Consider the following 72,089-nt stretch of genomic DNA (forward strand, 5'->3'; position numbering starts at 1 on the left):
TATATATATATATATATATATATATATATACGTTGGAATGTATAGGTATGTACATGTGCGTGTGGGACGTGTATGTATATACATGTGCATGTGGGTGGGTTGAGCCATTCTTTCGTCTGTTTCCTTGGAGGGAGGTCCTTGCTTAGGGGAGGAGGTCTGAGAGGGTAGGGCCGAGCTGGGTCTGGAGTCTAGGAAGAGAGGGAGTCGTGCTGAGGATGGGCTCTGGGGAGCAGGGGGCCATGCTAGGTTTAGGAGGGCTCGGGGAAGGGAGGACAGTGCAAGGAGGGAGTCGCAAGTTTGGGGTCTGGTTAGGGAAGGGCCGTGCTGGGGTGGGAATCTGGTGAATGGAGGGCCATGCTATGGGTAGGGGTTTGGGGAGGAGAGGGTTGTGCTTGGAATGGGAGTCTGGGGAGGTGAGGTCCTTGTGGGGAGAAAAGGGGAGGGCCATGCAGGGTACTTACTTCCGGACTTACAACGAAACTTTGCCAAAAGAGTGGATTAGCGCATAGCGCTCGCAGCAGTAAAAATAAGATAATAAATGAATAGATAAATAAAAATATAATAAAATGAAATTTTGGGCTACGTAGAAACGAGTCTTGTAAGTTACGTATTGTCAGTTATGTGTGAAATGGAGAGACTGTCTGTTTGATGGCTGAATGCCAGCAGTTCACGTGTGTGAGGAGAAAGAAGGCAGAAGAAGTGAAAACGGACAACCACTGAAGTATTTGCTCTCTACACAGCCTTCGTTAACCCTCTCGATGCCCAGGAGGGAAGAACAGATACAATACCTGTCTAGTAGTAGCTACCTACCTCCTACTTCCCTACCAAGTCACCCTGGATCTCGGGAGAAATGGGTCGTGCAGGGGATGGGGAGTTCGGGGAGGAAAGGGCAACTCAAGGAGGATTGGGTAAGGGAAGGCCGCGCAGGGAGTTGAGGTCGGCTGTGGAGTGGCAGAGCAATGGTTGGGACTGAAAAGGGAAGGGCATTTCTAGGGGTGGGGGTTTGGGGAGGAAATGGTCCTCAAGGGGCGCAGGCTAGGGGAAAGGTAGGGAAGTGCAAGGGGTGAGGGTCAGAGATGTGAGGGACGCGCAGGGTGAAGGGGAGAGGAGGTCAGTGTGGGGGCTGAGGAAGGGATGCTCGTGCTGATGGTAGGGTCATGGGATGAATTAGTTTGGACTATCGGCCGTATTTTCAAAACCAAGAAGCGGGACTTGTATTTCAATTCCCATGAAAGGTTGCGGATATTCCCGAAACTGTCTTCGCTATTTCAAGAGCATTTACCACCTGCCCCGTCCTTATGTTTCTGTGCAAAAATCAGCCAAAAAAATTAGAAAAAGTCACTGCTATGACAACAATTTATACTTCGTACATCAGGGAATGGGAGCAACTTTCTTTTAGCTAACTGAAGAAAGGAACGATGTTATCTCAAATTAAAAAAAAAAAAAACACCATTTTCGGGAACTGAAGATGAAGAGCGAGGCCTGGTGCCATATCACAAGCATATATGACTGAAAAACAACTCAAGACAATTTGGGAACAAGTATTGTCGAGTACAACACAGTTTACCGAACACATTTCAGTGTCCACCATACAAAGGAAAAAAATGCAGTGATTTGTCCACCGTTGATTAAACTTTATTAAAAGTAAATTTGCATATAGCACAGCAAGTAAACTCAGATTGAAGCTGTTGGTGTGAACCATTTATGTTAATATCTAGCAATGAACTAATTGTTTTTAAACAATTCAATTATCCATATTTTCTTTTTTCATTTCATTTACAAAATTTTTTCATCGTCTTATTTTTATTTCATTTGCATCTTTTTAGGAATTCTACTGAAAAGCTATTTCAGTTTCCAGTAGTTGGCCATGTTCCCCTAATCACTTGGTGGCTTAGGTAGGATTTCAAAGGTTCAGAATAAATAGCAGATTTACTTTGGCGCTTTTGTAATTTTTATATTTCACTTAATTTTTTTCTGATCTCCATAGCCCTCCCCACTAACGGGATTTTGGGATTCATGTTCCCCTAGTCACATTATAAGTTAGGTGGCATTTTAAAGGTTTAGATTACATAGCAGGTATATTGTAGAGGTTTTGTAATTTTCATATCATATTTCAAATATTTTCTGATCTTCACTGCCCTCCCCACTACCGGAATCTCAGAACGTAAGGTGTAGGTTAATACCCAAAGAGAAAAACCAATACCATATAAGAAATCAACAGAGAAGATACCTATTTCTAATTAAGAAAAAATAAAAAAAATGCTAACTTCATAATTAACTTTATTTTCTATTCCTTTCTCTGCTGGTGAGAATCATATTGCATTATGCTGGCTACCTTTATAAGCAGACACACGTGTACCTTATGAAACAAAAAGCCAGATTTTCAAATGTAAATTTATTAAAAAAAAATTAAAGCCGAGTGCAATAAACTATTAAAGCATACTTCTCCAATTACAGTAATAAGCTAACATTCCTGATGGAACACTTGTAATATTTGTATTACTTTCTATGATGATTATGCATTTTACCCTTGTGGCTCGATTTTGATATAAGATTATGTGGTTTTTCTGCGTATTTCTGTCTAATCTTTATAAAATCTGCTGCAAACATCAAGTTCACGATTATCTGGCTGTGCTTCATTAATGATAATTAATGATAACTAGATGTTACCCATATTGAAAAGACAATTCTGCCACCATTAAAACAAGAACTGAGCACATTATTTGTATAAATATCAGCTCATCATTGAATTATATGATGATCTAAGACTAATGCAGTTTGCGTTTGCTGGACTTGTCAATGATTACATAATTCGTATCGACTTTTCTACGCATTGAAATTGAAAATCTCCTAAAATATAACTTTCTTCAGTATAAAGCAGCATTTCAATGACTGCTATTGCATATTACGATTTTTACAGTGAATTTAGAATTGGTTTCCTCTTTTTCGTATCTTTCGCATGTTCAGGTGAGTTTGAATATATAATGTGGGGGTTTGTGGTGGGTTGCCTCTACCGTCTCTGCATTTGTTCCCACATTCCTATATCATTTTATTAAACTCAGCATCTAATACTTTTTATCATTATTATTATTATTATATTATCATTATCATTATTATTATCATTATTATTATCATTATCACTTATCATTAACGATTAACAGTGGGGGCTGAAAGGGGTCCTGCTTGTCTTTAAAAGTAAGGCTGTGGGTCACGCTCTTCTCTTCAGAAATATGGTGGTATGTCTGGCCCCTTAAAGCGGCAGAAATGATCGAAGTTTCAGGGCTAGCTTCAAGGGCGAAGAGGGCCGCAGGAACAAGCAAGAGGGGGCAGTTGCCCTGATTCATTTCTAAAAATAAGAAAAAAAATGGTCACAGGTTCTTGAAAAGTAAATTAAATATCTTTAATGATTTGAATTTAAGACAGTAATTCTGTGTCTGCGCTTAAAACTCACCATACAATCCCTCAAATTTAGTCTATGAACCTAACGTTGTATAAGTTATCCCCTGTATACATGTTTTGTCTTCCGTTGATAATACTTCTGTGAGCGTCGAAGGCAGCTCGTATATTAGAACACCAAGTCAGTAATATAGAGCATTAACGAATAAATAGCGCTAGAATAAGCAGAGAATCTTTGGCCGTATCTTTTTTTATTTCAATAGCAATCGACCGCAGATGGTGATCTACCATAAAGAGCCTCATATAAAACCACCTTGTTTCGCCTGTTAGGCATATCATTCGTTTCAACTTAATGCGCAACTAATGAACCATAGAAAAAATAAAAAACCGAAAAACCACACACACACACACACACACGCACACACACAAACACACACACAGGAAAAAAATCAGAAATGGTTACCTTGAGATGAGAGTGTTAGCCGCTACCACTCATAAAAGCGTCCAGGAAATGCAGCAAAAACGCCCGGGTCCCTTACACTTCACCATTTTTGGTATGTAAGGCATCTACGGATTCACAAACCTATTGAGTCATATAACCTGTTGACTCTGAGCAGTTCTAATACATCGCTGTGTTCCACTTCTCCGGGGGCATTTACTGGCAGTCAGAAAATTACGTTTATGCATGTTCGGATACTTATATTTTTCACACTTTTGAATCGTTGGAAGTGTTATGCACATCACAGTCAGAATTATACGACACGCAAACCAGCAGTAACACGTCATAATTTGTAGCGCAATTATTTCACGACCGCACTCGAGCACTTCACAAAGACACAATGTTTTGCTCACGATTCCCGTGAGCACGAAGAGCAAGGCACCAGCAGCAGCAGGCAGAGGGCGTTAGTGTGGTGTATCACTACTCAACGAAACAACTATTCCTCGCAATGTGTAGAATTAACTATATTTGGTTGAAAGGAAAATAATACGCTGTGTTGTACTCGTGTGTTCTCATCAACTTCTTTATTGCCGGTGTTTGAATACTACGCAGTTTTGAGCAAACGATATGTAGTAAAAAAACTGAAGCGGAGTGAAAAAAAAAATTAGTATCCTTGACTATAACATACACGACCCACACTTCCAGAGGATTTTTACTCCTAGGTCTGAGTAGAAAAAAAAGCACTTTAGTTTTTTCTGCATCACGCGAAGGAAAAGAATGAATAAACGACGGAAAAATGTCAAATTCATGGCATCTATACATAAACGCACTGTTTACTTTGGTCAGCTGATTTTTCTTGCTTCTTTCTCCATAATTCACATATCTGCTGGTACAGCGGCGCGCCATCACACTTCACGCATTCCTTGGATCACATCAACTAATTTTTGTCACATCTGACATTTACCAGATATCCTTCATACGTCTCTTAAGGTGACACACATAACTAATCGTCATATACACAGGAGGATTTAACTCCAGTGCATTCGCTGCAAGTGCACTAGGTGACTTGCTCATGTTGCGGGGCCCCAAAGTATTAAAAAAAAAGTTGCTCTTGATAAGATAATTTGAAAGTGTTATTTGGACATAAAAATGAACTTGGTATGATAAGAGCGGTGGTGCGACATTGCATCAAAAAGTAAAAGTCAGTATCAAGGCAGCTCAGCAACCACATTTAACATAACAGTGTCACCATTTATCATTTGAAATATTTTTTTCTGAAGTTTCCTGACATGATTTCTTTCATACACAGTGGTTTTGGTCTGTTTCCGGGCTTGGCGTGGGTGCTATTCTTTCAGTGTTATCACTGATCATCAGTTATACAACTCAAAAGATATTGACGTACCCAGGTGGTTGGATGATGACGTACCTCGTTGTTCAGGGAAGCAAATAATTTGTCGTAAAGTTGTTTTAACCATTTATTTTTCCGATAGTAAGCCTGACTTACTGTAGAACTAAAATCTTTTACTGTGTTGATTTCTATTTTTCATATACCCTAGAAACTCTAAAACTGATAATTGAAATTTCTGTAACTTATCAGTATGGATGGAACCCCTAAGAATGGACCTAGTAATTTGTAATGTTGAATACGTCTCTAATTACCCAGCGTGCTTGATGAGATTTTTAAAATGATGGTTTTGATGTATAATCTGAAAGCGATGGTGTTTAGCTTCAGCGAGTAGCCACTTAGGGATCGACCGCACACAATGATAGGCTAATAGGCAAAGTTGGTTGAGTGGCTTTATCGACTATGGGGGTTTATGCGGACGCGTACAGCAACAATAATATACAGTGATGTAGTTACATCTGCTACCTGCATATGAGCTAGGCTTATTTCCCACTATATAAGACTAGCTGTTCTTTCAGGGATGTTAGATGCGTATGTCATCAACATTTGAAAGCTTAACACCCATATGTCGAAGGGATGAGGTAAAACTAACGATAGATAATTTAAGGAAATATATACGGAGGCTTATTGTTCTTTTAAATGGCGTTTAGCCTGTTTGTTGGTGATAGTTGAGAAGCTAGTAGGAGTCGAGTACATACAAGTCTAGGATGATGGATTAATTATCATAACACTGGCCTCGAAATTATAGGCGTAAAAGCGAAAAGGAAGAACAAAGAATGACATAGATAAAGAAGAGAGGGGAAAACAATGTCGAACCGTTGACATGAAGCGTAGCAACAAATGCGTAGCATTAGTGTGGGGTTACAAGGTTTTGTCTCGGAGGAAGACCCAGCGTAGGAGCTGCAGTTTCTGTATGAGAACTAACCAGAGTGATTCTTAAATTGGATAGTTATCATCTGAGAGAACCGCCACAATGTATTCTCAAGTATAAGTTCAAGAAAATAATATTCAGAATTAGAAACCTCACAGGGACGAGTGCTTCTTACTCTTTTCAATATCTTTATTGATATTACATAGGAGAAACTACCATCTAGAAAGATCTTGATTCAGAATCTACTTTCGTTCATATCACGATGCAGAACCCATTTATCTTCCTCAAGGTTTTAACTAAGAAACATATGGAAGTGGGAATTGTGATATATGTTGAGAAAACTAAAGCCATGTTGACGATGGAAACAGCTGCCTGAAGTGATCTTATAATTAAAAGTTGGTGATCAAGAAATAAACAAAAGAGAATGATTTAGGTATGAAAACATAATTTTGGATAAGGGAAGGACAGTAAATGATAAAGTGAAATTCCATAACGAAAAATGAGATGCAGACGCTGTGGAAATGAAAAGCCTATGTTGTAAACGAAATGAAATGTTCAGATATGCGGTGCATACAGGAAACAACGGACCACTGAGTCCTTTCGATGTCGTTTGTGTTTACAATAATCTAAAGATTAGTAAGATAAGAGTTCAAAGTAGACAGATGACTGAGGGAGAAATGTCAGTCATGAACTTGAAGCGGAGCAATTGTTAAGTCTGTTCTTAAACGTATCTATAGCACTTCTTTCAACTACTCCAAATGGTAAGTCATTCTATATCTTAATCCTGTTTGAAGGAAAAGTAATTTCTCTCATTCGAAATATCGTTTCTTTTTTCATAGTGACCTACATGAACGAGCAAAACATGCCACAATCATGACCATCTGGTGTGTTAATAATATAAGGTAAGAAGAAAAGAGAAATTGATCCGAGCTTCTCATGTTTGTAGACTTGGCTCATAAAGGTGAGAAAGTCAAAGGAACAGGGAAAGGCACAGGAATATCGAGAGTGCTACCGCTTTGCTGTTCGAGTGAAGAAGCAGTAGCCAAGCGAGTGTCACAGGTCCAAGCATTGGTGGAAGGGACACATGCGCACAGCTTACGACAGCCGTGGCTTATATAATTATGACCCGTAGAACAGGGAGAGAACAGCATCTTCACGGCGGTGAGAGAGAGAAGGATGCTTGTGGAGAAGAGGATTTCATTCTGCTCTCGTTAATAAAGAGGTGGAGGGAGAACCAACCTAGGTATGTAAGCAGTACTCCATACTGAGGCGAATATGATCCTTGATATGAAACAGTGCTCAAATAATATGATGTTAACAATAAAAATAATAATAATAATAATAATAATAATAATAATAATAATAATGATAATGATAATCACGGCACCTATACTACATCCTCAGTTTTTGCGAGACTGCCTGAAATAATGTCGAGAGATTACAGTTAGGCTACGCACAATAATGTGGGATTAAGAACAGAGAATGCTAGTGGCTGTAAATTATCTTATTTGTAAGAAATCCTACAGCATAGACTCAGTTTTACAAAGTTACCATTTTGTTGTTGTGTAACAGCTGTGAAAACCAAATTGGAAATTAGTTACATGAACTGGAAAGACTTATGAAGATGGAGGTTGTCCAGGTGTGAGTTTGTAAGGTGTATTGCTTTAACATGATCATGAGCAAGTCCAGAGAAATGGTGTAGGGCAAGAGGCGAAACCCTGAGACCATCGAGTAGTACTGGAAATAAGGTTCCATCCACCCAGGACAACGGTGCCAGTTAAGATGTGGCACAGGAGGAAGCATAAGTAGTGAGACCAAGAGACCAGATGCGTGAATATCATGTAGTCCATGAGAGTCTCCCCTGTCGACCTTATGGAACACTGAAGTTGTTGGCTTTAGGAACATGTGGGAGGAGTGGTTGTAGAGACAAGATGATGTTATCGTATTGTAGAAATGACATTAATGAAAAGTCTTATGTGAGGATATAAAGAGTTAGATATATCTGACCTGCCTCCAGGACAAGTTTATGACGTAGTTGGTGCTTAATGGCTCTTGTCTTGTGCACCTCAGTGGGGCTGGTCGGTGGCATGACATGGGCTGGTCGAAGAGGTGTTTGATCAGGTATCATTTAAGCCAAACTATTCAACTTGTATGATGTTCGATTCAACTATAAAGACCTCTTTAACGAACACATCTCTTTTATCTCTTTGCCACGTTTGCACATCATACTCCGCCTGTATTGACTGTTGATTGCTTAGTGATGGTTGAAGTCAGTTTATGGCATCGTCAGTGACGACCAAAGATCAAGGTGGTGTAAGTTAGAGATCTTACCACTGATACATAAAGTACGGCGTGCAGGAATGCTGCCTCTTGTCCTGCGTCTTGTGCGCCTGGAGTGTAGCGGTGTTCCCAGGGCGGCAGTCAGACCACCATCCGCCCCCACGGCCTGATGCTCCGACTACCGTGGACCATGACTGGGGAGTCTACTAGCGAATGACGTCATGTTTTGTTCGTTGTGAGTGAAAGATGCAGAGAAAGAGAGAAGCGGGTAAACCAACGTCAAGTGAAGCTCATGAGAAGCGACGGGAGCGCCGCCGCTGGTAACGCTGGGGTAACGTGAGTGTAAGCCTTGGCAGGTGGCCAGCGATCCTTGAGCCACTGACGTTGTCACCAAGTGCGGTGTCCGCCAGGCTACTAGTGGGGATGCAGGCGTGACCCCTTCACACACTCCACTCTCCACACTCACTCCACACCGTAGTAGATCCGTCATAACTGAAGGAATATTTACCTTAGAACAACTGGCAGTCCCAGTACTGGTGATAGCGGCGCTGATACACACCTCTACCTCCTCACCCGCTGCATCCGCGTTTGCTGGACTGATAAGTCACATAACCCTGACACAGCAGGCCCACTAGTGACGTCAAAATGACGTCGACCAATCAAGGGATCCCAGTATGTGACCCAGTTTAGCCTAACGGCATAACCGTCTTCCAGCCAGTAGTGGTGGACACCTGTACCTCCATTTTCACTACGTAGATACAACAGAGTTCAGAAGTGTCATCGACCTGTAATAGTTCCGAGCTAATACCAGGGTCCTCATATCTCCTCACCTTCAGGCTCCTCGTTGCTGCGCTAGAACCCACAGGAAACAGCTTAGAACAAAGAAAACTTTCAGCTTTGTATTGTTGCTGATTCCCATTTTCTGTGGTTTGTAACAACAACAATAACAATAATAATAATAATAATAATAATAAAGATAATGATAATATTGATAATGATAATAATAATAATAAAATGAAAATAAAATGATATTCATGATAATAGCAATAATAGTAGAGGTAACAGTAGTAGTAGTAGTAGTAGTAATGATAATAATAATAATAATAATGAATGATTTAGGTCAATAGACCCTCATCTTAACCTTTAGATTTCTATATACTATGGATGGTTATTTAGTCTGATACAAAAAGTTTAGAGGAGTGTTTATGATCCGGGAGCATATTGAACGATGGTGTACGCAAAGTTCTGTAATATTCAGGAAAAAGAAAAGGGAAGCCCAAGAGTTCATAATCTATATTGATCTTTGTTTCTAACTTGAGTTTATGTAATGATTGCCAAATCTTTTTTATTAATCCTGGAGAGGGAACGGGGAAAGAATGGAAGAAGATCGGCGTTCGAGAATATCCTGGATGTTGCCTACAGCGTCACTCAACCCAGAAGAGGATGAGGAACGCGGGTACGGGACAACGAGGGGAGAGGCTCCAGCTGTAGCAGAGCAGGATCAGCCCCTCACATGAGCCTCTGATATACTTGTCTCTACTTCCACTCGTTTCACCAACTTCAGCAGTCTTTCTATACAAACCTTCCCCTACTGAACTCCGTCTGGTTGATACGTCTACTGTCTTACTTCTCCCGGAGATTAAGCTGTCTCAAGGTGTCTTCATCAGTTCATTTTTATCATCTCACCGTTATCTTCCTCCGTGGCTCCTCTTGAAATATGGATGGCAAGCACCTACAGACCAAGGAGGTATTATTGGCACAACTTTGTGGGTACAGGAGGGTTACTGACGGCTGCGCATTAAGTCCGCACTTCACTGGCTGTCAAGTGTCACTCCTTTGGCCCATGATGCTGCCTCATCCACGCGTGGGCTGCCGGCATCCAGTCCACACCGAACCGACACAATCCATCTTGTGCATAACACCTCACAACACCTCACTCGCACGTCTCGTCTTTCGTAATTTCATATTTTTTTCTGCAGCGGGCACTATGCGTTAGCCTTGTGTTTTGCCATTATCTCGTAGAAGGCTCTCGTAGATGAATACTCCTAATATACTTATCATTGATGTGAATCTATGAGCATACGGCCAATAATGCCATGATCACAAGAGATGATGCCAGTGCCCGCGAATCTTGAGTCACCAGGACGGTGAGAGATGAAAGCAAAAACAAACTGCATAAGCCAGTGTTGTGTCAGGGTACCTTGATGGACGGAAGGAGCAGCCTCGCCACCTGCTGGTGTGGTGGATGAAAGGAGCAGCCTCGCTACCTGCTGGTGTGGTGGATGGAAGGAGGAGCCTCGCCACCTGCTGGTGTGGTGGATGGAAGGAGAAGCCTCACCACCTGCTGGTGTGGTAGATGGAAGGAGCAGCCTCGCCACCTGCTGGTGTGGTGGATGGAAGGAGCAGCCTCACCACCTGCTGGTGAGGTGGATGGAAGGAGAAGCCTCGCCACCTGCTGGTGTGGTGGATGGAAGGAGCAGCCTCGCTCCCTGCTGGTGTGGTGGATGGAAGGAGCAGCCTCGCCACCTGCTGGTGTGGTGGATGGAAGGAGCAGCCTCGCCACCTGCTGGTGTGGTGGATGGAAGGAGCAGCCTCGCCACCTGCTGGTGTGGTGGATGGAAGGAGAAGCCTCGCCACCTGCTGGTGTGGTGGATGGAAGGAGAAGCCTCGCCACCTGCTGATGTGGTGGATGGAAGGAGAAGCCTCGCCACCTGCTGATGTGGTGGATGGAAGGAGAAGCCTCGCCACCTGCTGATGTGGTGGATGGAAGGAGCAGCCTCGCCACCTGCTGGTGTGATAGACATGAGGAGCAACCTCACCACATATTCCTTCAAGCTAACTTTTAACATTAATGTTCGGGAGAGGGCAATGCTGTAGTTCATTGTAGCCAGAGTATCAGCTGAATTATTAGTTATTGGATAGTTTTTACGTTCATCATATATCCATCGATCACAGTTGGGAGAGAGAGAGAGAGAGAGAGAGAGAGAGAGAGAGAGAGAGAGAGAGAGAGAGAGAGAGAGAGAGAGAGAGAGAGAGAGAATGTGTGTGTGTGTGTGTGTGTGTGTGTGTGTGTGTTTATTTCTCCCCGACCATGGGTGTGTAAGCACGCCTTCCTTCAAATGCTGTAGAATAAATATCTTTTTCTCTCATCATCTGAAGCGGGAAGTTGTTTGACACGGAGTTGCCCCGGGTAGTTCAGCAGGTGTGGGGACACCCCAGCTGTGTCACCATCCCCGGTAGCCACACATCATCATGCACCAGTGACACACGCTCGGGAATTCTAGCAAGTCAACATCCAACCAAACGTTCCATTGTTCTGTGAGTTACCTGAGCACTGGGGAGTGGCGCTGATCCAGTGACACACGCACACACACACACACACACACACACACCCTGAGTGGCTGAGTGCAGCCAGGGTCTCCCTGCACACTATCAACATACGAGATCTTCGACCTTGTGTAGGAAATGAACGGAGTAAAGACATTCAGATATACTGGTATAACCTGCCATTAGTTACGCCTGCTGGAGTTACCATGGTATATACCAACCAGACCTGGCACCAGGACTATACCATGACACGGATGATATAAAGTGAACAGTATCATTTCATGGAATGTTTATGACAGAATGAAAAGAGAGACGGAGTAGGGATGTCCATGGCTAAGTGACCAGAGTGGTGAAGGAGGGATGTATATAACTGAGTGACCAGAGTGTTAGAGAAGGGATGTATATGGCTGAGTGACCATGGTACGGGAGGAGGAATGTATATAACTGAGTGACCAGACTGGTGAAGGAGGGATGTGTGTAACTGAGTGACCAGAGTGGTGAAGGAGGGATGTATACAGCTGAATGACCAGAGTGGTGGAGGAGGGATGTATACAGCTGAATGACCAGAGTGGTGGAGGAGGGATGTATACAGATGAATGACGAGAGTGGTGGAGGAGGAGGGATGTATATGGCTGAGTGAGCATGGTGCTGGGGGAGGCACAGTGTGTCAGTATTTCCCAGGACCCTCTGCTTCGTGCTCGTGTCTCTCCCTAAAACCTGAACTGGAACGTAACTTGATATTCCGTAGATATGCCAGTTTTTGTCAGAACTGCGGACTCTGTTAGCAAACAAAAATGGTGGAAATGTATAAGCTGTATATGATAGTTGTAGTAGTAATAATAATGATAATAATGATAATAATAATAATAATAAATAATGGTAATGATCATAGTGAATTTAATGATAATGATAATAATAATAATAATAATAATAATAATAATAATAATAATAATTATTATGACAATAATAATAATAATGATAATAATGATAATGATAATAATTATTATTATTATTATTGTTATTATTATTATTAGATGAGGGTATAGTGAAGATGCGAGTACAGTGAGGATAAGGGAGCGGTGAAGCTTGGCTTTGACCTGATTCTCAAAGGTATAGAGAATATGTATGTGTGCAGTGTAGAGGAGAGTGCAGTGAAGATGAGGGGTAATGCAAATGAATGCATTGTGAGGAAAAGGGTGGAGTGAAGGTGACGTGTAGGTAATGTCATGATGTAGAAGATGATATTGCAATGGAAATGAGGTCGCAGTGAACTTAATGGTGTTGTGAAGATGAGGGTGTAGGTAGAGTGAAGGTGTAGAAGATAATGACGTAGTAATGAGTAAGAGTGTAGTGAACATGACCTTTGACAGGGCGGAAACCAATAATAGTAATAATGATAATGATGATAAGACAATAATAACAACAGCAACAACAACAGTGATAATAAAAATAATGATAATGATAATGACTATCATAATTAATGATAATGAATAGGCCATCAAAACAACATGCTAAGCCCTTTTGAATCACTGGACACTTCGAAGGAACTTTGGATACCTCGCAGTGTACGACGTGTTTGAACTATGGAGGAAGTATGAGTTATAACTCATAACAGTGTGTGTGTATGGGATGTCGACCAGACATGTGCATTGTCAACACTCATCATGGTTTTGTAAGTTCATCTCCCGGAGGATGTCCTTTGAAACCTAGTCATAAACACTAGGGGGGGGTGTAGAGTACTTGCAGCTAGCTACTCTCGTGTTCTATACATACATCCCTGATCTATATACAAGAGAATGTTGTGAAAAGTCGTGGATAGAGTTATGATAAAAAACTGGTTCTGACAGTTTGAGGTATCAATCAGAGTTGGGGAAGTGATAGGTTTATAAGAACATGATAACATAGTGATTTATACAGAGATTTAGGATAATGATACTTTATTCAGGGGAGCAGTGAAGGACAGAGTTCTTACAACCTGATCTGAAATCAATAATCGACCTGGTATCCTTGAGGTTGCTGGGTACACTGCTCCAGAGACGGGAAGAGGGATGGCTCCCTGTGAGAGAGGTTTTCATGTTCTGTTCCTGTGCACTATTATATAACTGCGGTCTACTGTTCCCAATTGCAAGGTCTTGGGCAGCCAGTCTAACAGGCGATTTCCTGGGACATTGAGAGGAGCAGGAAAGGGTTGTGTATTTACCTCATTTTGACACAGTAAAGAACATTTGTACTTGTTTGATGATTGACTCGTGGGCTATAACTGTAGGCTGTAGAGAGGCCTTAGGGGATCACTCGAGACAAGTGGAGGGAATCGACCAGACAGTCAAAAAGCAAGTTATGACCGTGTGACAGTGTACCACACGTCATCGCTACCCTCTGCTGGCCATCCAGGATGTATGGTTTCCACATCTGTGACTCGTTCATGTGTAAATCTATTAATCTGGTGTTAAAATCAGATTCTACTCTGTGGCCAGCGAAGAAAATTTTAGTGTCAGATAAAAGAAAAATCTTATTTTGAGAAATATCATATGAGATGTATGAAATTTAGATTTCCGTCTTGATGTATCACAAGAGAAATCAGAAATGAAGTGTATCAGTCTATGGGCTGACATGAGTTATGAGCTGCTTTAGACCAGAGGCTGGAACTCAGCGTTGTATCAACAGAGAAGCTGCCGTGATGACAGGAATTTCCATTGTCATTCTCACATAAGGAAAACCGGAGGCTCTAGCATAGATCCCTGAGGTACTCCACAGACGGGCTTGATCAGAAGAAACAATGTTGTGACCGTTTTCTTTTTGAGGCATCTAGAATTTCCTCGATATAGGTAATAAAGTGATACAATGGAATAAGACTTTTCTTTGTCTCTATAAGAATTCGCATTTGCTTTTGACAAGCCCTCAAGATACTGAATGAGTTGACATGACATTATCTCGGGTTGTTTGCTAAGTCGCAGGTAAGGAAACGGATCGACCTGTTAAACACAAGGAAGACGCTGCTACCTTTCTATAAAGGGGATCTTCTCTCTGAGCCTCAATCTGTTTAATGAATATATTCTTCTGGAAGGAATCGTCGACAGAGCTAGGTCGTGGAGCGCGCTATTGTCTTCCTGGTGAGATGTAACGAGACTGTCGCACCAGGAAAGTCCCTATAGAATTTATATGATGCTTTTGACTGGAATTTACGTAACTGACATAACTAAAAAAAAATTCGTGTTGGTAATCCTCAAATATTTCGACTGTGGTAATAGCTCGTCCAGGTGCTGCTGGTCCGTGGTAGTGGACCGTCCAGGTGCTACTGGGCCGTGGTAGTGGATCGTCCAGGTGCTGCAGGACCGTGGTAGTGGATCGTCCAGGTGCTGCAGGACCGTGGTAGTGGATCGTCCAGGTGCTGCTGGTCCGTGGTAGTGGACCGTCCAAGAGCTACTGGACCGTAGTAGTGGCCCGTCCTTGTGCTACTGGATAGTGGTAGTGGCTCGTCCAGGTGCTGCTGGGCCGTGGTAGTGGATTGTCTAGATGCTACTGGTCCGTGGTGGTGGCTCGACGTATATCGGTATGACTCATTTAAACTGTTATTTTCAGAGTAATTCTAGTCAGCGTAATACAGGATTCTGTCGGCCATTTTGTGGAAAAATGATGTAGATTACAGGGAGGAAACCCCTCCTTCAAGCTCCCTGTGAGGCCTATACTACAAAACCTGTGGTTAACCTTCCCATGACCTTTCTGTCCAGTCTAACCCTAGTAGTCAAACACACACAGTATATGGTCTTTAATACATATCTCACCAACAATGTAGGGCCTGTTGCGTAGCTGTCACCAGCAGTATGTGGCCTGTAGTGCAGCTATCATCAACAATATGTGATCTGCAGTGCAGCTGTCACCAACAGTATGTGGCTTGTGATGCAGCTGTCACCAACAGTATGTGACCTGTAGCGCAGCTGTCACTAACAGTATGTAGCCTGTAGTGAAACTGTCACGATGAGTCTGTGGCCTTTAGTGCCCTTGCCATATACAGTATATGGTCTTTAATACATATCTAAGCAATCGTATATGACCTGTAGCGCAGTTGTCACCAACAGTATGCAGTGTGTAGTGCAACTGTCACCAACAGTATGTGGACTTTAAGTGCACTTGTCACATACAGGGTATTGTCTTTAATACTTTTCTCACCAACAGTGTATGGTCTATGGCGTTGCCGTCACCAATCAGTATGTGGCCCGTAGTGCACCTCTCACCAACAAAATGTCTCCTGTAGTGCAACTGTCACCAACAGTATACGTCCTGTACTGCAACTGTGACCAACAGTATGTGGCCTGTAATGGAGGTAATCAACAGTTTACGGCTTGTAGTGTAGCTTTCACTACCAGAATTTGGCCTATACTCAACCTCTCACCAAATATATATGGTTTACAGAGCAGCCGTCACCAAGAGTATATGGCTTGTAGTGCAGTTTTCACCAAAAGTATACAGGCTGCAGTGCAATTGCCGCCAACACTATCTGGCCAAGAATACATCTGTCATTAAATGTTTGTAGCCTGTAGTGTACTTGTCAGCAGTTTGTGGTCTATAGTGTATCATTCACCAATAATGTGTCCTGTAGTACAAGTCTACACTGCAGTGATTGCTCTGTAGTTTACCTTTCATTAGCAGCGACTGGTCTATATTGATGCTGTCATCCGAAGTGTGTGGAATGTAGTCCATCTCTCAACAGCAGTGCTTGGAGTGTTGTGCAGCAATCATCAGCAGGGTGTGGCATACAGTGGATGCACCTAAGGATCAGAAATTAGAGGCAAGGAGCAAAACACATACAGAATTTAACATTATTAGGTAAGAAATTGCAGGAAAGGACAAAAGTGTACACACAATCTATTAAATCAATATTCACAGTTGTATACCCAGAGAAAAGAAATAAGAATAACAGATATTTTCCTGAGAGCAAGGAAGTTTACAATGAGCAATTATGGCAGTAGATCAACTTACCATGAAGAGTGAGTGAGAGTAACCCATGTCAGTAGACCTAGGGATACACAGAGGTTAGCATTAAAAACTTGGTGAAGCATTGCAAACAATAATGTGAACTGTTATTCCAACAGTAAATGACCAGTAGCACAGCTGTCACCAAGTGTATGTGGCCTGTAGTGCAGCTCTCACTATCAATATGTGACCTGCAGTGCAGGTGTCACCAACAGTAAATGACCTTTAGAGCAGCTGTCACTAACAGTATGTAGCCTGTCATGACACTGTCACCAAAAGTCTCTGGCCTTTAGTGCCCTTTCTGTACACAGTAAATGGTCTTTCATACATATCTCACCAACAGTTTATGGCCTGTAGCGTATCTGTCACCAACAGTATGTGGCCTGTAGTGCAGTTATCACTACCATCACATACTGTCATCAACAGTATGTGGCCTTTAGTGCATTTGACATATACAGTATATGGTCTTTAATACATATCTCATCAACAGTGTATGACTTGTAGCGTAGCTGTCACCAACAGTATGTGGCCTGTAGTGCAGCTATCACTAACAATATGTGATCTGCAGTGCAGCTGTCACCAACAGTATGTGGCCTGTGGTGCAGCTGTCACCAACAGTAAATGACCTTTAGCGCAGCTGTCACTAACAGTATGTAGCATGTCATGACACTGTCACCAAAAGTCTCTGACCTTTATTGCCCTTTCTGTATACAGTAAATGGTCCTTCATACATATCTCACCAACAGTTTATGGCCTGTAGCGTAGCTGTCACCAACAGTATGTGGCCTGTAGTGCAACTATCACTACCATCACATACTGTCATCAACAGTATGTGGCCTTTAGTGCATTTGACATATACAGTATATGGTCTTTAATACATATCTCATCAACAGTGTATGGCTTGTAGCGTAGCTGTCACCAACAGTATGTGGCCTGTAGTGCAGCTATCACTAACAATATGTGATCTGCCGCGCAGCTATCACCACAGTATGTGGCCTGTGGTGCAGCTGTCACCAACAGTAAATGACCTTTAGCGCAGCTGTCACTAACAGTATGTAGCCTGTCATGACACTGTCACCAAAAGTCTCTAGCCTTTAGTGCTCTTTCTGTATACAGTAAATGGTCTTTCATACATATCTCACAAACAGTTTATGGCCTGTAGCGTAGCTGTCACCAACAGTATGTGGCCTGAAGTGCAGTTATCACTACCATCACATACTGTCATCAACAGTATGTGGCCTTTAGTGCATTTGACATATACAGTATATGGTCTTTAATACATATCTCATCAACAGTGTATGGCTTGTAGCGTAGCTGTCACCAACAGTATGTGGCCTGTAGTGCAGCTATCACTAACAATATGTGATCTGCAGTGCAGCTGTCACCAACAGTATGTGGCCTGTAGTGCAGCTGTCACCAACAGTAAATGACCTTTAGCGCAGCTGTCACTAACAGTATGTAGCCTGTCATGACACTGTCACCAAAAGTCTCTGGCCTTTATTGCCCTTTCTGTATACAGTAAATGGTCTTTCATACATATCTCACCAACAGTTTATGGCCTGTAGCGTAGCTGTCACCAACAGTATGTGGCCTGTAGTGCAGCTATCACTACCATCACATACTGTCATCAACAGTATGTGGCCTTTAGTGTATTTGACATATACAGTATATGGTCTTTAATACATATCTCATCAACAGTGTATGGCTTGTAGCGTAGCTGTCACCAACAGTATGTGGCCTGTAGTGCAGCTATCACTAACAATATGTGATCTGCAGTGCAGCTGTCACCAACAGTATGTGGCCTGTGGTGCAGCTGTCACCAACAGTAAATGACCTTTAGCGCAGCTGTCACTAACAGTATGTAGCCTGTCATGACACTGTCACCAAAAGTCTCTGGCCTTATTGCCCTTTCTGTATACAGTAAATGGTCTTTCATATATATCTCACTAACAGTTTATGGCCTGTAGCGTAGCTGTCACCAACAGTATGTGGCCTGTAGTGCAGTTATCACTACCATCACATACTGTCATCAACAGTATGTGGCCTTTAGTGCATTTGACATATACAGTATATGGTCTTTAATACATATCTCATCAACAGTGTATGGCTTGTAGCGTAGCTGTCACCAACAGTATGTGACCTGCAGTGCAGCTATCACTAACAATATGTGATCTGCAGTGCAGCTGTCACCAACAGTATGTGGCCTGTGGTGCAGCTGTCACCAACAGTAAATGACCTTTAGCGCAGCTGTCACTAACAGTATGTAGCCTGTCATGACACTGTCACCAAAAGTCTCTAGCCTTTAGTGCCCTTTCTGTATACAGTAAATGGTCTTTCATACATATCTCACCAACAGTTTATGGCCTGTAGCGTAGCTGTCACCAACAGTATGTGGCCTGTAGTGCAGTTATCACTACCATCACATACTGTCATCAACAGTATGTGGCCTTTAGTGCATATGACATATACTGTATATGGTCTGTAATACATATCTCATCAACAGTGTATGGCTTGTAGTGTAGCTGTCACCAACAGTATGTGACCTGTAGTGCAGCTATCACTACCAATATGTGATCTGCAGTGCAGCTGTCACCAACAGTATGTGGCCTGTGGTGCAGCTGTCACCAACTGTAAATGACCTTTAGCGCAGCTGTCACTAACAGTATGTAGCCTGTCATGACACTGTCACCAAGAGTCTCTGGCCTTTATTGCCCTTTCTGTATACAGTAAATGGTCTTTCATACATATCTCACAAACAGTTTGTGGCCTGTAGCGTAGCAGTCACCAACAGTATGTGGCCTGTAGTGCAGCTATCACTACCATCACATACTGTCATCAACAGTATGTGGCCTTTAGTGTATTTGACATATACAGTATATGGTCTTTGATACATATCAACAGTGTATGGCTTGTAGCGTAGCTGTCACCAACAGTATGTGGCCTGTAGTGCAGCTATCACTAACAATATCTGATCTGCAGTGCAGCTGTCACCAACAGTATGTGGCCTGTGGTGCAGCTGTCACCAACAGTAAATGACCTTCAGCGCAGCTGTCACTAACAGTATGTAGCCTGTCATGACACTGTCACCAAAAGTCTCTGGCCTTTATTGCCCTTTCTGTATACAGTAAATTGTCTTTCATACATGTCTCACCAACAGTTTATGCCCTGTAGCGTAGCTGTCACCAACAGTATGTGGCCTGTAGTGCAGCAATCACTACCATCACATACTGTCATCAACAGTATGTGGCATTTAGTGCATTTGACATATACAGTATATGGTCTTTAATACATATCTCACCAACAGTGTATGGCTTGTAGCGTAGCTGTCACCAACAGTATGTGACCTGTAGTGCAGCTGTCACTAACAATATGTGATCTGCAGTGCAGCTGTCACCAACAGTATGTGGCCTGTGGTGCAGTTGTCACCAACGTTAAATGACCTTTAGCGCAGCTGTCACTAACAGTATGTAGCCTCTCATGACACTGTCACCAAAAGTCTCTGTCCTTATTGCCCTTTCTGTATACAGTAAATGGTCTTTCATACATATCTCACAAACAGTTTATGGCCTGTAGCGTAGCAGTCACCAACAGTATGTGGCCTGTAGTGCAGTTATCACTACCATCACATACTGTCATCAACAGTATGTGGCCTTTAGTGCATTTGACATATACAGTATATGGTCTTTAATACATATCTCATCAACAGTGTATGGCTTGTAGCGTAGCTGTCACCAACAGTATGTGGCCTGTAGTGCAGCTATCACTAAAAATATGTGATCTGCAGTGCAGCTGTTACCAACAGTATGTGGCCTGTGATGCAGCTTTCACCAACAGTAAATGACCTGTAGCGCAGCTGTCACTAACAGTATGTAGCCTGTAGTGAAAATGTCACCAAGAGTCTCTGGCCTTTAATGCCCCTGTCATATACAGTATATCGTCTTTATTACATATCTCACCAATAGTGTATAGACTGTAGCGTAGCTGTCACTAACAGTATGTGGCCTGTAGTGCAGCTATCACTACCAATATGTGATCTGCAGTGCAGCTGTCACCAACAGTATGCAGCCTGTAGTGAAGCTATCACTAACAATATGTGACCTGCAGTGCAGCTGTCACCAAAAGTATGTCGCCTGTGGTACGGCTCTCACCAACAGCAAATAAACTGTAGCACAGTGGTCATCAACAGTATGTAGCCTGTCGTGCAACTGTCATCAACAGTATGTGTTCTTTAGTGCATTTGACACATAGAGTATATAGTCTTTAATACATATCTCTTCAACAGTAATTGGCCTGTAGCGTAGCTGTCACCAACAGTAATTGGCCTGTAGTGCAGCTATCACTAACAGTATGTGATCTGGAGTGCAGCTCTTATCAACAGTATAATGCCTGAAACACAGCTGTCATCAACAGTAAATGACCGTTAGTGCAGCTGTCACTAACAGTATGAAGCCTGTAGTGAAACTGTCACCAAAAGTCTGTGGCGTTTCGTGTACTTTTCACATACAGTATATGGTCTTTTGTATATATCTCACTAACAGTGTATGGCCTGTTGCGTAGCTGTCACCAACTGTATGTGGTCTGTAGTGAAGCTTTTACCAACAATATGTTACCTTCAGTGCAGCTGTCACCAACAGTATGTTACCTGTTGTGCATCTGTCACCAATAGTATCTGATGTGTAGCGCAGTTGTCACCAACAGTATGCAGTGTGTAGTGCAACTGTCACCAACAGTATGTGGACTTTAAGTGCACTTGTCACATACAGGGTATTGTCTTTAGTACTTTTCTCACCAACAGTGTATGGCCTATGGCGTTGCCGTCACCAATCAGTATGTGGCCCGTAGTGCACCTCTCACCAACAAAATGTCTCCTGTAGTGCAACTGTCACCAACAGTATACGTCCTGTACTGCAACTGTGACCAACAGTATGTGGCCTGTAATGGAGGTTACCAACAATATACGGCTTGTAGTGTAGCTTTCACTACCAGAATTTGGCCTATACTGAACCTCTCACCAAATATATATGGTTTACAGAGCAGCCTGTCACCAAGAGTATATGGCTTGTAGTGCAGTTTCCACCGAAAGTATATAGGCTGCAGTGTAGCTGCCGCCAACACTATCTAGCCAAGAATACATCTGTCATTAAATGTTTGTAGCCTGTAGTGTACTTGTCAGCAGTTTGTGGTCTATAGTGTATCATTCACCAATAATGTGTCCTGTAGTACAAGTCTCAACTGCAGTGATTGCTCTGTAGTTTACCTTTCATTAGCAGTGACTGGTCTATATTGATGCTGTCATCCGAAGTGTGTGGAATGTAGTCCATCTCTCAACAGCAGTGCTTGGAGTGTTGTGCAGCAATCATCATCAGGGTGTGGCATACAGTGGATGCACCTAAGGATCAAAAATTAGAAGAAATGAGCAAAACACATACGGAATTTAACATTATTAGGTAAGAAATTGCAGGAAAGGACATAAGTGCATACACAATCTATTATATCAATATCGACAGTTGTACAGGCAGATAAAAGAAATAAGAATTACAGATATTTTCCTGAGAGCAAGGAAGTTTACAATGAGCAATTATGGCAGCAGATGAACTTGCCATGAAGGGTGAGTGAGAGTAACCCATGTCAGTAGACCTAGGGATACACAGAGGTTAGCATTAAAAACTTGGTGAAGCATTGCAAACAATAATGTGAACTGTTATTCCAACAGTAAATGACCAGTAGCACAGCTGTCACCAAGTGTATGTGGCCTGTAGTGCAGCTCTCACTATCAATATGTGACCTGCAGTGCAGGTGTCACCAAGAGTATGCATCCTGTAGTGCAACTGTCATCAACACTATGTGGCCTTTAGCTTACTTGACACACACAGTATATGGTCTTTAAACTAACAGTGTATGGACTGTAGCGTAGTTGTCACCAACAGTATGTGGCCTGTAGTGCAACAATCAGTAGCAATACATGATCTACAGTGCAACTGTCACCAACAGTATGTGGCATGTGATGCAGTTGTCACCAACAGTAAATGACCTGTAGCACAGCTGTCACTAACAGTATGTAGCCGGTAGTGAAACTGTCAACAAAAGTCTGTGGCGTTTCGTGTACTTGTCACATACAGTATATGGTCTTTTGTATATATCTCACCAACAGTGTATGGCCTGTTGCGTAGCTGTCACCAACAGTATGTGGCCTGTAGTGAAGCTTTCACCAACAATACGTAACCTTCAGTGCAGCTGTCACCAACAGTATGTTACCTGTTGTGCATCTGTCACCAATAGTATCTGATGTGTAGCGCAGTTGTCACCAACAGTATGCAGTGTGTAGTGCAACTGTCACCAACAGTATGTGGACTTTAAGTGCACTTTTCACATACAGGGTATTGTCTTTAATACTTTTCTCACCAACAGTGTATGGTCTATGGCGTTGCCGTCACCAATCAGTATGTGGCCCGTAGTGCACCTCTCACCAACAAAATGTCTCCTGTAGTGCAACTGTCACCAACAGTATACGTCCTGTACTGCAACTGTGACCAACAGTATGTGGCCTGTAATGGAGGTAATCAACAGTGTACGGCTTGTAGTGTAGCTTTCACTACCAGAATTTGGCCTATACTGAACCTCTCACCAAATATATATGGTTTACAGAGCAGCTGTCACCAAGAGTATATGGCTTGTAGTGCAGTTTCGCCAAAAGTATATAGGCTGCAGTGTAGCTGCCGCCAACACTATCTGGCCAAGAATACATCTGTCATTAAATGTTTGTAGCCTGTAGTGTACTTGTCAGCAGTTTGTGGTCTATAGTGTATCATTCACCAATAATGTGTCCTGTAGTACAAGTCTCAACTGCAGTGATTGCTCTGTAGTTTACCTTTCATTAGCAGCGACTGGTCTATATTGATGCTGTCATCCGAAGTGTGTGGAATGTAGTCCATCTCTCAACAGCAGTGCTTGGAGTGTTGTGCAGCAATCATCAGCAGGGTGTGGCATACAGTGGATGCACCTAAGGATCAGAAATTAGAGGCAAGGAGCAAAACACATACGGAATTTAACATTATTAGGTAAGAAATTGCAGGAAAGGACATAAGTGCATACACAATCTATTAAATCAATATCCACAGTTGTACAGGCAGAGAAAAGAAATAAGAATTACAGATATTTTCCTGAGAGCAAGGAAGTTTACAATGAGCAATTATGGCAGTAGATCAACTTACCATGAAGAGTGAGTGAGAGTAACCCATGTCAGTAGACCTAGGGATACACAGAGGTTAGCATTAAAAACTTGGTGAAGCATTGCAAACAATAATGTGAACTGTTATTCCAACAGTAAATGACCAGTAGCACAGCTGTCACCAAGTGTATGTGGCCTGTAGTGCAGCTCTCACTATCAATATGTGACCTGCAGTGCAGGTGTCACCAAGAGTATGCATCCTGTAGTGCAACTGTCATGAACACTATGTGGCCTTTAGCTCACTTGACACACACAGTATATGGTCTTTCATACAAATCCCACTAACAGTGTATGGACTGTAGCGTAGTTGTCCCCAACAGTATGTGGCCTGTAGTGAAACTCACCAAAAGTCTGTGGCGTTTCGTGTACTTTTCACATACAGTATATGGTCTTTTGTATATATCTCACTAACAGTGTATGGCCTGTTGCGCTGCTGTCACCAACTGTATGTGGTCTGTAATGAAGCTTTTACCAACAATATGTTACCTTCAGTGCAGCTGTCACCAACAGTATGTTACCTGTTGTGCATCTGTCACCAATAGTATCTGATGTGTAGCGCAGCTGTCACCAACAGTATGCAGTGCGTAGTGCAACTGTCACCAACATTATGTGGACTTTAAGTGCACTTGTCACATACAGGGTATTGTCTTTAGTACTTTTCTCACCAACAGTGTATGGCCTATGGCGTTGCCATCACCAATCAGTATGTGGCCCGTAGTGCATCTCTCACCAACAAAATGTCTCCTGTAGTGCAACTGTCACCAACAGTATACGTCCTGTACTGCAACTGTGACCAACAGTATGTGGCCTGTAATGGAGGTAATCAACAGTATACTGCTTGCAGTGTAGCTTTCACTACTGGAATTTGGCCTATACTGAACTTCTCACCAAATATATATGGTTTATAGAGCAGCTGTCACCAAGAGTATATGCCTTGTAGTGCAGTTTTCACCAAAAGTATATAGGCTACAGTGTAGCTGCCGCCAACACTATCTGGCCAAGAATACATCTGTCATTAAATGTTTGTAGCCTGTAGTGTACTTGTCAGCAGTTTGTGGTCTATAATGTATCATTCACCAATAATGTGTCCTGTAGTACAAGTCTCAACTGCAGTGATTGCTCTGTAGTTTACCTTTCATTAGCAGTGACTGGTCTATATTGATGCTGTCATCCGAAGTGTGTGGAATGTAGTCCATCTCTCAACAGCAGTGCTTGGAGTGTTGTGCAGCAATCATCAGCAGGGTGTGGCATACAGTGGATGCACCTAAGGATCAGAAATTAGAGGCAAGGAGCAAAACACATACAGAATTTAACATTATTAGGTAAGAAATTGGAGGAAAGGACAAAAGTGTACACACAATCTATTAAATCAATATTCACAGTTGTACAACCAGAGAAAAGAAATAAGAATAACAGATATTTTCCTGAGAGCAAGGAAGTTTACAATGAGCAAATATGGCAGTAGATCAACTTACCATGAAGAGTGAGTGAGAGTAACCCATGTCAGTAGACCTAGGGATACACAGAGGTTAGCATTAAAAACTTGGTGAAGCATTGCAAACAATAATGTGAACTGTTATTCCAACAGTAAATGACCAGTAGCACAGCTGTCACCAAGTGTATGTGGCCTGTAGTGCAGCGCTCACTATCAATATGTGACCTGCAGTGCAGGTGTCACCAAGATATGTATCCTGTAGTGCAACTGTCATCAACACTATGTGGCCTTTAGCTTACTTGACACACAAAGTATATGGTCTTTAATACATATCCCACTAAAAGTGTATGGACTGTAGCGTAGTTGTCACCAACAGTATGTGGCCTGTAGTGCAACAATCAGTAGCAATATGTGATCTGCAGTGCAGCTGTCACCAACAGTAAATGACCTTTAGAGCAGCTGTCACTAACAGTATGTAGCCTGTCATGACACTGTCACCAAAAGTCTCTGGTCTTTAGTGCCCTTTCTGTATACAGTAAATGGTCTTTCATACATATCTCACCAACAGTTTATGGCCTGTAGCGTAGCTGTCACCAACAGTATGTGGCCTGTAGTGCAGTTATCACTACCATCACATACTCTCATCAACAGTATGTGGCCTTTAGTGCATTTGACATATAGAGTATATGGTCTTTAATACATATCTCATCAACAGTGTATGGCTTGTAGCGTAGCTGTCACCAACAGTATGTGGCCTGTAGTGCAGCTATCACTAACAATATGTGATCTGCAGTGCAGCTGTCACCAACAGTATGTGGCCTGTGGTGCAGCTGTCACCAACAGTAAATGACCTTTAGCGCAGCTGTCACTAACAGTATGTAGCCTGTCATGACACTGTCACCAAAAGTCTCTAGCCTTTAGTGCCCTTTCTGTATACAGTAAATGGTCTTTCATACATATCTCACCAACAGTTTATGGCCTGTAGCGTAGCTGTCACCAACAGTATGTGGCCTGTAGTGCAGTTATCACTACCATCACATACTGTCATCAACAGTATGTGGCCTTTAGTGCATTTGACATATACAGTATATGGTCTTTAATACATATCTCATCAACAGTGTATGGCTTGCAGCGTAGCTGTCACCAACAGTATGTGGCCTGTAGTGCAGCTATCACTAACAATATGTGATCTGCAGTGCAGCTGTCACCAACAGTATGTGGCCTGTGGTGCAGCTGTCACCAACAGTAAATGACCTTTAGCGCAGCTGTCACTAACAGTATGTAGCCTGTCATGACACTGTCACCAAAAGTCTCTAGCCTTTAGTGCCCTTTCTGTATACAGTAAATGGTCTTTCATACATATCTCACCAACAGTTTATGGCCTGTAGCGTAGCTGTCACCAACAGTATGTGGCCTGTAGTGCAACTATCACTACCATCACATACTGTCATCAACAGTATGTGGCCTTTAGTGAATTTGACATATACAGTATATGGTCTTTAATACATATCTCATCAACAGTGTATGGCTTGTAGCGTAGCTGTCACCAACAGTATGTGGCCTGTAGTGCAGCTATCACTAACAATATGTGATCTGCAGTGCAGCTATCACCACAGTATGTGGCCTGTGGTGCAGCTGTCACCAACAGTAAATGACCTGTAGCGCAGCTGTCACTAACAGTATGTAGCCTGTCATGACACTGTCACCAAAAGTCTCTAGCCTTTAGTGCCCTTTCTGTATACAGTAAATGGTCTTTCATACATATCTCACCAACAGTTTATGGCCTGTAGCGTAGCTGTCACCAACAGTATGTGGCCTGTAGTGCAACTATCACTACCATCACATACTGTCATCAACAGTATGTGGCCTTTAGTGCATTTGACATATACAGTATATGGTCTTTAATACATATCTCATCAACAGTGTATGGCTTGTAGCGTAGCTGTCACCAACAGTATGTGGCCTGTAGTGCAGCTATCACTAACAATATGTGATCTGCAGTGCAGCTGTCACCAACAGTATGTGGCCTGTGGTGCAGCTGTCACCAACAGTAAATGACCTGTAGCGCAGCTGTCACTAACAGTATGTAGCCTGTCATGACACTGTCACCAAAAGTCTCTAGCCTTTAGTGCCCTTTCTGTATACAGTAAATGGTCTTTCATACATATCTCACCAACAGTTTATGGCCTGTAGCGTAGCTGTCACCAACAGTATGTGGCCTGTAGTGCAGTTATCACTACCATCACATACTGTCATCAACAGTATGTGGCCTTTAGTGCATTTGACATATACAGTATATGGTCTTTAATACATATCTCATCAACAGTGTATGGCTTGTAGCGTAGCTGTCACCAACAGTATGTGGCCTGTAGTGCAGCTATCACTAACAATATGTGATCTGCAGTGCAGCTGTCACCAACAGTATGTGGCCTGTGGTGCACGTGTCACCAACAGTAAATGACCTTTAGCGCAGCTGTCACTAACAGTATGTAGCCTGTCATAACACTGTCACCAAAAGTCTCTAGCCTTTAGTGCCCTTTCTGTATACAGTAAAAGGTCATTCATACATATCTCACCAACAGTTTATGGTCTGTAACGTAGCTGTCACCAACAGTATGTGGCCTGTAGTGCAGTTATCACTACCATCACATACTGTCATCAACAGTATGTGGCCTTTAGTGCATTTGACATATACAGTATATAGTCTTTAATACATATCTCGTCAACAGTGTATGGCTTGTAGCGTAGCTGTCACCAACAGTATGTGGCCTGTAGTGCAGCTATCACTACCATCACATACTGTCATCAACAGTATGTGTTCTTTAGTGGATTTGACACATAGAGTATATAGTCTTTAATACATATCTCTTCAACAGTAATTGTCCAGTAGCGTAGCTGTCACCAACAGTAATTGGCCTGTAGTGCAGCTATCACTAACAATATGTGATCTGGAGTGCAGCTATTATCAACAGTATATTGCCTGAAATGCAGCTGTCATCAACAGTAAATGACCGTTAGTGCAGCTGTCACTAACAGTATGAAGCCTGTAGTGAAACTGTCACCAAAAGTCTGTGGCGTTTCGTGTACTTTTCACATACAGTATATGGTCTTTTGTATATATCTCACCAACAGTGTATGGCCTGTTGCGCAGCTGTCACCAACTGTATGTGGTCTGTAGTGAAGCTTTTACCAACAATATGTTACCTTCAGTGCAGCTGTCACCAACAGTATGTTACCTGTTGTGCATCTGTCACCAATAGTATCTGATGTGTAGCGCAGTTGTCACCAACAGTATGCAGTGTGTAGTGCAACTGTCACCAACAGTATGTGGATTTTAAGTGCACTTGTCACATACAGGGTATTGTCTTTAGTACTTTTCTCACCAACAGTGTATGGCCTATGGCGTTGCCATCACCAATCAGTATGTGGCCCGTAGTGCACCTCTCACCAACAAAATGTCTTCTGTAGTGCAACTGTCACCAACAGTATACGTCCTGTACTGCAACTGTGACCAACAGTATGTGGCCTGTAATGGAGGTTACCAACAATATACGGCTTGTAGTGTAGCTTTCACTACCAGAATTTGGCCTATACTGAACCTCTCACCAATTATATATGGTTTACAGAGCAGCTGTCACCAAGAGTATATGGCTTGTAGTGCAGTTTCCACCAAAAGTATATAGGCTGCAGTGTAGCTGCCGCCAACACTATCTGGCCAAGAATACATCTGTCATTAAATGTTTGTAGCCTGTAGTGTACTTGTCAGCAGTCTGTGGTCTATAGTGTATCATTCACCAATAATGTGCCCTGTAGTACAAGTCTCAACTGCAGTGATTGCTCTGTAGTTTACCTTTCATTAGCAGTGACTGGTCTATATTGATGCTGTCATCCGAAGTGTGTGGAATGTAGTCCATCTCTCAACAGCAGTGCTTGGAGTGTTGTGCAGCAATCATCAGCAGGGTGTGGCATACAGTGGATGCACCTAAGGATCAGAAATTAGAGGCAAGGAGCAAAACACATACAGAATTTAACATTATTAGGTAAGAAATTGGAGGAAAGGACAAAAGTGTACACACAATCTATTAAATCAATATCCACAGTTGTACAGCCAGAGAAAAGAAATAAGAATAACAGATATTTTCCTGAGAGCAAGGAAGTTTACAATGAGCAATTATGGCAGTAGATCAACTTACCATGAAGAGTGAGTGAGAGTAACCCATGTCAGTAGACCTAGGGATACACAGAGGTTAGCATTAAAAACTTGGTGAAGCATTGCAAACAATAATGTGAACTGTTATTCCAACAGTAAATGACCAGTAGCACAGCTGTCACCAAGTGTATGTGGCCTGTAGTGCAGCGCTCACTATCAATATGTGACCTGCAGTGCAGGTGTCACCAAGATATGTATCCTGTAGTGCAACTGTCATCAACACTATGTGGCCTTTAGCTTACTTGACACACAAAGTATATGGTCTTTAATACATATCCCACTGAAAGTGTATGGACTGTAGCGTAGTTGTCACCAACAGTATGTGGCCTGTAGTGCAACAATCAGTAGCAATATGTGATCTGCAGTGCAGCTGTCACCAACAGTAAATGACCTTTAGAGCAGCTGTCACTAACAGTATGTAGCCTGTCATGACACTGTCACCAAAAGTCTCTGGTCTTTAGTGCCCTTTCTGTATACAGTAAATGGTCTTTCATACATATCTCACCAACAGTTTATGGCCTGTAGCGTAGCTGTCACCAACAGTATGTGGCCTGTAGTGCAGTTATCACTACCATCACATACTGTCATCAACAGTATGTGGCCTTTAGTGCATTTGACATATACAGTATATGGTCTTTAATACATATCTCATCAACAGTGTATGGCTTGTAGCGTAGCTGTCACCAACAGTATGTGGCCTGTAGTGCAGCTATCACTAACAATATGTGATCTGCAGTGCAGCTGTCACCAACAGTATGTGGCCTGTGGTGCAGCTGTCACCAACAGTAAATGACCTTTAGCGCAGCTGTCACTAACAGTATGTAGCCTGTCATGACACTGTCACCAAAAGTCTCTGACCTTTAGTGCCCTTTCTGTATACAGTAAATGGTCTTTCATACATATCTCACCAACTGTTTATGGCCTGTAGCGTAGCTGTCACCAACAGTATGTGGCCTGTAGTGCAACTATCACTACCATCACATACTGTCATCAACAGTATGTGGCCTTTAGTGCATTTGACATATACAGTATATGGTCTTTAATACATATCTCATCAACAGTGTATGGCTTGTAGCGTAGCTGTCACCAACAGTATGTGGCCTGTAGTGCAGCTATCACTAACAATATGTGATCTGCAGTGCAGCTATCACCAACAGTATGTGGCCTATGGTGCAGCTGTCACCAACAGTAAATGACCTGTAGCGCAGCTGTCACTAACAGTATGTAGCCTGTCATGACACTGTCACCAAAAGTCTCTAGCCTTTAGTGCCCTTTCTGTATACAGTAAATGGTCTTTCATACATATCTCACCAACAGTTTATGGCCTGTAGCGTAGCTGTCACCAACAGTATGTGGCCTGTAGTGCAGTTATCACTACCATCACATACTGTCATCAACAGTATGTGGCCTTTAGTGCATTTGACATATACAGTATATGGTCTTTAATACATATCTCATCAACAGTGTATGGCTTGTAGCGTAGCTGTCACCAACAGTATGTGGCCTGTAGTGCAGCTATCACTAACAATATGTGATCTGCAGTGCAGCTGTCACCAACAGTATGTGGCCTGTGGTGCAGCTGTCACCAACAGTAAATGACCTGTAGCGCAGCTGTCACTAACAGTATGTAGCCTGTCATGACACTGTCACCAAAAGTCTCTAGCCTTTAGTGCCCTTTCTGTATACAGTAAATGGTCTTTCATACATATCTCACCAACAGTTTATGGCCTGTAGCGTAGCTGTCACCAACAGTATGTGGCCTGTAGTGCAACTATCACTACCATCACATACTGTCATCAACAGTATGTGGCCTTTAGTGTATTTGACATATACAGTATATGGTCTTTAATACATATCTCATCAACAGTGTATGGCTTGTAGCGTAGCTGTCACCAACAGTATGTGGCCTGTAGTGCAGCTATCACTAACAATATGTGATCTGCAGTGCAGCTATCACCACAGTATGTGGCCTGTGGTGCAGCTGTCACCAACAGTAAATGACCTGTAGCGCAGCTGTCACTAACAGTATGTAGCCTGTCATGACACTGTCACCAAAAGTCTCTAGCCTTTAGTGCCCTTTCTGTATACAGTAAATGGTCTTTCATACATATCTCACCAACAGTTTATGGCCTGTAGCGTAGCTGTCACCAACAGTATGTGGCCTGTAGTGCAACTATCACTACCATCACATACTGTCATCAACAGTATGTGGCCTTTAGTGCATTTGACATATACAGTATATGGTCTTTAATACATATCTCATCAACAGTGTATGGCTTGTAGCGTAGCTGTCACCAACAGTATGTGGCCTGTAGTGCAGCTATCACTAACAATATGTGGTCTGCAGTGCAGCTGTCACCAACAGTATGTGGCCTGTGGTGCAGCTGTCACCAACAGTAAATGACCTGTAGCGCAGCTGTCACTAACAGTATGTAGCCTGTCATGACACTGTCACCAAAAGTCTCTGACCTTTAGTGCCCTTTCTGTATACAGTAAATGGTCTTTCATACATATCTCACCAACAGTTTATGGCCTGTAGCGTAGCTGTCACCAACAGTATGTGGCCTGTAGTGCAACTATCACTACCATCACATACTGTCATCAACAGTATGTGGCCTTTAGTGCATTTGACATATACAGTATATGGTCTTTAATACATATCTCATCAACAGTGTATGGCTTGTAGCGTAGCTGTCACCAACAGTATGTGGCCTGTAGTGCAGCTATCACTAACAATATGTGATCTGCAGTGCAGCTATCACCACAGTATGTGGCCTGTGGTGCAGCTGTCACCAACAGTAAATGACCTGTAGCGCAGCTGTCACTAACAGTATGTAGCCTGTCATGACACTGTCACCAAAAGTCTCTAGCCTTTAGTGCCCTTTCTGTATACAGTAAATGGTCTTTCATACATATCTCACCAACAGTTTATGGCCTGTAGCGTAGCTGTCACCAACAGTATGTGGCCTGTAGTGCAGTTATCACTACCATCACATACTGTCATCAACAGTATGTGGCCTTTAGTGCATTTGACATATACAGTATATGGTCTTTAATACATATCTCATCAACAGTGTATGGCTTGTAGCGTAGCTGTCACCAACAGTATGTGGCCTGTAGTGCAGCTATCACTAACAATATGTGATCTGCAGTGCAGCTGTCACCAACAGTATGTGGCCTGTGGTGCAGCTGTCACCAACAGTAAATGACCTTTAGCGCAGCTGTCACTAACAGTATGTAGCCTGTCATGACACTGTCACCAAAAGTCTCTAGCCTTTAGTGCCCTTTCTGTATACAGTAAATGGTCATTCATACATATCTCACCAACAGTTTATGGTCTGTAACGTAGCTGTCACCAACAGTATGTGGCCTGTAGTGCAGTTATCACTACCATCACATACTGTCATCAACAGTATGTGGCCTTTAGTGCTTTTGACATATACAGTATATGGTCTTTAATACATATCTCGTCAACAGTGCATGGCTTGTAGCGTAGCTGTCACCAACAGTATGTGGCCTGTAGTGCAGCTATCACTACCATCACATACTGTAATCAACAGTATGTGGCCTTTAGTGCATATGACATATACAGTATATGGTCTTTAATACATATCTCATCAACAGTGTATGGCTTGTAGTGTAGCTGTCACCAACAGTATGTGACCTGTAGTGCAGCTATCACTACCAATATGTGATCTGCAGTGCAGCTGTCACCAACAGTATGTGGCCTGTGGTGCAGCTGTCACCAACGGTAAATGACCTTTAGCGCAGCTGTCACTAACAGTATGTAGCCTGTCATGACACTGTCACCAAAAGTCTCTGGCCTTTATTGCCCTTTCTGTATACAGTAAATGGTCTTTCATACATATCTCACAAACAGTTTGTGGCCTGTAGCGTAGCAGTCACCAACAGTATGTGGCCTGTAGTGCAGCTATCACTACCATCACATACTGTCATCAACAGTATGTGGCCTTTAGTGTATTTGACATATACAGTATATGGTCTTTGATACATATCAACAGTGTATGGCTTTTAGCGTACCTCTCACCAACAGTATTTGGCCTGTAGTGCAGCTATCACTAACAATATGTGATCTGCAGTGCAGCTGTCACCAACAGTATGTGGCCTGTGGTGCAGTTGTCACCAACGTTAAATGACCTTTAGCGCAGCTGTCACTAACAGTATGTAGCCTGTCATGACACTGTCATCAAAAGTCTCTGCCCTCATTGCCCTTTCTGTATACAGGAAATGGTCTTTCATACATATCTCACAAACAGTTTGTGGCCTGTAGCGTAGGAGCCACCAACAGTATGTGGCCTGTAGTGCAGCTATCACTACCATCACATACTGTCATCAACAGTATGTGGCCTTTAGTGCATTTGACATATACAGTATATGGTGTTAATACATATCTCATCAACTGTGTATGGCTTGTAGCGTAGCTGTCACCAACAGTATGTGGCCTGTAGTGCAGCTATCACTAAAAATATGTGATCTGCAGTGCAGCTGTCACCAACAGTATGCAGCCTGTAGTGAAGCTATCACTAACAATATGTGACCTGCAGTGCAGCTGTCACCAATAGTATGTCGCCTGTGGTACGGCTCTCACCAACAGCAAATAAACTGTAGCGCAGTGGTCATCAACAGTATGTGGCCTGTCGTGCAACTGTCATCAACAGTATGTGTTCTTTAGTGGATTTGACACATAGAGTATATAGTCTTTAATACATATCTCTTCAACAGTAATTGTCCAGTAGCGTAGCTGTCACCAACAGTAATTGGCCTGTAGTGCAGCTATCACTAACAATATGTGATCTGGAGTGCAGCTCTTATCAACAGTATATTGCCTGAAATACAGCTGTCATCAACAGTAAATGACCTTTAGTGCAGCTGTCACTAACAGTATGAAGCCTGTAGTGAAACTGTCACCAAAAGTCTGTGGCGTTTCGTGTACTTTTCACATACAGTATATGGTCTTTTGTATATATCTCACTAACAGTGTATGGCCTGTTGCGTAGCTGTCACCAACTGTATGTGGTCTGTAGTGAAGCTTTTACCAACAATATGTTACCTTCAGTGCAGCTGTCACCAACAATATGTTACCTGTTGTGCATCTGTCACCAATAGTATCTGATGTGTAGCGCAGCTGTCACCAACAGTATGCAGTGTGTAATGCAACTGTCACCAACAGTATGTGGACTTTAAGTGCACTTGTCACATACAGGGTATTGTCTTTAGTACTTTTCTCACCAACAGTGTATGGCCTATGGCGTTGCCATCACCAATCAGTATGTGGCCCGTAGTGCACCTCTCACCAACAAAATGTCTTCTGTAGTGCAACTGTCACCAACAGTATACGTCCTGTACTGCAACTGTGACCAACAGTATGTGGCCTGTAATGGAGGTTACCAACAATATACGGCTTGTAGTGTAGCTTTCACTACCAGAATTTGGCCTATACTGAACCTCTCACCAAATATATATGGTTTACAGAGCAGCTGTCACCAAGAGTATATGGCTTGTAGTGCAGTTTCCACCAAAAGTATATAGGCTGCAGTGTAGCTGCCGCCAACACTATCTGGCCAAGAATACATCTGTCATTAAATGTTTGTAGCCTGTAGTGTACTTGTCAGCAGTCTGTGGTCTATAGTGTATCATTCACCAATAATGTGTCCTGTAGTACAAGTCTCAACTGCAGTGATTGCTCTGTAGTTTACCTTTCATTAGCAGTGACTGGTCTATATTGATGCTGTCATCCGAAGTGTGTGGAATGTAGTCCATCCCTCAACAGCAGTGCTTGGAGTGTTGTGCAGCAATCATCAGCAGGGTGTGGCATACAGTGGATGCACCTAAGGATCAAAAATGAGAAGAAATGAGCAAAACACATACGGAATTTAACATTATTAGGTAAGAAATTGCAGGAAAGGACATAAGTGCATACACAATCTATTAAATCAATATCCAGAGTTGTACAGGCAGAGAAAAGAAATAAGAATTACAGATATTTTCCTGAGAGCAAGGAAGTTTACAATGAGCAATTATGGCAGCAGATGAACTTGCCATGAAGAGTGAGTGAGAGTAACCCATGTCAGTAGACCTAGGGATACACAGAGGTTAGCATTAAAAACTTGGTGAAGCATTGCAAACAATAATGTGAACTGTTATTCCAACAGTAAATGACCAGTAGCACAGCTGTCACCAATTCTATGTGGCCTGTAGTGCAGCTCTCACTATCAATATGTGACCTGCAGTAGAGTTGTCACCAAGAGTGTGCATCTTGTAGTGCAACTGTCATCAACACTATGTGGCCTTTAGCTCACTTGACACACACAGTATATGGTCTTTAATACATATCCCACTAACAGTGTATGGACTGTAGCATAGTTGTCACCAACAGTATGTGGCATGTGGTGCGCCTCTCACCAACAGTAAATGACCTTTAGCGCAGCTGTCACTAACAGTATGTAGCCTGTCATGACACTCTCACCAAAAGTCTCTTGCTTTAAGTGCCCTTTCTGTATACAGTAAAAGGTCTTTCATACATATCTCACCAACAGTTTATGGCGTCTAGCGAAGCTGTCACCAACAGTGTGTGGCCTGTAGTGCAGCTATCACTACCAATATGTGATCTGCATTGCAGCTGTCACCATCAGTATGTGGCCTGTGGTGCAGCTGTCACCAACAGTAAATGACCTTTAGCGCAGCTGTCACTAACAGTATGTAGCCTGTCATGACACTGTCACTAAAAGTCTCTGGCATTTAGTGCCTTTTCTGTATACAGTAAATGGTCTTTCATACATATCTCACCAACAGTTTATGGCCTCTAGCGAAGCTGTCACCAACAGTGTGTGGCCTGTAGTGCAGCTATCACTACCAATATGTGATCTGCAGTGCAGCTGTCACCAAACAGTATGTGGTCTGTGGAGCAGCTGTCACCAACAGTAAAGGATCTGTAGCGCAGCTCACTAACAGTATGTAGCCTGTAGTGAAACTGTCACCAAGAGTCTCTGGCCTTTAATGCCACTGCCATATACAGTATATCGTCTTTATTACATATCTCACCAATAGTGTATGGCCTGTAGCGTAGCTGTCACCAACAGTGTATGGCCTGTAGCGTAGCTGTCACCAACAGTATGTTGCCTGTAGTGGAGCTATCACTACCAATATGTGATCTGCAGTGCAGCTGTCACCAACGATATGTGGCCTGTGGAGCAGCTGTCACCAAAAATAAATCACCTGTAGCTCAGCTGTCACGAACAGAATGTACACTGTGGTGACAATGTCACCAAGAGTCTCTGGCCTTTAATACACTTGCCACTTAGAGTATATGGTCTTTGATACATATCTCACCAACAGTGTATGGACTGTAGCGTAGCTGTCACCAACAGTATGCAGCCTGTAGTGAAGCTATCACTAACAATATGTGACCTGCAATGCAGCTGTCACCAATAGTATGTCGCCTGTGGTGCAGCTCTCACCAACAGCAAATAAACTGTAGCGCAGTGGTCATCAACAGTATGTGGCCTGTCGTGAAACTGTCATCAACAGTATGTGTTCTTTAGTGCATTTGACACATACAGTATATGGTCTTTAATACATATCTCATCAACAGTGTATATCTCATCAACAGAGTATGTGGCTTGTAGTGCAGTTTTCACCAAAAGTATATAGGCTGCAGTGCAGCTGCCGCCAACACTATATGGCCTAGAATACATTTGTCATTAAATGTTTGTAGCCTGTAGTGTACTTGTCAGCAGTTTGTGGTCTATAGTGTATCATTCACCAATAATGTGTCCTGTAGTACAAGTCTCAACTGCAGTGATTGCTCTGTAGTTTACCTTTCATTAGCAGTGACTGGTCTATATTGATGCTGTCATCCGAAGTGTGTGGAATGTAGTCCATCTCTCAACAGCAGTGCTTGGAGTGTTGTGCAGCAATCATCAGCAGGGTGTGGCATACAGTGGAAGCACCTAAGGATAAAAAATGAGAAGAAATGAGCAAAACAAATAAAGGATTTAACATTATTAGGTAAGAAATTGCAGGAAAGGACAAAAGTGCATACTCAATCTATTAAATCAATATCCACAGTTGTACAGGCAGAGAAAATAGATAAGAATTACAGATATTTTCCTGAGAGCAAGGAAGTTTACAATGAGCAATTATGGCAGTAGATCAACTTACCATGAAGAGTGAGTGAGAGTAACCCATGTCAGTAGACCTAGGGATACACAGAGGTTAGCATTAAAAACTTGGTGAAGCATTGCAAACAATAATGTGAACTGTTATTCCAACAGTAAATGACCAGTAGCACAGCTGTCACCAATTGTATGTGGCCTGTAGTGCAGCTCTCACTATCAATATGTGACCTGCAGTGCAGGTGTCACCAAGAGTATGCATCCTGTAGTGCAACTGTCATCAACACTATGTGGCCTTTAGCTCACTTGACACACACAGTATATGGTCTTTAATACTAACAGTGTATGGACTGTAGCGTAGTTGTCACCAACAGTATGTGGCCTGTAGTGCAACAATCAGTAGCAATACATGATCTACAGTGCAACTGTCACCAACAGTATGTGGCATGTGATGCAGTTGTCACCAACAGTAAATGACCTGTAGCACAGCTGTCACTAACAGTATGTAGCCGGTAGTGAAACTGTCAACAAAAGTCTGTGGCGTTTCGTGTACTTGTCACATACAGTATATGGTCTTTTGTATATATCTCACCAACAGTGTATGGCCTGTTGCGTAGCTGTCACCAACAGTATGTGGCCTGTAGTGAAGCTTTCACCAACAATACGTAACCTTCAGTGCAGCTGTCACCAACAGTATGTTACCTGTTGTGCATCTGTCACCAATAGTATCTGATGTGTAGCGCAGTTGTCACCAACAGTATGCAGTGTGTAGTGCAACTGTCACCAACAGTATGTGGACTTTAAGTGCACTTTTCACATACAGGGTATTGTCTTTAATACTTTTCTCACCAACAGTGTATGGTCTATGGCGTTGCCGTCACCAATCAGTATGTGGCCCGTAGTGCACCTCTCACCAACAAAATGTCTCCTGTAGTGCAACTGTCACCAACAGTATACGTCCTGTACTGCAACTGTGACCAACAGTATGTGGCCTGTAATGGAGGTAATCAACAGTGTACGGCTTGTAGTGTAGCTTTCACTACCAGAATTTGGCCTATACTGAACCTCTCACCAAATATATATGGTTTACAGAGCAGCTGTCACCAAGAGTATATGGCTTGTAGTGCAGTTTTCGCCAAAAGTATATAGGCTGCAGTGTAGCTGCCGCCAACACTATCTGGCCAAGAATACATCTGTCATTAAATGTTTGTAGCCTGTAGTGTACTTGTCAGCAGTTTGTGGTCTATAGTGTATCATTCACCAATAATGTGTCCTGTAGTACAAGTCTCAACTGCAGTGATTGCTCTGTAGTTTACCTTTCATTAGCAGCGACTGGTCTATATTGATGCTGTCATCCGAAGTGTGTGGAATGTAGTCCATCTCTCAACAGCAGTGCTTGGAGTGTTGTGCAGCAATCATCAGCAGGGTGTGGCATACAGTGGATGCACCTAAGGATCAGAAATTAGAGGCAAGGAGCAAAACACATACAGAATTTAACATTATTAGGTAAGAAATTGGAGGAAAGGACAAAAGTGCATACACAATCTATTAAATCAATATCCACAGTTGTACACCCAGAGAAAAGAAATAAGAATAACAGATATTTTCCTGAGAGCAAGGAAGTTTACAATGAGCAATTATGGCAGTAGATCAACTTACCATGAAGAGTGAGTGAGAGTAACCCATGTCAGTAGACCTAGGGATACACAGAGGTTAGCATTAAAAACTTGGTGAAGCATTGCAAACAATAATGTGAACTGTTATTCCAACAGTAAATGACCAGTAGCACAGCTGTCACCAAGTGTATGTGGCCTGTAGTGCAGCTCTCACTATCAATATGTGACCTGCAGTGCAGGTGTCACCAAGAGTATGCATCCTGTAGTGCAACTGTCATGAACACTATGTGGCCTTTAGCTTACTTGACACACAAAGTATATGGTCTTTAATACATATCCCACTAACAGTGTATGGACTGTAGCGTAGTTGTCACCAACAGTATGTGGCCTGTAGTGCAACAATCAGTAGCAATATGTGATCTGCAGTGCAGCTGTCACCAACAGTAAATGACCTTTAGAGCAGCTGTCACTAACAGTATGTAGCCTGTCATGACACTGTCACCAAAAGTCTCTGGTCTTTAGTGCCCTTTCTGTATACAGTAAATGGTCTTTCATACATATCTCACCAACAGTTTATGGCCTGTATCGTAGCTGTCACGAACAGTATGTGGCCTGTAGTGCAGTTATCACTACCATCACATACTGTCATCAACAGTATGTGGCCTTTAGTGCATTTGACATATACAGTATATGGTCTTTAATACATATCTCATCAACAGTGTATGGCTTGTAGCGTACCTGTCACCAACAGTATGTGGCCTGTAGTGCAGCTATCACTAACAATATGTGATCTGCAGTGCAGCTATCACCACAGTATGTGGCCTGTGGTGCAGCTGTCACCAACAGTAAATGACCTGTAGCGCAGCTATCACTAACAGTATGTAGCCTGTCATGACACTGTCACCAAAAGTCTCTAGCCTTTAGTGCCCTTTCTGTATACAGTAAATGGTCTTTCATACATATCTCACCAACAGTTTATGGCCTGTAGCGTAGCTGTCACCAACAGTATGTGGCCTGTAGTGCAACTATCACTACCATCACATACTGTCATCAACAGTATGTGGCCTTTAGTGCATTTGACATATACAGTATATGGTCTTTGATACATATCTCACCAACAGTGTATGGACTGTAGCGTAGCTGTCACCAACAGTATGCAGCCTGTAGTGAAGCTATCACTAACAATATGTGACCTGCAATGCAGCTGTCACCAATAGTATGTCGCCTGTGGTGCAGCTCTCACCAACAGCAAATAAACTGTAGCGCAGTGGTCATCAACAGTATGTGGCCTGTCGTGAAACTGTCATCAACAGCATGTGTTCTTTAGCGCATTTGACACATACAGTATATGGTCTTTAATACATATCTCATCAACAGTGTATATCTCATCAACAGAGTATGTGGCTTGTAGTGCAGTTTTCACCAAAAGTAGATAGGCTGCAGTGCAGCTGCCGCCAACACTATATGGCCTAGAATACATTTGTCATTAAATGTTTGTAGCCTGTAGTGTACTTGTCAGCAGTTTGTGGTCTATAGTGTATCATTCACAAATAATGTGTCCTGTAGTACAAGTCTCAACTGCAGTGATTGCTCTGTAGTTTACCTTTCATTAGCAGTGACTGGTCTATATTGATGCTGTCATCCGAAGTGTGTGGAATGTAGTCCATCTCTCAACAGCAGTGCTTGGAGTGTTGTGCAGCAATCATCAGCAGGGTGTGGCATACAGCGGATGCACCTAAGGATAAAAAATTAGAAGAAATGAGCAAAACAAATAAAGGATTAACATTATTAGGTAAGAAATTACAGGAAAGGACAAAAGTGCATACTCAATCTATTAAATTAATATCCACAGTTGTACATCCAGAAAAAATAAATAAGAATTACAGATATTTTCCTGAGAGCAAGGAAGTTTACAATGAGCAATTATGGCAGCAGATGAACTTGCCATGAAGAGTGAGTGAGAGTAACCCATGTCAGTAGACCTAGGGACACACAGAGGTTAGCATTAAAAACTTGGTGAAGCATTGCAAACAATAATGTGAACTGTTATTCCAACAGTAAATGACCAGTAGCACAGCTGTCACCAAGTGTATGTGGCCTGTAGTGCAGCTCTCACTATCAATATGTGACCTGCAGTGCAGGTGTCACCAAGAGTATGCATCCTGTAGTGCAACTGTCATCAACACTATGTGGCCTTTAGATCACTTGACACACACAGTATATGGTCTTTAATACTAACAGTGTATGGACTGTAGCGTAGTTGTCACCAACAGTATGTGGCCTGTAGTGCAACAATCAGTAGCAATACATGATCTACAGTGCAACTGTCACCAACAGTATGTGGCATGTGATGCAGTTGTCAAACACAGTAAATGACCTGTAGCACAGCTGTCACTAACAGTATGTAGCCTGTAGTGAAACTGTCACCAAAAGTCTGTGGCGTTTCGTGTACTTGTCACATACAGTATATGGTCTTTTGTATATATCGCACTAACAGTGTATGGCCTGTTGCGTAGCTGTCACCAACAGTATGTGGCCTGTAGTGAAGCTTTCACCAACAATACGTAACCTTAAGTGCAGCGGTCACCAACAGTATGTTACCTGTTGTGCATCTGTCACCAATAGTATCTGATGTGTAGCGCAGTTGTCACCAACAGTATGCAGTGTGTAGTGCAACTGTCACCAACATTATGTGGACTTTAAGTGCACTTGTCACATACAGGGTATTGTCTTTAATACTTTTCTCACCAACAGTGTATGGTCTATGGCGTTGCCGTCACCAATCAGTATGTGGCCCGTAGTGCACCTCTCACCAACAAAATGTCTCCTGTAGTGCAACTGTCACCAACAGTATACGTCCTGTACTGCAACTGTGACCAACAGTATGTGGCCTGTAATGGAGGTAATCAACAGTATACGGCTTGTAGTGTAGCTTTCACTACCAGAATTTGGCCTATACTGAACCTCTCACCAAATATATATGGTTTACAGAGCAGCTGTCACCAAGAGTATATGGCTTGTAGTGCAGTTTTCACCAAAAGTAGAGAGGCTGCAGTGCAATTGCCGCCAACACTATCTGGCTAAGAATACATCAGTCATTAAATGTTTGTAGCCTGTAGTGTACTTGTCAGCAGTTTGTGGTCTATAGTGTATCATTCACCAATAATGTGTCCTGTAGTACAAGTCTCAACTGCAGTGATTGCTCTGTAGTTTACCTTTCATTAGCAGTGACTGGTCTATATTGATGCTGTCATCCGAAGTGTGTGGAATGTAGTCCATCTCTCAACAGCAGTGCTTGGAGTGTTGTGCAGCAATCATCAGCAGGGTGTGGCATACAGTGGATGCACCTAAGGATCAGAAATTAGAGGCAAGGAGCAAAACACATACAGAATTTAACATTATTAGGTAAGAAATTGGAGGAAAGGACAACAGTGTACACACAATCTATTAAATCAATATTCACAGTTGTACAACCAGAGAAAAGAAATAAGAATAACAGACATTTTCCTGAGAGCAAGGAAGTTTACAATGAGCAATTATGGCAGTAGATCAACTTACCATAAAGAGTGAGTGAGAGTAACCCATGTCAGTAGACCTAGGGATACACAGAGGTTAGCATTAAAAACTTGGTGAAGCATTGCAAACAATAATGTGAACTGTTATTCCAACAGTAAATGACCAGTAGCACAGCTGTCACCAATTGTATGTGGCCTGTAGTGCAGCTCCCACTATCAATATGTGACCTGCAGTGCAGGTGTCACCAAGAGTATGCATCCTGTAGTGCAACTGTCATGAACACTATGTGGCCTTTAGCTTACTTGACACACACAGTATATGGTCTTTAATACATATCCCACTAAAAGTGTATGGACTGTAGCGTAGTTGTCACCAACAGTATGTGGCCTGTAGTGCAACAATCAGTAGCAATATGTGATCTGCAGTGCAGCTGTCACCAACAGTAAATGACCTTTAGAGCAGCTGTCACTAACAGTATGTAGCCTGTCATGACACTGTCACCAAAAGTCTCTGGTCTTTAGTGCCCTTTCTGTATACAGTAAATGGTCTTTCATACATATCTCACCAACAGTTTATGGCCTGTAGCGTAGCTGTCACCAACAGTATGTGGCCTGTAGTGCAGCTATCACTACCATCACATACTGTCATCAACAGTATGTGGCCTTTAGTCCATATGACATATACAGTATATGGTCTTTAATACATATCTCATCAACAGTGTATGGCTTGTAGTGTAGCTGTCACCAACAGTATGTGACCTGTAGTGCAGCTATCACTACCAATATGTGATCTGCAGTGCAGCTGTCACCAACAGTATGTGGCCTGTGGTGCAGCTGTCACCAACGGTAAATGACCTTTAGCGCAGCTGTCACTAACAGTATGTAGCCTGTCATGACACTGTCACCAAAAGTCTCTGGCCTTTATTGCCCTTTCTGTATACAGTAAATGGTCTTTCATACATATCTCACAAACAGTTTGTGGCCTGTAGCGTAGCAGTCACCAACAGTATGTGGCCTGTAGTGCAGCTATCACTACCATCACATACTGTCATCACCAGTATGTGGCCTTTAGTGTATTTGACATATACAGTATATGGTCTTTGATACATATCAACAGTGTATGGCTTGTAGCGTACCTGTCACCAACAGTATGTGGCCTGTAGTGCAGCTATCACTAACAATATCTGATCTGCAGTGCAGCTGTCACCAACAGTATGTGGCCTGTGGTGCAGCTGTCACCAACAGTAAATGACCTTCAGCGCAGCTGTCACTAACAGTATGTAGCCTGTCATGACACTGTCACCAAAAGTCTCTGGCCTTTATTGCCCTTTCTGTATACAGTAAATTGTCTTTCATACATGTCTCACCAACAGTTTATGCCCTGTAGCGTAGCTGTCACCAACAGTATGTGGCCTGTAGTGCAGCAATCACTACCATCACATACTGTCATCAACAGTATGTGGCCTTTAGTGCATTTGACATATACAGTATATGGTCTTTAATACATATCTCATCAACAGTGTATCGCTTGTAGCGTAGCTGTCACCAACAGTATGTGACCTGTAGTGCAGCTATCACTAACAATATGTGATCTGCAGTGCAGCTGTCACCAACAGTATGTGGCCTGTGGTGTAGTTGTCACCAACGTTAAATGACCTTTAGCGCAACTGTCACTAACAGTATGTAGCCTGTCATGACACTGTCACCAAAAGTCTCTGGCCTTATTGCCCTTTCTGTATACAGTAAATGGTCTTTCATACATATCTCACAAACAGTTTATGGCGTCTAGCGTAGCAGTCACCAACAGTATGTGGCCTGTAGTGCAGCTATCACTAAAAATATGTGATCTGCAGTGCAGCTGTCACCAACAGTATGTAGCCTGTCGTGCAACTGTCATCAACAGTATGTGTTCTTTAGTGCATTTGACACATATAGTATATGGTCTTTAATACATATCTCTTTAACAGTGTATGGCCTGTAGCGTAGCTGTCACCAACAGTATGTGGCCTGTAGTGCAGCTATCACTAACAGTATGTGATCTGGAGTGCAGCTCTTATCAACAGTATATTGCCTGAAATACAGCTGTCATCAACAGTAAATGACCTTTAGTGCAGCTGTCTCTAACAGTATGAAACCTGTAGTGAAACTGTCACCATAAGTCTGTAGCGTTTCGTGTACTTTTCACATACAGTATATGGTCACCAACAGTATACGTCCTGTACTGCAACTGTGACCAGTATGTGGCCTGTAATGGAGGTAAACAACAGTATACGGCTTGTAGTGTAGCTTTCACTACCTGAATGTGGTTCATATATATATGGTATGTAGAGCACCTGTCACCAACAGTATATGGCCTGTAGTGCAGGTGTCAGAAAAAGTATATATGCTGCAGTGCAGCTGTCAGAAACAGTATCTGGGCTATAGTACATCTGTAACCAAAGGTTTGTAGCCTGCAGTGCACTTGTCAGCAGTTTCTGGTCTATAGTGTAGCATTCACCAATATTGTTTGTCCTGTAGGATAAGTCTCAACTGCAGTGATTGCTCTGTAGTTTACCTTTCATTAGCAGTGACTGGTCTATATTGATGCTGTCATTCGTAGTATGTGGAATGTAGTCCATGTTTCAGCAGCAGTGCCTGGAGTGTTGTGCAGCAATCATCAGCAGGGTGTGGCCTACAGTGGATGCACCTAAGAATCAGAAATTACAGGAAAGGAGCAAAACACGTACAAAATTATATGACAATATGAGGTAAGAAATTGGAGGGAAGGACAAAATTGCATACATAATCTACTAAATCAATATCCACATTGTACAGACAGAGGAAAGAACTAAGATTTACAAAGACTCCTGAGAGCAAGGAAGTTTACAATGAACTATTATGGCATCGGATGAACATACCATGAAGAGTGAGTTAGAGTATCCCATATCAGTAGACCTAGGGTGACACAAAGGTTAACATTAAAATTTAGTGAAGCATCCCAATCAATAATGTGAACAGTTATTCATGAAGCAATCAGGGAAGTATGAGAGCTAGTAGACGGAATATTTACAAAAGTATATAGCATACAGGACCAATGCTCGCTAGCAAAAGGGGAAATTATAGAAGTTATAGACACAGAGGTTGGCCTGTACTTCATCAGCCAACAATAGTGAGCGGACTAGAGTGCAGCTATAACAGTAGTATTTGGCATGCATTGCAACAGTCACTAACAGTGTTTGGCCTATAGTTTACCTGTCACCAGCAGTGTGTGGCCTGCAGTGCAACTTTCAGGGATAATGTGCGTTTACAGTCTAGCTGTCAACAACAATGAATGGCCTGTCGAGTAGTTGTCACAAACAGTATGTAACCTGTTGTGCAGCTGTCATCAAGAGTACGAGGCCTGTGGTGCAGCTGTCACTAAGAGTATGTGGCCTGTAATGTGCCTGTCAGCAACATTATGTGGTCTGTAATGCATATTTCAATATGCAATTTAGAGCGTGTAGTTCAGCCGTCAACAACAATATGTGCTCTATAGTGCAGCTGTCACAAACAGTATGTAGCCTGCAATGCACCTTTCACCAAGAGTATGTGAACTGTTATGCATATCTCCAACAGTATGTGGCCTTTAGGGCACCTGTCACAAACAGTATATGGTCTTTGGTACATATCACACCAACAGTGTATGGCCTGTAGCGTAGCTGTCACCCACATTATCTGGCCTGTCGTGCAGGTCTCACCAATAATATGTAAACTGCAGTGGATTCTCTCACCCTCAGTAAGTTGCCTGTGGTGCAGCTGTCACCAAAAGCAAGTGTCCTGTAGGGCAGCTGTCACTAACAGTAGGTAGCCTATAGTGCAACTGTCAGGAACAGTATGTGGCCTTTAGTGCACCTGTCACATACAGAATGTGGTCTTTAGTACATATCTCACCAACAGTGTATGGACTATAGCGTAGCATTAAACAACATTATGTGGCGTGTATTGCAGCTCTCACTAACACTATGTGACTGCACTGCAGTTGTCACCAACAGCATGTAGCTAGTGGTGCAACCGTCACCTACAGTAAGGTAACTGTAGCATAGCTAACACTAACAGAAAGTAGCCTGTAGTTCAACTGTTACCAACCGTATGTGGCCTTTAATTCACTTATCATATACAGTATATGGTTTTTAGTACATATCTCGCCAATAGTGAATGGCCGGTAGCGTAGCTGTCACCAACAGTATGTGGCCTATAGTGCAGCTCTCACTAACAGCATGTGATCTGCAGTGCAGCTCTCACTAACAGCATGTGGTCTGTGGTGCACATTTCACCAACAGTATCTGATCTATGGCGCTGCTGTCACTAACAGTATGCAGCCTATAGTACAACTGTCACCTACAGTGTGTGGTCTTAAGTGCACTTCTCACAAATTGTATCGTCTTTAATACATATCTCACCAACAGTGTATGGCCTGTAGCGTAGCTGTCACCAACAGTATGTGGCCTGTAGTGCACCTATCATTAACAATATGTGATCTGCAGTGCAGCTGTCACCAACAGTATGTGGCATGTAGTGCAGCTGTCATCAACCATGTGACCTGTAGTGCAACTGACACCAAAACTATGTTATCTCTAGCGCAGCTGTCACCAGCAGTATATGGCCTGTAGACCAGCAGTCATCAGCAGCGTTTGGCCAGTGGTGCATCTGTCACCAACAGTAAGTGGCCTGTAGTATGTGTTACCAACATTATGTGGCTTGCTAGTGCAGCTCTCACTACCACTGTATCACCTGTACTGCAACATTCATCATTAACGATAAGCCTGTAGTGTAGCTGGCGCGAATAGTGTGGCCTGTAGTGCATCTGTTACCAAGAGTGTGTGGCTTGTAGTGTAATTGTCACAGACAATATTTGCTCTATAGTGAAGCTGTCAACAGTTTTTGGTCTGTAGTGTAGCATTCACCAATAGTGTGTGTCCTGTAGTACAAGTCTTACATGCTGTGTTTGCTCTGTAGTTTACCTTTCATTAGCAGCGCCTGGCCTATACTGATGCTGTCCCCTGTGGTATGTGGACTATACTCCATCTGTCAACAGCAGTGCTTGGTGTTTTGTGCAGCTATCACCAGCAGTATGTGGCCTACAGTGGACGCACTTGAGGATCTGAAATCAGATGAAAGGAGTAAATACAGATGACAATATTGGGTAAGAAATTGGAGAAAAGAACCAAAGCACATACATAATCTATTGAATCAATATCCACAGTTGTACAAGCAGAGAAAAGAACTAAGAAACACAGAGACTGTAAATAGCTGAGAGCAACGAAGTTTACAATAAGCAATTATGGCAGATCAATATAACATGAAGAGTGAATGAGAGTAACCCATGTCAGTAGACCTAGGGTGACACAGAGGTAAAGAGGAAATTTAGTGAAGCATTGTAAACAATAATGTGAACTGTTATTCATAAAGCAATCAAGGAACTATAAGGGCTGGTAGATGGAAGATTTATCAAAGTACAGAGCATACAGGACCAATGATCGCTAGCAAAAGAGGAAATTATAGAGGAAGTTACAGACACAGAGGTTGGCCTGTAATCCTTCTGTCACCCGTATTGTGTACGACTTAGAGTGCAGGTCAACAGCAGTATGTGGCCTGCACTGCAGCTGTCACCAATATAGTATGGCTAGGTAGTGCAGCTGTCACCAAGAGTGTGTGGTTGTAGTGTAGCTGTCATCAGCACCATGTGGCATGTGGTGCAGCTGCCACCAACAATATATGGCTATTAGTGCAGCTGTCACTAAGTGTGTGGCCTGCAGTGCATGTGTCACTATTGTGCCGCCTGTACTGAATCTGCAGGTGCCCATTAACCGACCATCAACGAGGGAAAGATGAACCCCTGAGTTGAGTGTGGGCAGACTGCAATGCTCAAGAATCGGACCTATGCAGATCCAAGCCCGTGCTATCCCGTGGGGTCATGTTTAGTAACGATAAACACCACCTCATAGAGGCTTGTGTGTGTAGGTGTGTGTGTGTGTGTGTGTGTGTGTGTGTGTGTGTCCCTGGAAGAAGTGTCGATATTTTTCTGAATTCTTGAACCCAACTCCTTTGCTTCCGTTTTTATCATCCATTTTCAAGTTACTACGTTGATCTGTGTAGCTCATGACGTGCATAACAGCAAACTTGTATCCAGTGATTGTTTATACTCTGTGAATTGCCTATGTGCCGATACCTCGGATAAGCGGGATCATATACCTCAGCAATGATTACTATCAGCCTAAGCGAAACGCGTCGTTGTTACTCAACTGGTACTGAAGTCCTTCCGGGTCGCAAACTCTCTCTTTGAAGTCTAACATTATTTCTGTCTAATCATAGGCGATACCACACAGAATTTGCAGTTGAACGTGTATTACTTTGTATTTATATATCATATATTGAAATATATGTGAAGAGTTAGGTACGGTGATTACCGAGAATATATTAAACACTAATGATGGGTTATTGACGACCGTGATTATCATCTCAAGATGTACAACAGCGGGTCTTCAACTACCGCTGGGAAGAGACTCCCTGCAGGTTTGTGTGGTGAAGCAGGAAAGCTCGAAGGCTACAGCCCTCGAAAATGACAGATGCTTGCGTATTGTTACTGACGCGAGTGTGCAGTGTACATTCTGCGTACAACTTGTAAATTTCACAGTTCTGAAACATCTCTGTGATGCCGCGGAGGCTGAAACACTCTTGTACTCTTGGTAGTGTTAGGGGGATGGGGCAGGGAGGTAGGTGGGTCAGTCGCTGTAAAAAGATGACACGGCGCTGGTGGCATCTTGGAGAGAAAAACGGTAGAAGCTGCCGTCGAAGAGACTGAGAGATTGTGTAAAAGGAGAAAGCTGAGAGTACATGAGAACAGATACGAGATTATAAAGTTTAGCAGGAGGAAGGGAGCGTTTGAATGGAGAGAATGTAGAGGAAGTGGGACGTTTTGGGCACCTGGGACTACGTGTGGTAGTGAATAGAGGTAAGGAAGTTGAAGTAAGCCATAGGGTGGGTGTGGGAGCTAAGGTCCTGTACACATTACGGACAAATTAAGAAAGGTCACTGTTGGTCATGGCAAAGATGAGTACATTTCATGGAAAAGGAAATCCGCACGTCTTCTTGATTTCACTTAATACTATGGATATACGAATATCGACTGCTAAATAAGCAACTGCTGTCAATCTGGAATAATCTCTGAAGGAAAGGAGGTGAAAATTAGCTTTAGTAATGTTTGTATCCAAGAAAATAAAATGAATTAAACACTGTTATAAAGAGATAAGCAACGTTTGGTGTAAAGACGGTCACAGGGGTATGTCATAGTTAATGTTATTGCTCCATGATCAGATGCTCCACTCGGAGCGTAACAATGGGGGATAATAGTGCTGTGGCGCGGGGGACGTGTGGGCTACTCCCATCTCTTGCAAGGTTTGTTGTTGAAATACGGGGTCGTGTTACTCAGGTAACAATAAACTTAAACTACAGAAATTGCTGCTATATCGGTATTACGTTTCTTCTTGTGTAAGCTTATAGGTAAGGGTTGTGAAATCCGGCTATATAACTTTTCAACCATAATCATGATTAAAATGTACAGTTTGGGGAACCTAGAGTGTCAGTTTCCTTGTGAATATAGTTGTGTTATATTTTGTTGGTAGAAAGAATAAGAGCCTTTCGGAGAACCGGCCCAGCAGAGGGCGCTGCATTGATCCCGGAAGAGGCAATCCCTTCAACCAACGTGGCTGCCACAAGACACCCTGCAGGTGGACGTGTCTGCGTTGACCGCCAGGCGAAGATTGCACGAAAACGGATCCCATGACAGAACTCCCGCGAGGAAGGAGCGCTTAACGGAACAGCATAGATCTGGGAGGTTAGGCTTCGGTCACCTCCATTCCGAGCTAAACCTAGATTTCTGGTCTCGAGCAGTGTTCACGGCTAAGTGATTCTCATCCACCTCTCATGGCAAGGTTCAATACTAGAAGAGGGACAACACCCGGTATGAAGTTTATGACTTGTTCCTCTTCAAATACACAGAACGTCATAGTTACGGCAGTAAGAAATCCAGACGGATAAACAAATGTTAATGATATAATATATGGTTCATAAACCATAATATAAATCTACCTAAGTACTGCAATAAACATTAAAATTATACACTATTTCGTACGTACACAAATGACCGGGTGAACATCAGCGAGGAGGCAGGTTTAGGTCACCTTGCCTGGGGCTACGAAGCATTACATGGCCTTGGGTGATGTCTTCAACATCAAGGGTCGCAAAGAAGGTTGGGGATGATGGCGGGGTATCAAGATATGGTATTCGCATTTCATTTATCTTTGTAAAGTGACAGGTTTATGATTGCTAGATGATTACTGGTAAAAAAAATAACAAGCGCTGTGAATACATACACAACATGGAGAAAAAATGTATGTATGCAATGTATACACGCTGTTGTGGATGGTCGATGAGGGTGGTATCGTTCATGACCTGTTGTGAGTTGCATGGCGGACGGCAACTCACACTAAGGTGTTTGTTTCGTCTTTCCAGCTGTATGGAATAATCAACGTGTGATAATGATGATAACCCTATTCCTTTATTTTGTATGATACGGCGGACATCCCAACAACGCACGGAGTGGAACTGGCAACGGAACAATGCGATTCCAACAAAGAGTCATCGTTAAGAAGATGGGAAAGACGAACATCAACAACGACCACCAGATTGGTTAAGAAGGATCGGTCTCGGACGACCGAGATAATTGCTGTGTCGTCTGCTGAGGTGGTCCCCCGTGGGGTTCCTGTTCTCTCTACCAACATGATACAACATAATTATAGTCGCATGGAATTTGATATTAGATCTAGGTTGTCTCAACTGTAAATTTACAATGCAATCATGATTATGATAAAAAAGGTTTACGACTAATTTTGTATCCCTTCCACATAATCTACAAAAGATATTCAATATGAAAACTCAGTTACAACAGTGATTATATTTCCAGATATACTACTTGTTAACAAAACTTAGCTTTGCCGTACGCAACAATGTTGGTTCACTTTCCCTTTTCTATAGGTATTACTTTTGTTTTTGCTCCCGAGTGCTAGCTGCTTGTGTGCCCCTACCACTTGTTACACCAGGGAATAGTTGACAAGCAGTTGTGTCACGATTACTGTGCGGCCTTCGGCAAACATCGGGTGAGCTGTTTTGATAACTTTCTGCCCCTTCACGTCGATGCTTTAGAACTCCACCCTCACGCCTTTCCCAGTAACTATGACCGTCCTTTGTAAACAAAAAATAAAACAAAAATCACTACAAAATTCATTAATACTTTCCCTTCTCTTCTCTTTACCATTCATTAGCCTCTTTATATTTCAATAACGGTCCTACATTGATGTGAACTTTCGTACGCGACCAGAACCTACAACACACAAACACAAAGTTAACATATATAACTATGTTTAATTATTCACAAACACAAAGGTAAACAAGTTTTCACTAGTTTCTAAGGTGTTGGCAATTCTTAACATGAAAATCAAGAAACAGCTCGTTAGATGCTTGAACTTTGTGACGAAAGCGTAAACAAATGATTCAAATGAACAAGAATACACTATGTTCAGTTATCCTTGACCACACACACTAAACCAGAAATATGTATGTTACTGTGTTTCAGTAATTGAGACGATCAGTAACTATTTCTATGAGCTTGACCATTTCCACACACTGTGTTGATCAAACTAAGAAATGGACATACATGTTACTTTTGATAAGAATACATGGACGAATGAACACTGGTGTACGACAATGGCACACTATCATAGGATGTTTTAAGTTCAGGTGTGATGAAATGATGACATACACTGTGGATGGTAGCGTCTGTCTCGGTGAAACAAGCCACAAACAATGGGTAAGCTGTGCATAAATGGAACCTTATAACTGTCTTAAATAGCAAAACCATGATATCGTATCTATACTTACTTCATTGATGTCTCTTATCAGTCGTCTTGACCTCCTTTAACATGCAAAGTTTACATGAAATTGAGCACAGTCACAGATAACTGGAAAAAAAATATTCAAACCCAACCGTCGCCAGCCAGGATCACACCAACGAAGCAGCCACAAGTTTGAACGCCATCTACCGCGTCATGCTCACACTAAATGAATCCGTTCTTAAACAATCGACTAACGTCTTGCGCACGGCACCAAGAGAGACGTGCGCAGCGGACGACATTGTAGTTGGTATATATCGACAGTAACATAAAAAAAATATAGTAAATCTAGGCTGCTAGGGAAATTGTTTATCATGGATTTGAATGAGACTGATATATATTTTCCCTAGCAGCCTAGATTTACTATATTTTTTTTATGTTACTGTCGATATATACCAACTACAATGTCGTCCGCTGCGCACGTCTCTCTTGGTGCCGTGCGCAAGACGTTAGTCGATTGTTTAAGAACGGATTCATTTAGTGTGAGCATGACGCGGTAGATGGCGTTCAAACTTGTGGCTGCTTCGTTGGTGTGATCCTGGCTGGCGACGGTTGGGTTTGAATATTTTTTTTCCAGTTATCTGTGACTGTGCTCAATTTCATGTAAACTTTGCATGTTAAAGGAGGTCAAGACGACTGATAAGAGACATCAATGAAGTAAGTATAGATACGATATCATGGTTTTGCTATTTAAGACAGTTATAAGGTTCCATTTATGCACAGCTTACCCATTGTTTGTGGCTTGTTTCACCGAGACAGACGCTACCATCCACAGTGTATGTCATCATTTCATCACACCTGAACTTAAAACATCCTATGATAGTGTGCTATTGTCGTACACCAGTGTTCATTCGTCCATGTATTCTTATCAAAAGTAACATGTATGTCCATTTCTTAGTTTGATCAACACAGTGTGTGGAAATGGTCAAGCTCATAGAAATAGTTACTGATCGTCTCAATTACTGAAACACAATAGCATACATATTTCTGGTTTAGTGTGTGTGGTCAAGGATAACTAAACATAGTGTATTCTTCTGTTTACTTTGAATAATTTGTTTACGCTTTCGTCACAAAGTTTAAGCATCTAACGAGCTGTTTCTTGATTTTCATGTCAGTACATGCCAACACCTTAGAAACTAGTGAAAACTTGTTTACCCTTTGTGTTTGTGAATAATTTAACGTAGTTATATATGTTAACTTTGTGTGTGTGTGTGATGTAGGTTCTGGTCGCGTACGAAAGTTCACATCAGTGTAGGACCGTAATTGAAATATAAAGAGGCTGATGAATGGGAAATAGAAGAGAAGGGAAAGTATTAAGGAATTTTGTAGTGATTTTTTTTTTTTATTTTTTGTTTACAAAGGACGGTCATAGTTACTGGGAAAGGCGTGAGAAGGTGGAGTTTTAAAGTATCGACGTGAAGGGACAGAAAAGTTATTAAAACAGCTCACCCGATGTTTGCCAAAGGCCGCACAGTAATCGTGACACAACTGCTTGTCAACTATTACCTGGTATAGCAAGTGGTAGGGACACACAAGCAGCCAGCACTCGGGAGCAAAAACAAAAGTAATACCTATAGAAAAGGGAAAGTGAACCAACATTGTTGCGTACGGTAAAGCTAAGTTTTGATAACAACAAGTAGTATTTCTGGAAATATAATTACCGTTGTAACTGCGTTTTCATATTGAATATCTTGTGTAGATTATGTGGAAGGGATACAAAATTAGTCGTAAACCTTTTTTACCATAATCATGATTGAAATGTGAATTTACAATTGAGACAACCTAGATCTAATGTCAAATTCCATGCGACTATAATTATGTTGTATCATGTTGGTAGAGAGAACAAGAGCCCCACGGGGGACCACCTCAGCAGACGACACAGCAATTATCTCGGTCGTCCGAGACCGATCCTTCTTAACCAATCCGGTGGTCGTTGTTGATGTTCGTCTTTCCCATCTTCTTAACGATGACTCTTTGTTGGAATCGCATTGTTCCGTTGCCAGTTCCACTCCGTGCGTTGTTGGGATGTCCGCCGTATCATACAAAATAAAGGAATAGGGTTATCATCATTATCACTCGTTGATTATTCCATACAGCTGGAAAGACGAAACAAACACCTTAGTGTGAGTTGCCGTCCGCCATGCAACTCACAACAGGTCATGAACGATACCATCCACAACAGCGTGTATACATTGTATACATACATTTTTTCTCCACATGTTGTGCATGTATTCACAGCGCTTGTTATTTTTTTTTACCATTAATCATTTAGCAATCATAAACCTGTCACTTTACAAAGATAAATGAAATGCGAATACCATATCTTGATACCCCGCCATCATCCCCAACCTTCTTTGCGACCCTTGATGTTGAAGACATCACCCAAGGCCATGTAATGCTTCGTAGCCCCAGGCAAGGTGACCTAAACCTGCCTCCTCGCTGATGTTCACCCGGTCATTTGTGTACGTACGAAACAGTGTATGATTTTAATGTTTATTGCAGTACTTAGGTAGATTTATATTATGGTTTATGAACCATATATCATATCATTAACATTTGTTTATCCGTCTGGATTTCTTACTGCCGTAACTATGACGTTCTGTGTATTTGAAGAGGAACAAGTCATAAACTTTATACCGGGTGTTGTCCCTCTTCTAGTAGTGAACCTTGCCATGAGAGGTGGATGAGAATCACTTAGTCGTGAACACTGCTCGAGACCAGAAATCTAGGTTTAGCTCGGAATGGAGGTGACCGAAGCCTAACCTCCAGATCTATGCTGTTCCGTTAAGCGCTCCTTCCTCGCGGGAGTTCTGTCATGGGATCCGTTTTCGTGCAATCTTCGCCTGGCGGTCAACGCGGACACGTCCACCTGCAGGGTGTCTTGTGGCAGCCACGTTGGTTAAGGGATTGCCTCTGCCGGGATCAGTGCAGCGCCCTCTGCTGGGCCGGTTCTCCGAAAGGCTCTTATTCTTTCTACCAACAAAATATAACACAACTATATTCACAAGGAAACTGACACTCTAGGTTCCCCAAACTGTACATTTTAATCATGATTATGGTTGAAAAGTTATATAGCCGGATTTCACAACCCTTACCTATAAGCTTACACGAGAAGAAACGTAATACCGATATAGCAGCAATTTCTGTATTTTGAGTTTATCGTTACCTGAGAAACACGACCCCGTATTTCAACAACAAACCTTGCAGGAGATGTGAGTAGCCCACAGGTCCACCGCGCCAAAGCACTATTATCCCCCATTGTTACGCTCCAAGTGGAGCATCGGATCATGGAGCAATAACATTAACTATGACATACCCCTGTGACCGTCTTTACACCAAACGTTGCTTATCTCTTTATAAAAGTGTTTAATTCATTTTATTTTCTTGGATACAAACATTACTAAAGCTAATTTTCACCTCTTTTCCTTCAGAGATTATTCCAGATTAATAGCAGTTGCTTATATAGCTGTCGATATTCGTTTATCCATAGTTTTAAGTGAAATCACGAAGACGTGCGGATTTCCTATTCCATGAAATGTACTCATCTTTGCCATGACCAACAGTGACCTTTCTTAATATGTCCGTAATGTGTACAGGACCTTAGCTCCCACACCCACCCTATGGCTTACTTCAACTTTCTTACCTCTATCCACTACCACACGTAGTCCCAGGTGCTCAAAACGTTCCACTTCCTCTACATTCTCTCCATTCAAACGCTCCCTTCCTCCTGCTAAACTTTATAATCTCGCATCTGTTCTCATGTACTCTCAGCTTTCTCCTTTTACACAATCTCTCAGCCTCTTCGACGGCAGCTTCTATCGTTTTTCTCTCCAAGATGCCACCAGCGCCGTGTCATCTTTTTACAGCGACTGACCCACCTACCTCCCTGCCCCATCCCCCTAACACTACCAAGAGTACAAGAGTGTTTCAGCCTCTGCGGCATCACAGAGATGTTTCAGAACTGTGAAATTTACAAGTTGTACGCAGAATGCACACTGCACACTCGCGTCAGTAACGTAAGCCGTCAACAAGTGTTTCCACAGAACAATACGCAAGCACCTGTCATTTTCGAGGGCTGTAGCCTTCGAGCTTTCCTGCTTCACCACACAAACCTTCAGGGATTCTCTTCCCAGCGGTAGTTGAAGACCCGCTGTTGTACATCTTGAGATGATAATCACGGTCGTCAATAACCCATCATTAGTGTTTAATATATTCTCGGTAATCACCGTACCTAACTCTTCACATATATTTCAATATATGATATATAAATACAAAGTAATACACGTTCAACTGTAAATTCTGTGTGGTATCGACTATGATTAGACAGAAATAATGTTAGACTTCAAAGAGAGAGTTTGCGACCCGGAAGGACTTCAGTACCAGTTAACAACGACGCGTTTCGCTTAGGTTGATAGTAATCATTGCTGAGGTATATGATCCCGCTTATCCGAGGTATCGGCACATAGGCAATTCACAGAGTACAAACAATCACTGGATACAAGTTTGCGGTTATGCACGTCATGAGCTACACAGATCAACGTAGTAACTTGAAAATGGATGATAAAAACGGAGGCAAAGGAGTTGGGTTCAAGAATTCAGAAAAATATCGACACTTCTTCCAGGGACACACACACACACACACACACACACACACACACACACACACACACACACACACACAAAAGCCTCTATGAGTTGGTGTTTATCGTTACTTAACATGACCCCACGGGATAGCACGGGCTTGGATCTGCATAGGTCCGATTCTTGAGCATTGCAGTCTGCCCACACTCAACTCAGGGGTTCATCTTTCCCTCGTTGATGGTCGGTTAATGGGTACCTGCAGATTCAGTACAGGCGGCACAATAGTGACACATGCACTGCAGGCCACACACTTAGTGACAGCTGCACTAATAGCCATATATTGTTGGTGACAGCTGCACTACATGCCACATGGTGCTGATGACAGCTACACTACAACCACACACTCTTGGTGACAGCTGCACTACCTGGCCACACAATATTGGTGACAGCCGCAGTGCAGGCCACATACTGCTGTTGACCTGCACTCTAAGTCGTACACAATACGGGTGACAGAAGGATTTCAGGCCAACCTCTGTGTCTGTAACTTCCTCTATAATTTCCTCTTTTGCTAGCGATCATTGGTCCTGTATGCTCTGTACTTTGATAAATCTTCCATCTACCAGCCCTTATAGTTCCTTGATTGCTTTATGAATAACAGTTCACATTATTGTTTACAATGCTTCACTAAATTTCCTGTTTACCTCTGTGTCACCCTAGGTCTACTGACATGGGTTACTCTCATTCACTCTTCATGTTATGTTGATCTGCTGCCATAATTGCTTATTGTAAACTTCCTTGCTGTCAGCTATTTGCAGTCTCTGTGTTTCTTAGTTCTTTTCTCTGGCTGTACAACTGTGGATATTGATTCAATAGATTATGTATGTGCTTTGGTTCTTTTCTCCAATTTCTTACCCAATGTTGTCATCTGTATTCACTCCTTTCATCTGATTTCAGATCCTCAAGTGCGTCCACTGTAGGCCACATACTGCTGGTGATAGCTGCACAAAACACCAAACACTGTTGTTGACAGATGGAGTATAGTCCACATACCTCAGGGGACAGCATCAGTATAGACCAGGCGCTGCTAATGAAAGGTAAACTACAGAGCAAACACTGCATGTAAGACTTGTACTACAGGACACACACTATTGGTGAATGCTACACTACAGACCAAAAACTGTTGACAGCTTCACTACAGAGCAAATATTGTCTGTGACAACTACACTACAGGAAGTGACAGATGCACTACAGGCCACACTATTCGCGCCAGCTACACTACAGGGTTATCGTTAATGATGAATGTTGCAGTACAGGTGATACAGTGGTAGTGAGAGCTGCACTAGCAAGCCACATAATGTTGGTAACAAATACTACAGGCCACTTACTTTTGGTGACAGATGCACCACTGGCCAAACGCTGCTGATGACTGCTGGTCTACAGGCCATATACTGCTGGTGACAGCTGCGCTAGAGATAACATAGTGTTGGTGTCAGTTGCACTACAGGTCACATATGGTTGATGACAGCTGCACTACAGGCCACATAGTGTTTGTGACTGCTGCACCAGAGGACATATACTGTTGGTGAAAGTTGCACTGCAGGTCACATGCTGTTGGTGACAGCTGCACTACAGGCCACTTACATTTGTTGGTGACAGCTACACAACTGGTTACACATATTTGGGGAGAGATGCATTACATTTTGCATTTTTTGGTGAAAGATGCTCCCGAGGCTACGTACTGTTGGTGACAGTTGCACTACTGGCTACATACTGTTAGTGACGGCTGCACTACAGGTCAGATACAGATGGTGATAACTGCACCACAGGCCACATACTCTAGGGGTCAGCTGCACTGCGGGTCAGATATTGTTAGTGAGAGCTGCACTACAGACCACATACTGTTGGTGACAGCTACGCTACAGGCCATACACTGTTGGTGAGATATGTACTAAAGACCATATACTGTATGCGAGAAGTGCACTAACGGCCACGTACTGATGGTGACAGTTGCACTACAGGCTACATACTGTTAGTGACAGCGGCATTACAGGTTACTTACTGTTTGTGACAGCTGCACCGCAATTCACATATTGTTGGTGAGAGCTGCACTACAGGCCATATACTGTGGGTGACAGCTATGCTACAGGCCATACACTGTTGGTGTGATGTGCACTAAAGACCATATACTGTATGTGACAAGTGCACTAAAGGCCATATGCGGTTGGAGATATGCATACCAGGTCACATATTCTTGGTGACAGGTGCACTATAGAGCACGTATTGGTATTGAAATCTGCACTACATGCTCTACACTGTTATTGAAGTATGTACTATAGACTATATGATGTTGGTGACAGTTACGTTACAGGCCACACTCTGTTAGTGACAGCTGCACCACAGGCCTCGTACTCGTGATGACATCTTCACAACAGGTTACATACTGTTTGTGACAGCTACACTACAGGCCATTCACTGTTGGTGACAGCTGGATTGTTTAACGTACATCATCCGTGAAAGTTGCACTGCAGGCCACACATTGTAGGTGACAGCTAAACTACAGGCCAAACTCTGTTAGTGACTGTTGCAATGCATGCCACATACTACTGTGATAGCTGCACTCTAGTCCGTTCACTACTGTTGACTGATGAAGTACAGGCCAACCTCTGTGTCTATAACTTCTATAATTTCCCCTTTTTCTAGCGAGCATTGGTCCTGTATGCTATATAGTTTTGTAAATCTTCCATCTACTAGCAATTATGGTTCCGTGATTGCTTCATGAATATCAGTTCACATTATTGTTTGGAATGCTTCACTAAATTTTAATGTTAACCTTTGTGTCACCCTAGGTCTACTGATATGGGATACTCTAGCTCACTCTTCATGGTATGTTGATCCGATGCCATAATTGCTTAAACTTCCTTGCTCTCAGCGTTCTCTGTAATTCTTAGTTCTTTTTTCCTGCCTGTACTACGGTGGATATTAATTTAAAAGATTTCATATTCACTTTTGTCCTTTCCTGCAATTTCTTGCCTAATACTGTCAGTGAAATCTGTATGTGTTTTGCTCCTGTTCTCAAATTTCTGATTTCTTAGGTGCATCCAGTGTAGGCCACATACTGCTGGTAATTGCTGCACAACACTCCAAGCACTGGTGTTGAGAGATGGATGATATTCCACATACTACGGATGACAACATCAATGTTGACCAGGCACTGCTAATGAAAGGTACACTACAGAGCAATCACTGCAGTTGAGACTTGTACTAAAGGACACACAATATTGGTGACTGCTACATTATAGACCAGAAACATCTGACAAGTACACTACAAGCTACATACTTTTGGTGACAGATGTACTATAGGCCAGATACTGTTGGTGACAGCAGCACTGCAGCCTACATACTTTAGGTGACAGCTGCACTATAGGCCATATACTGCAGGTGACAGCTGCTCTACAAACCATATATATATGGTGCGAGATGTAGTACAGGCCACATTCTGGTAGTGAAAGCTACACTAGAATACTGTTGGTTACCTCCATTACAGGCTACATACTGGTGGTGACAGCTGCACTACAGGAGACATTTTGTTGGTGAGAGTTGCACCTCAGGCCACAAACTGATTGGTGAGGGCTACGCCACAGGCCATACACTGTTGGTGAGATATATACTAAAGACCATATAGTGTATATGACAAGTGCACTAAAGGCCAAAGACTTTTTGTGACAGTTGCACTACAGGCTACATACTGTTAGTGACAGCTGCGCAACAAGTTATTTACTGTTGGTGACAGCTGCACCACAGGCCACATACTGTTGGTGACAGCTGCACTGCAGATCATATATTGTTAGTGATAGCTGCACTACAGGCCACATATTGTATGTGACAGCTACGCTACAGGCTATACACTGTTGGTGAGATATGTATTAAAGACCATATACTGTATATGTCAAGTGCACTAAAGGCCATATACTGTTGATGACAGTTGCAATACAGGCTACATACTGATGGTGACAACCACGCTACAGGTGACATACTGTTGGTGACAGCTGCACCACAAGCCACATAATGTTGGCGACAGTTGTACTGGAGGTCAGATATTGTTAGTGTTAGCTGCACTACAGGCCATACTCTCTTAGTGTGATATGTACTAAAGACCATATACTGTTTGTGACAGGTGCCCTGTTAGAAATGTGCATATCAGTTCACATACTCTTAGTGAAAGGTGCATTGCAGGCTACATACTGTTTGTGACAGCTGCACTATAGAGCACATATTGTTGTTGACAGATACACTACACGCTCTAAACTGTTTATTGAAATATATATTACAGACCACATAATGTTGGTGACAGGTACATTACAGGCCACATACTGATAGTGACAGCTGCACCACAGGCCTCGTACTCTTGATGACAGCTGCACAACAGGTTACATACTATTTGTGACAGCTACACTACAGGCCATTCACTGTTGGTGACAGCTGGACTGTTTAACACACATTATCCATGAAAGTTACACTGCAGGCCACAAATTGTTGGTAACAGCTAACCTACAGGCCAAACACTGTTAGTGACTGTTGCAATGCATGCCACATACTACTGTGATAGCTGCACTCTAGTCCGTTCACTACTGTTGAATGATGAAGTACAGGCCAACCTCTGTGTCTATAACTTCTATAATTTCACCTTTTGCTACCAAGCATTGGTCCTGTATGATATATACTTTTGTAAATCTTCCATCTACTAGCAATTATGGTTTCATGATTTGTTCATGAATATTAGTTCACATTGTTGTTTGGAATGCTTCACTAAGTTTTAATGTTAACCTTTGTGTCACCCTAGGTCTACTGATATGGGATACTCTAGCTCACTCTTCATGGTATGTTGATCCGATGCCATAATTGCTTAAACTTCCTTGCTCTCAGCGTTCTCTGTAATTCTTAGTTCTTTTGTCTGCCTGTACAACGGTAGATATTGATTTAGAAGATTATATATGCACTTTTGTCCTTTCCTGCAATTTCTTACCTAATATTATCAATTAATTCTGTATGTATTTTGCTCCTGTCGTCAAATTTCTGATTTCTTAGGTGCATCCACTGTAGGCCACATACTGCTGGTCATTGCTGCACAACACTCTAAGCACTGCTGTTGAGAGATGGACTGTATTCCACATAGAACGGTGACAACATCAGTGTAGACCAGGCACTACTAATGAAAGGTAAACTACAGAGCAATCATTGCAGTTGAGACCTGTACTTAAATGACACACATTATTGGTGAGTGTGCTACACTATAGACCAGAAACTGCTGACAAGTACACTACAAGCTACAAGCTTTTTGTGACAGACATATTATAGGCCAGATACTGTTGGTGACACCAGCACTGCAGGCTATATACTTTAGGTGACAGCTGCATTATAGGCCATATACTGTTGGTGACAGCTGCTGTACAAACCATATATATTTGGTGCGAGATGCAGTACAGGCCACATTCTGGTAGTGAAAGCTACACTAGAATACTGTTGGTTACCTCCATTACAGGCCACATACTGTTGGTGACAGCTGCACTACAGGAGACATTTTGTTGGTGAGAGTTGCACCTCAGGCCACAAACTGATTGGCGAGAGCTACGCCATAAGCCATACACTGTTGGTGAAAAAATTACTATAGACCATACCCTTTATGTGACAAGTGCACTAAAGGCAACATACTGTTGGTGATAGTTGTACTACACACTCCATACTGTTGGTGAAATCTGCGCTACGCGTCAAATACTCTTGGTGACAGCTGCACCTCAGGTCACATACTGTTGGTGAGAGCTTCTCTGAAGGTAACATATTGTTGGTGAGAGCGGCGCTACAGGCCATATACTGTTGGTGACAGCTATACGGCAGGCAATACACTGTTGGTGAGATATGTACTAAAGACCATATAGTGTATATGACAAGTGCACTAAAGGCCAAAGACTTTTTGTGACAGTTGCACTACAGGCTACATACTGTTAGTGACAGCTGCGCAACAGGTTATTTACTGTTGGTGACAGCTGCACCACAGGCCACATACTGTGTGTGACAGCTGCACTGCAGATCATATATTGTTAGTGATAGCTGCACTACAGGCCACATACTGTTTGTGACAGCTACGCTACAGGCCATACACTGTTGGTGAGATATGTATTAAAGACCATATACTGTATATGTCAAGTGCACTAAAGGCCATATACTGTTGATGACAGTTGCAATACAGGCTACATACTGATGGTGACAACCACGCTACAGGTGACATACTGTTGGTGACAGCTGCACCACAGGCCACATAATGTTGGCGACAGTTGTACTGGAGGTCAGATATTGTTAGTGATAGCTGCACTACAGGCCATACTCTGTTAGTGTGATATGTACTAAAGACCATATACTGTTTGTGACAGGTGCCCTGTTAGAAATGTGCATAACAGTTCACATACTCTTGGTGAAAAGTGCATTGCAGGCTACATACTACTGTTTGTGACAGCTGCACTATAGAGCACATATTGTTGTTGACAGCTACACTACACGCTCTAAAGTGTTTATTGAAATATATATTACGGACCACATAATGTTGGTGACAGGTACATTACAGGCCACATACTGATAGTGACAGCTGCACCACAGGCCTCGTACTCTTGATGACAGCTGCACAACAGGTTACATACTGTTTGTGACAGCTACACTACAGGCCATTCACTGTTGGTGACAGCTGGACTGTTTAACACACATTATCCATGAAAGTTGCATTGCAGGCCACACATTGTTGGTGACAGCTAAACTACAGGCCAAACACTGTTAGTGACTGTTGCAATGCATGCCACATACTACTGTTATAGCTGCACTCTAGTCCGTTCACTATTGTTGGCTGATGAAGTATAGGCCAACCTCTGTGTCTATAACTTCTATAATTTCCCCTTTTGCTAGCGAGCATTGGTCCTGTATGCTATATACTTTTGTAAATCTTCCGTCTACTAGCAATTATGGTTCCATGATTTCTTCATGAATATCAGTTCACATTATTGTTTGGAATGCTTCACTGAATTTAAATGTTAACCTTTGTGTCACCCTAGGTCTACTGATATGGGATACTCTAGCTCACTCTTCATGGTATGTTGATCCGATGCCATAATTGCTTAAACTTCCTTGCTCTCAGCGTTCTCTGTAATTCTTAGTTCTTTTTTCCTGCCTGTACTACGGTGGATATTAATTTAAAAGATTTCATATTCACTTTTGTCCTTTCCTGCAATTTCTTGCCTAATACTGTCAGTGAAATCTGTATGTGTTTTGCTCCTGTTCTCAAATTTCTGATTTCTTAGGTGCATCCAGTGTAGGCCACATACTGCTGGTAATTGCTGCACAACACTCCAAGCACTGGTGTTGAGAGATGGATTATATTCCACATACTACGGATGACAACATCAATGTTGACCAGGCACTGCTAATGAAAGGTACACTACAGAGCAATCACTGCAGTTGAGACTTGTACTAAAGGACACACAATATTGGTGACTGCTACATTATAGACCAGAAACATCTGACAAGTACACTACAAGCTACATACTTTTGGTGACAGATGTACTATAGGCCAGATAGTGTTGGTGACAGCAGCACTGCAGCCTACATACTTTAGGTGACAGCTGCACTATAGGCCATATACTGTAGGTGACAGCTGCTCTACAAACCATATATATATGTCGCGAGATGTAGTACAGGCCACATTCTGGTAGTGAAAGCTACACTAGAATACTGTTGGTTACCTCCATTACAGGCTACATACTGTTGGTGACAGCTGCACTACAGGAGACATTTTGTTGGTGAGAGTTGCACCTCAGGCCACAAACTGATTGGTGAGGGCTACGCCACAGGCCATACACTGTTGGTGAGATATGTACTAAAGACCATATACTGTATGTGACAAGTGCACTAAAGGCCAAAGACTTTTTGTGACAGTTGCACTACAGGCTACATACTGTTAGTGACAGCTGCGAAACAAGTTATTTACTGTTGGTGACAGCTGCACCACAGGCCACATACTGTGTGTGACAGCTGCACTGCAGATCATATATTGTTAGTGATAGCTGCACTACAGGCCACATACTGTTTGTGACAGCTACGCTACAGGCTATACACTGTTGGTGAGATATGTATTAAAGACCATATACTGTATATGTCAAGTGCACTAAAGGCCATATACTGTTGATGACAGTTGCAATACAGGCTACATACTGATGGTGACAACCACGCTACAGGTGACATACTGTTGGTGACAGCTGCACCACAGGCCACATAATGTTGGCGACAGTTGTACTGGAGGTCAGATATTGTTAGTGTTAGCTGCACTACAGGCCATACTCTCTTAGTGTGATATGTACTAAAGACCATATACTGTTTGTGACAGGTGCCCTGTTAGAAATGTGCATAACAGTTCACATACTCTTGGTGAAAGGTGCATTGCAGGCTACATACTGTTTGTGACAGCTGCACTACAGAGCACATATTGTTGTTGACAGGTACACTACACGCTCTAAACTGTTTATTGAAATATATATTACAGACCACATAATGTTGGTGATAGGTACATTACAGGCCACATACTGATAGTGACAGCTGCACCACAGGCCTCATACTCTTGATGACAGCTGTACAACAGGTTACATACTATTTGTGACAGCTACACTAAAGGCCATTCACTGTTGGTGACAGCTGGACTGTTTAACACACATTATCCATGAAAGTTGCACTGCAGGCCACACATTATTGATGACAGCTAAACTCCAGGCCAAACACTGTTAGTGATAGTTGCAATGCATGCCACCTACTAATGTGATAACTGCACTCTAGTCCGTTCTCTACTGTTGACTGTGAAGTACAGGCCAACCTCTGTGTCTATAACTTCTATAATTTCCACCTTTTGCTAGCGAGCATTGGTCCTGTATGCTATATACTTTTGTAAATCTTCCGTCTACTAGCAATTATGGTTCCATGATTGCTTCATGAATATCAGTTCACATTATTGTTTGGAATGCTTCACTAAGTTTTAATGTTAACCTTTGTGTCACCCTAGGCCTACTGATATGGGATACTCTAACTCACTCTTCATGGAATGTTGATCCGATGCCATAATTGCTTAAACTTCCTTGCTCTCAGCGTTCTCTGTAATTCTTAGTTCTTTGTTCCTGCCTGTACAACGGTGGATATTGATTTAGAAGATTATATATGCACTTTTGTCCTTTCCTGCAATTTCTTACCTAATACTGTCAGTTAGATCTGTATGTGTTTTGCTCCTGTCCTCAAATTTCTGATTTCTTAGGTCCATCCAATGTAGGCCACATACTGCTGGTGATTGCTGCACAACACTGTACTACGGATGACAACATCAATGTAGACCAGGCACTGCTAATGAAAGGTAAACTACAGAGCAATCACTGCAGTTGAGACTTGTACTAAGGACACACATTATTGGTGAGTGATACACTATAGACCAGAAGCTGCTGACAAGTACACTACAAGCTACATACTTTTCGTGACAGATGTACCATAGGCCAGATACTGTTGGTGACATCAGCACTGCAGCCTACATACTTTAGGTCACACCTGCACTATACGCCATATACTGTAGGTGACAGCTGCTCTACAAACCATACATATATGTTCCGAGATGCAGTACAGGCCACATTCTGGTAGTGAAAGCTACACTAGAATACTGTTGGTTACCTCCATTACAGGCCACATACTGTTGGTGACAGCTGCACTACAGGAGACATTTTGTTGGTGAGAGTTGCACCTCAGGCCACAAACTGATTGGCGAGAGCTACGCCACAGGCCATACACTGTTGGTGAGAAAATTACTATAGACCATACCCTTTATGTGACAAGTGCACTAAAGGCAACATACTGTTGGTGATAGTTGTACTACACACTACATACTGTTGGTGACAACTGCGCTACGCGTCAAATACTCTTGGTGACAGCTGCACCTCAGGTCACATACTGTTGGTGAGAGCTTCACTGAAGGTAACATATTGTTGGTGAGAGCGGCGCTACAGGCCATATACTGTTGGTGACAGCTATACCGCAGGCAATACACTGTTGGTGAGATATGTACTAGAGACCATATAGTGTATATGACAAGTGCACTAAAGGCCAAAGACTTTTTGTGACAGTTGCACTACAGGCTACATACTGTTAGTGACAGCTGCGCAACAGGTTATTTACTGTTGGTGACAGCTGCACCACAGGCCACATACTGTGTGTGACAGCTGCACTGCAGATCATATATTGTTAGTGATAGCTGCACTACAGGCCACATACTGTTTGTGACAGCTACGCTACAGGCCATACACTGTTGGTGAGATATGTATTAAAGACCATATACTGTATATGTCAAGTGCACTAAAGGCCACATACTGTTGATGACAGTTGCAATACAGGCTACATACTGATGGTGACAACCACGCTACAGGTGACATACTGTTGGTGACAGCTGCACCACAGGCCACATAATGTTGGCGACAGTTGTACTGGAGGTCAGATATTGTTAGTGTTAGCTGCACTACAGGCCATACTCTCTTAGTGTGATATGTACTAAAGACCATATACTGTTTGTGACAGGTGCCCTGTTAGAAATGTGCATAACAGTTCACATACTCTTGGTGAAAGGTGCATTGCAGGCTACATACTGTTTGTGACAGCTGCACTATAGATCACATATTGTTGTTGACAGATACACTACACGCTCTAAACTGTTTATTGAAATATATATTACAGACCACATTATGTTGGTGACAGGTACATTACAGGCCACATACTGATAGTGACAGCTGCGCCACAGGCCTCGTACTCTTGATGACAGCTGCACAACAGGTTAAGTACTGTTTGTGACAGCTACACTACAGGCCATTCACTGTTGGTGACAGCTGGACTGTTTAACACACATTATCCATGAAAGTTGCATTGCAGGCCACACATTGCTGGTGACAGCTAAACTACATGCCAAACACTGTTAGTGACTGTTGCAATGCATGCCACATACTACTGTGATAGCTGCACTCTAGTCTGTTCACTACTGTTGGCTGATGAAGTATAGGCCAACCTCTGTGTCTATAACTTCTATAATTTCCCCTTTTGCTAGCGAGCATTGGTCCTGTATGATATATACTTTTGTAAATCTTCCATCTACTAGCAATTATGGTTTCATGATTTGTTCATGAATATTAGTTCACATTGTTGTTTGGAATGCTTCACTAAGTTTTAATGTTAACCTTTGTGTCACCCTAGGTCTACTAATATGGGATACTAAGCGTTCTCTGTAATTCTTAGTTCTTTTTTCCTGCCTGTACTACGGTGGATATCGATTTCGAAGATTATATTTGCACTTTTGTCCTTTCCTGCTATTTCTTACCTAATATTTGTCCATTTAATCTGCATGTATTTTGCTCCTGTCCTCAAATTTCTGATTTCTTAGGTGCATCCAATGTAGGCCACATACTGCTGGTGATTGCTGCACAACACTCCAGGCACTGCTGTTGAGAGATGGACTATATTCCACATACTACGGATGACAACATCAATGTTGACCAGGCACTGCTAATGAAAGGTAAACTACAGAGCAATCATTGCAGTTGAGACCTGTACTTAAATGATACACATTATTGGTGAGTGTGCTACACTATAGACCAGAATCTGCTGACAAGTACACTACAAGCTACAAGCTTTTTGTGACAGACATATTATAGGCCAGATACTGTTGGTGACACCAGCACTGCAGGCTATATACTTTAGGTGACAGCTGCATTATAAGCCATATACTGTTGGTGACAGCTGCACCACAGGCCACATAATGTTGGCGACAGTTGTACTGGAGGTCAGATATTGTTAGTGATAGCTGCACTACAGGCCATACTCTGTTAGTGTGATATGTACTAAAGACCATATACTGTTTGTGACAGGTGCCCTGTTAGAAATGTGCAAAACAGTTCACATACTCTTGATGAAAGGTGCATTGCAGGCTAAATACTGTTTGTGACAGCTGCACTATAGATCACATATTATTGTTGACAGTTACACTACTCGCTCTAAACTGTTTATTGAAATATATATTACAGTCCACATAATGTTGGTGACAGGTACATTACAGGCCACATACTGATAGTGACAGCTGCACCGCAGACCTCGTACTCTTGATGACAGCTGCACAACAGGTTACATACTGTTTGTGACGGCTACACTACAGGCCATTCACTGTTGGTGACAGCTGGACTGTTTAACACTCATTATCTATGAAAGTTGCACTGCAGGCCACACATTGCTGGTGACAGCTAAACTACAGGCCACTGTTAGTGACTGTTGCAATGCATGCCACATACTACTGTGATAGCTGCACTCTAGTCCGTTCACTACTGTTGGCTGATGAAGTACAGGCCAACCTCTGTGTCTATAACTTCTATAATTTCCCATTTTGCTAGAGAGCATTGGTCCTGTATGCTATATACTTTTGTAAATCTTCCGTCTACTAGCAATTATGGTTCCATGATTGCTTCACGAATATCAGTTCACATTATTGTTTGGAATGCTTCACTGAATTTAAATGTTAACCTTTGTGTCACGGTAGGTCTACTGATATGGGATACTCTCACTCACTCTTCATGGCATGTTGATCCGATGCCATAATTGGTTAAACTTCCTTGCTCTCAGCGTTCTCTGTAATTCTTAGTTCTTTTGTTTGCCTGTGCAACGGTGGATATTGATTTAGAAGATTATATATGCACTTTTGTCTTTTCTTGCAATTTCTTACGTAATATTGTCAATTAATTCTGTATGTGTTTTGCTCCTGTCCTCAAATATCTGATTTCTTAGGTGCATCCACTGTAGGCCATATACTGCTGGTGATTGCTGCACAACACTTCAAGCACTGCTGTTGAGAGATGGACTATATTCCACATACTACGGATGAGAACATCAATGTTGACCAGGCACTGCTAATGAAAGGTAAACTACAGAGCAATCACTGCAGTTGAGACTTGTACTAAAGGGCACACATTATTGGTGAGTGCTACGCTATAGACCAGAAACTGCTGACAAGTACACTACAAGCTACATACTTTTGGTGACAGATTTACTATAGGCCAGATACTGTTGGTGACATCAGCACTGCAGCCTGTATACTTTAGGTGACAGCTGCATTATAGGCCATATACTGTTGGTGACAGCTGCTGTACAAACCATATATATATGGTGCGAGATGCAGTACAGGCCACATTCTGGTAGTGAAAGCTACACTAGAATACTGTTGGTTACCTCCATTACAGGCCACATACTGTTGGTGACAGTTGCACTACAGGCCACATACTGTACATAGTATTCGAATAGTCATTTCCCTATTAGGGGCGATCATAGCCTAGTGTGGAGGTCATGGTTTCCATGAATGCATTGCATAATTCTTTGGGAATGTAGGTTTAACGAGAGAGAGAGAGAGAGAGAGAGAGAGAGAGAGAGAGAGAGAGAGAGAGAGAGAGAGAGAGAGAGAGAGAGAAGTAGTTTACTGAAACAAATAGAGAAAGAGCCAAGGACGGAAAGTGTGGACGGAGAGAATGGAGAAGAGTTGCAGGAAATAATTGTTATTGGCACTATTAATCTTTGTTAATATGTAGAGATCGATATCTTGAAACATTAGGTAGTTTACTTTGGGGGCTTGTGACCGAAACCCTGCTTGGGTGGCTGAGAGCCAAGCGTCCTCACTTGACGATAGCTGTGCTCGGGTTCGTACCCTCACCTCCCTTGCACCGACCAAGCTAGGAGTCGCCCAAGGATCTGGCTGGGAGGCCAGAGTGCGTCATCCGGGGGTCTCGGGGGCAGAACAGCAGCGTCAGTCGTGAGAATATCCGAAGTAGTCATTCTCGTGTCACTGTGTTATTGCAGCGCTTATCTCTTGCATCAAGAACGTGTTCTGTTGACACCTTACTCATCATTCATCATCAACACACACACACACACACACACGCACACGCACACACACACACGCACACACACACACACACACACACGCACACGCACACGCACACACACATACACACACACACACATATATATATATATATATATATATATATATATATATATATATATATATATATATATATATATATATTTATTTATTTATTTATTTATATTTATTTTGCTTTGTCGCTGTCTCCCGCGTTTGCGAGGTAGCGCAAGGAAACAGACGAAAGAAATGGCCCAACCCACCCCCATACACATGTATATACATACACGTCCACACACGCAAATATACATACCTATACATCTCAATGTACACATATATATACACACACAGACACATACATATATACCCATGCACACAATTCACACTGTCTGCCTTTATTCATTCCCATCGCCACCTCGCCACACATGGAATACCATCCCCCTCCCCCCTCATGTGTGCGAGGTAGCGCTAGGAAAAGACAACAAAGGCCACATTCGTTCACACTCAGTCTCTAGCTGTCATGCAATAATGCCCGAAACCACAGCTCCCTTTCCACCTCCAGGCCCCACACAACTTTCCATGGTTTACCCCAGACGCTTCACATGCCCTGATTCAATCCACTGACATATATATATATATATATATATATATATATATATATATATATATATATATATATATATATATATATATATATATATTCAACAAAC

At 42.4% G+C, this 72,089-nt stretch overlaps 1 long non-coding RNA gene across 1 annotated transcript; it reads right to left on the reverse strand.

Moving 5' to 3' along the window:
* Positions 1-23,387: 23,387 nt before the first annotated feature.
* LOC139759787 (uncharacterized) lies at positions 23,388-37,517 on the reverse strand. Its single transcript, XR_011715148.1, has 5 exons — positions 37,401-37,517; positions 35,280-35,411; positions 29,203-29,334; positions 25,050-25,181; positions 23,388-23,689 (listed from the first exon to the last, which is right to left on the reverse strand). It is a non-coding gene; the product is annotated as an uncharacterized lncRNA (long non-coding RNA).
* Positions 37,518-72,089: the final 34,572 nt, after the last annotated feature.

The sequence above is a fragment of the Panulirus ornatus genome, chromosome 3 (assembly GCF_036320965.1).
Source record: "Panulirus ornatus isolate Po-2019 chromosome 3, ASM3632096v1, whole genome shotgun sequence".
Lineage (NCBI taxonomy): Eukaryota > Metazoa > Arthropoda > Malacostraca > Decapoda > Palinuridae > Panulirus > Panulirus ornatus.